Raw genomic sequence first — 72,089 nt, forward strand, 5'->3', positions numbered from 1 at the left:
CACTCACCTAAGGGGCTATTTCCATCAAGGATTCCCCCCACCGAGGACTGGCGGCGCAGACGTGCGACAGGAGGTCCAAAATAACTTTTCGTAGACCGCACTCTCGATTTCTCGAGCCTGTACTATGCCTGTTCCTCCGCCTCCAACCCCGAGCATGTCAAATAGCCGGGAGTATATATCATAAGTAATCATTGGCATATCGCTCAGTTCCCATTAAACAATATCCAAACTAATCACCTGCATTGTTTCCCCAACAAATATGGCTCCTACGGTTATTTCACATAAATTCCTTAGCATAACCTGCCAGGGGCTTGGTGTGGGAACAAATGAGTTGCCAGTAAAAGTCCGAATAGCTCTATAGCATACTTCAGCGTCGCAAGTTTGGCCTTATATGCATCATCTCTGAATCATTGTCTTGGGTCAATAGTTGGGTTGCCCGACTCCTGTGCTTGCTACCCTACGTTTCGCTCTATCGGCTAGGGTAGTAAATGGAGAACTACTGCGATTGTGCCCTGGTCTAAACCAGATGGGCACATCAGTAGAGAAAGCCGAAAATTGACTGTCATGATGCGGCGTGAGTTGGTCAACCACTTGACGACTTCTTGGAATCTTTAGCGATTCTCCGTGTCACACGAGGGATCTTTTTCAAATCAAATATGTAAGGCACCATATGCCACATACATACCATGGGCTATGTCGTAGCCCCACAATAAAACTCCTATGGATAAGTGAAAGCGTTAACGCCCTATAGTCCGATTGCCTGGTTCGCCGCATTTATCACCTCCTTCATGGACCAAGACGTTGGATAAAGAATGATTTAATGCCTTTCCGAACACCCCCGTACTTCCTATGAGGGGGTTGAAGCCGACGACTGGAAAACTTTTAGATTATATCAAAACGGCCTCACAGGAGGAATTGAAGCTTTCAAGCAAAACATAAATAGATTAACTATAAAATTGTCTTTTATAATTTTCATACACCTCACTCGAACATTATGTCTTTTGAGCACTGACCCTCCATAAAGCGGGCAGCCTCTAGGACGTCTTCAAAATAATGCTCCGGTTTCGGGCGGTCCTTGCCTTTGGGCGGACTCTTCGTCGCAACATCGATGTCCTTCATCTTCCCCCGGAATGTTTTGACTCGGGAAAAAGCCATTCACGCACCCTCAATGCATGATGATCGCTTCAAAGCATCGATACGCGACACCGCATCAACAAGCCTCTACACCAAACCGGAATAACTATTCGGAACAGGCTCGGTTGGCCACAACTGAAGGAAACATGCCCTAGAGGCAATAATAAACTTATTATTTATTTCCTTATTTCATGATAAATGTTTATTATTCATGCTAGGATTGTATTAACCGGAAACATAATACATGTGTGAATACATAGACAAACAGAGTGTCACTAGTATGCCTCTACTTGACTAGCTCGTTGATCAAAGATGGTTAAGTTTCCTAACCATAGACATGAGTTGTCATTTGATTAATGGGATCACATCATTAGGAGAATGATGTGATTGACTTGACCCATTCCGTTAGCTTAGCACTTGATTGTTTAGTTTGTTTCTATTGCTTTCTTCATGACTTATACATGTTCCTATGACTATGAGATTATGCAACTCCCGTTTACCATAGGAACACTTCGTGTGCCACCAAACGTCACAACGTAACTGGGTGATTATAAATGTGCTCTACAGGTGTCTCCGAAGGTACTTGTTGGGTTGGCGTATTTCGAGATTAGGATTTGTCACTCCGATTGTCGGAGAGGTATCTCTGGGCCCACTCGGTAATGCGCATCACTATAAGCCTTGCAAGCATTGCAACTAATGAGTTAGTTGCGGGATGATGTATTATGGAACGAGTAAAGAGACTTGTCGGTAACGAGATTGAACTAGGTATTGAGATACCGATGATCGAATCTTGGGCAAGTAACATACCGATGACAAAGGGAACAACGTATGTTGTTATGCGGTCTGACCGATAAAGATCTTCGTAGAATATGTAGCAGCCAATATGGACATCCAGGTCCCGCTATTGGTTATTGACCAGAGAGGTGTCTCGGTCATGTCTACATAGTTCTCGAACCTGTAGGGTCCGCACGCTTAACGTTCGTTGACGATATAGTACTATGAGTTATGTATGTTGGTGACCGAATGTTGTTTGGAGTTCCGGATAAGATCACGGACATGACGAGGAACTCCGGAATGGTCCGGAGATAAAGATTGATATATGGGATAATAGTGTTTGGACTCCGGAAGGGTTCCGAAATTCACCGGAAGGGGTTCCGGATGTTTCCGGCAATGTTTGGGTATGAGAACACTTTATTTGGGCCAAAGGGGAAAGCCCACAAGGTTTTTGGAAAGCGCAAAAGGAAGTTTTGCGGAGTCCGGGGACCAGACGCCAGGGTCCCTGGCGTGTGGGTCCAGACGCCGGGAACCCTGGCGTCTGGCCCTGGAGTCTGAGAAGGACTCTTGCCTTTCGGGTGAAACCGAGTTTGTGGAGGCTTTTACTCCAAGTTTCGACCCCAAGGCTCAACATATAAATAGAGGGGTCGGGCTAGCACCCAAGACACATCAAGAAACACCAAGCCGTGTGCCGGCAACCCCATCCCCTCTAGTTTATCCTCCATCACAGTTTTCGTAGTGCTTAGGTGAAGCCCTGCGGAGATTGTTCTTCACCAACACCGTCACCACGCCGTCGTGCTGCCGGAACTCATCTACTACTTCGCCCCTCTTGCTGGATCGAGAAGGCGAGGACGTCATCGAGCCGAACGTGTGCAGAACTCGGAGGTGCCGTGCTTTCGGTACTTGGATCAGTCGGATCGTGAAGATGTACGACTACATCAACCGCGTTGATACAACGCTTTTGCGAACGGTTTACGAGGGTATGTAGACAACACTCTCCCCTCTCGTTGCTATGCATCACCATGATCCTGCATGTGCGTAGGAATTTTTTTGAAATTACTATGTTACTCAACAGTGGCATCAGAGCCAGGTTTTATGCGTTGATGTAATATGCACGAGTAGAACACAACTGAGTTGTGGGCGATATACGTCTTACTGCTTACCAGCATGTCATACTTTGGTTCGGCGATATTGTTGGATGAAGCGGCCCAGACCGACATTACGCGTACGCTTACACGAGACTGGTTCTACCGACGTGCTTTGCACACAGGTGGCTGGTGGGTGTCAGTTTCTCCAACTTTAGTTGAACCGAGTGTGGCTACGCCCGGTCCTTGCGAAGGTTAAAACATCACCAACTTGACGAACTATCGTTGTGGTTTTGATGCGTAGGTAAGAATGGTTCTTGATCAGCCCATAGCAGCCACGTAAAACTTGCAACAACAAAGTAGAGGACGTCTAACTTGTTTTTGCAGGGCATGTTGTGATGTGATATGGTCAAGACGTGATGAGATATAAGTTGTTGTATAAGATGATCATGGTTTGTTGAAGTTATCGGCAACTGGCAGAAGCCTTATGGTTGTCTCTTTATTGCATAAGATGCAAGCACCAAATAATTGCTTTACTTTATCGCTATGCGATAGCAATAGTTGCAAGAGCAATAGTTGGCGAGACGACCATGTGACGACACATTGATATAGATCAAGATGATGGAGGTCATGGTGTCATGCCGGTGACGATGGAAATCATGACGATGCTTTGGAGATGGAGATCAAAGGCACACGATGATGATTGCCATATCATGTCACATATTTTGATTGCATGTGATGTTTATCTTTTATACATCTTATTTTGCTTAGTTCGACGGTAGCTTTATAAGATGATCTCTCACTAATTATCAAGGTACAAGTGTTCTCCCTAAGTATGCACCATTGTGAAAGTTCTTCGTGCTGAGACACCACGTGATGATCGGGTGTGATAGGCTCTACGTTCAAATACAACGGGTGCAAAACAGTTGCACACGTGGAATACTCAGGTTAAACTTGACGAGCCTAGCATATAACAAATATGGCCTCGGAACACTGAGACTGAAAGGTCGAGCGTGAATCATATAGTAGATATGATCAACATAGTGATGTTCACCATTGAAACTACTCCATCTCACGTGATGATCGGACATGGTTTAGTTGATATGGATCACGTGATCACTTAGAGGATTAGAGGGATGTCTATCTAAGTGGGAGTTCTTAAGTAATATGATTAACTGAACTTAAATTTATCATGAACTTAGTCCTCGTAGTATTAGCATATCTATGTTGTAGATCAATAGCTCGCGTTTAGCTCCCCTCTTTTATTTTTGATATGTTCCTAGAGAAAACTAAGTTGAAAGATGTTAGTAGCAATGATGCGGATTGGATCCGTGATTTGAGGTTTATCCTCATTGTTGCACAGAAGAATTATGTCCTTGATGCACCGCTAGGTGACAAACCTATTGCAGGAGCAGATGCAGATGTTATGAACGTTTGGCTAGCTTAATATGATGACTACTTGATAGTTTAGTGCACCATGCTTAAACGGCTTAGAATCGGGACTTCAAAGACGTTTTGAACGTCATGGGCCATATGAGATGTTCCAGGAGTTGAAGTTAATATTTCAAGCAAATGCCCGAGTTGAGAGATATGAAGTCTCCAACAAGTTCTATAGCTAAAAGATGGAGGAGAATAGCTCAAGCAGTGAGCATGTGCTTAGATTGTCTGGGTACTACAATCGCTTGAATCAAGTGGGAGTTAATCTTTCAGATAAAATAGTGATTGACAGAATTCTCTAGTCACCATCACCAAGTTAGTAGAACTTCGTGATGAACTATAATATGCAAGGGATAACAGAAACGATTCCCAAGCTCTTCGTGATGCTGAAATCGACGAAGGTAGAAATCAAGAAAAGCATCAAGTGTTGATGGTAAACAAAGCCAGTAGTTTCAAGTAAAGGGACAAAGGGAAGAAAGGGGAACTTCAAGAAGAACGACAAGCAAGTTGCTGCTCAAGTGAAAAAACCCAAGTCTGGACCTTAGCCTGAAAGTGAGTGCTTCTACTGCAAAGGGACTGGTCACTGGAAGCGGAACTACCCCAAGTAATTGGCGGATAAGAAGGATGGCAAAGTGAACATAGGTATATTTGATATACATGTTATTGATGTGTACTTTACTAGTGTTTATAGCAACCCCTCAGTATTTGATACTAGTTCAGTTGCTAAGAATAGTAACTTGAAACGGGAATTGCAGAATGAACAGAGTCTAGTTAAGGGTGAAGTGACGATGTGTATTGGAAATGGTTCCAAGATTGATATGATCATCACCGCACACTCCCTATACTTTCGGGATTAGTGTTAAACCTAAAACAAAATTTAGTGTTTGCGTTGAGCATGAATATGATTGGATCATGTTTATTGCAATACGGTTATTCATGTAAGTTAGAGAATAATTGTTGTTCTGTTTACATGAATAAAACCTTCTATGGCCATACACCCAATGAAAATGGTTTGTTGGATCTCGATCGTGGTGATACACATTTTCATAATATTGAAGCCAAAAGATGCAAAGTTAATAATGGTAGTGCAACTTATTTGTGGCACTGCCGTTTAGGTTATATTGGTGTAAAGCGCATGAAGAAAATCCATGTTGACGGGCTTTTGGAATCACTTGATTATGAATCAGTTGATGCTTGCGAACCATGCCTCATGGGCAAGATGACCAATACTCCATTCTCAGGAACAATGGAGCGAGCAACAGATTTGTTGGAAATCATACATACTGATGTATGTGGTCCGATGAATATTGAGGCTCGCGGCAGGTATCATTATTTTCTGATCTTCAGAGATGATTTGAGCAGATATGCGTATATCTACTTGATGAAACACAAGTCTGAAACATTTGAAAAGTTCAAAGAATTTTAGAGTGAAGTGGAGAATCGTCGTAACAAAAATAAAAGTTTCTACGATATGATCGCAGAAGTAAAATATTTGAGTTACGAGTTTGACCTTCAGTTAAAACAATGTGAAATAGTTTCACTACTCATGCCACCTGGAACACCACAGTGTAATGGTGTGTTCGAATGTCGTAACCGTACTTTATTAGATATGGTGCGATCTATGACGTCTCTCACCAATTTACCACTATCGTTTTGGGGTTATGCATTAGAGACAGCTAAATTCACGTTAAATAGGGCACCATCTAAATCCGTTGAGACGACACCGTATGAACTATGGTTTGGTAAGAAACCAAAGTTGTCGTTTCTTAAAGTTTGAGGTTGCAATGCTTATGTGAAAAAGTTTCAACCTGATAAGCTCAAACCCAAATCGGAGAAGTGCGTCTTCATAGGATACCCAAAAAGAAAATGTTGGGTACACCTTCTATCACAGATCTGAAGGCAAGATATTCATTGCTGAGAATGGATCCTTTCTAGAGAAGGAGTTTCTCTCAAAAGAAGTGAGTGGGAGGAAAGTAGAACTTGATGAGGTAACTGTACCTACTCTCTTATTGGAAAGTAGTTCATCACAGAAATCTGTTCCTGTGACTACTACACCAATTAGTGAGGAAGCTAATGATGATGATCATGTAACTTCAGATCAAGTTACTACCGAACCTCGTAGGTAAACCAGAGTGAGATCCGCACCAGAGTGGTACGGTAATCCTATTCTGGAGGTCATGTTACTTGACCATGACGAACCTACGAACTATGAGGAAGCGATGATGAGCCCAGATTCCGCGAAATGGCTTGAGGCCATGAAATATGAGATGAGATCCAGGTATAAGAACAAAGTATAGACTTTGATTGACTTGCCCAAAAGATCGGCGAGCCATTGAAATTAAATGGATATTCAAGAGGAAGACGGATGCTGATAGTAGTGTTACTATCTACAAAGCTAGAATTGTCGCAAAAGGTGTTGACTACGATGAGAGTTTCTCACTCGCATGTATGCTTAAGTCTGTCTGAATCATGTTAGCAATTGCCACATTTTATGAAATCTGGCAAATGGATAAACAAAACAACATTCCTTAATGGATTTATTAAAGAAGAGTTGTATATGATGCAACAAGAAAGTTTTGTCAATCCTAAAGGTGCTAACAAAATATGCAAGCTCCAGCGATCCATCTATGGACTGGTGCAAGCATCTCGGAGTTGGAATATACGCTTTGATAAGTTGATCAAAGCATATAGTTTTATACAGACTTGCGGTGAAGCCTGTATTTACAAGAAAGTGAGTGGGAGCACTACATTATTTCTGATAAGTATATGTGAATGACATATTGCTGATCGAAGATAATGTAGAATTATTCTGCAAAGCATAAAGGAGTGTTTGAAAGGAGTTTTTCAAAGAAAGACCTTGGTGAAGTTGCTTACATATTGAGCACCAAGATCTATAGAGATAGATCAATACACTTGATAAGTTTTTCAATGAGTACATAACTTGACAAGATTTTGAAGTAGTTCAAAATGGAACAGTCAAAGAAAGAGTACTTGCCTGTGTTACAAGGTGTGAAACTGAGTAAGACTCAAAGCCCGACCACGGAAGAAGATAGAAAGAGAATGAAACTCATTCCCTATGCCTTGGCCATAGGTTCTATAAAATGTGCCATGCTGTGTACCAGATCTTTTGTATACCCTACACTGATTTTGGCAAGGGAGTACAATAGTGATCTAGGAGTAGATCACTAGACAGCGGTCAAAATCATCCTTAGTGAAATAAGGATATGTTTCTCGATTATGGAAGTGACAAAAAGGTTCGTCGTAAAAGGTTACGTCGATGCAAATTTTTACACTGATCCAGATGACTCTTAAATCTCAATCTGGATACATATTGAAAGTGGGAGCAATTAGCTAGAGTAGCTCCGTGCAGAGCATTGTTGACATAGAAATTTGCAAAATACACACGGATCTGAATGTTGCAGACCCGTTGACTAAACTTCTCTCACAAGCAAAACATGATCACACCTTAGTACTCTTTGGGTGTTAATCACATAGCGATGTGAACTAGATTACTGACTCTAGTAAACCCTTTGGGTGTTGGTCACATGGTGATGTGAACTATTGATGTAAATCACATGGCGGTGTGATCTAGATTATTGATCTAGTGCAAGTGGGAGAGTGAAGGAAATATGCCCTAGAGGCAATAATAAAGTTATTATTTATTTCCTTATTTCATGATAAATGTTTATTATTCATGCTAGAATTGTATTAACCGGAAACATAATACATGTGTGAATACATAGACAAACAGAGTGTCACTAGTATGCCTTTACTTGACTAAAGATGGTTAAGTTTCCTAACCATAGACATGAGTTGTCATTTGTTTAACGGGATCACATCATTAGGAGAATGATGTGATTGACTTGACCCATCCCGTTAGCTTAGAACTTGACCGTTTAGTTTGTTGCTATTGCTTTCTTCATGACTTATACATGTTCCTATGCCTATGAGATTATGCAACTCCCGTTTACCAGAGGAACACTTTGTGTGCCACCAAACGTCACAACGTAACTGGGTGATTATAAAGGTGCTCTACAAGTGTCTCCGAAGGTACTTGTTGGGTTGGCGTATTTCAAGATTAGGATTTGTCACTCCGATTGTCGGAGAGGTATCTCCGGGCCCACTCGGTAATGCACATCACTATAAGCCTTGCAAGCATTGCAACTAATGAGTTAGTTGCGGGATGATGTATTATGGAACGAGTAAAGAGACTTGCCGGTAACGAGATTCAACTAGGTATTGAGATACCAATGATCAAATCTCGGGCAAGTAACATACCGATGACAAAGGGAACAACGTATGTTGTTATGCGGTCTGACCGATAAAGATCTTCGTAGAATATGTTGGAGCCAATATGGGCATCTAGGTCCCGCTATTGGTTATTGACCAGAGAGGTGTCTCGGTCATGTCTACATAGTTCTCGAACCCGTAGGGTCCGCACGCTTAACGTTCGTTGATGATATAGTACTATGAGTTATGTATGTTGGTGACCGAATGTTGTTCGGAGTTCCGGATAAGATCACGGACACGACGAGGAACTCTGGAATGGTCCGGAGATAAATATTGATATATGGGATAATAGTGTTTGGACTCCGGAAGGGTTCCGAAATTCACCGGAAGGGGTTCCAGTTGTTTCCCGAAATGTTTGGGTACGAGAACAATTTATTTGGGCCAAAGGGGAAAGCCCACAAGGTTTTTGGAAAGCGCAAAAGGAAGTTTTGCGGAGTCTAGGGGCCAGACGCCAGGGTCCCTGGCGTCTGGCCCTGGAGTCCGAGAAGGACTCTTGCCTTTCGGGTGAAACCGACTTTGTGGAGGCTTTTACTCCAAGTTTTGACCCCAAGGCTCAACATATAAATAGAGGGGTAGGGATAACACCCAAGACACGTCAAGAAACACCAAGCCGTGTGCCGGTAACCCCGTCCCCTCTAGTTTATCCTCTGTCATAGTTTTCGTAGTGCTTAGGTGAAGCCCTGCGGAGATTGTTCTTCACCAACACCGTCACCACGCCGTCGTGCTGCCGGAACTCATCTACTACTTTGCCCCTCTTGCTGGATCAAGAAGGCGAGGATGTCACCGAGCCGAACGTGTGCAGAACTCGGAGGTGCCGTGCTTTCGGTACTTGGATCGGTCGGATCGTGAAGACGTACAACTACATCAACCGCGTTGATATAACGCTTCCGCGGACGGTCCACGAGGGTATATATGTAGACAACACTCTCCCCTCTCATTGCTATGCATCACCATGATCCTGCGTGTGCGTAGGAATTTTTTTGAAATTACTACGTTACCCAACAACAACTAGATTATGACATCCTTCATAGCAGCGCCGGATATCCTATGAAGTTCGGCCCATTCGGACATCTGTTCATTGAGCAACAAAGGGCGTTGTCGGTGTCAAAACCGGCGGATCTCGGGTAGGGGGTCCCGAATTGTGCGTCTAGGCCGGATGGTAACAGGAGGCAGGGGACACGATGTTTTACCCAGGTTCCGGCCCTCTTGATGGAGGTAAAACCCTACGTCCTGCTTGATTGATATTGATGATATGGGTAGTACAAGAGTAGATCTACCATGAGATCAGAGAGGCTAAACCCTAGAAGCTAGCCTATGGTATGATTGTTGTTCGTCCTACGGACTAAAACTTCACCGGTTTATATAGACACCGGAGAGGGTTAGGGTTACACAGAGTCGGTTACAATGGTAGGAGATCTACATATCCGTATTGCCAAGCTTGCCTTCCACACCAAGGAAAGTCCCTTCCGGACACGGGACGAAGTCTTCGATCTTGTATCTTCATAGTCCAGGAGTCCGGCCGAAGGTATAGTCCGGCCATCCGGACACCCCCTAATCCAGGACTCCCTCAGTAGCCCCTGAACCAGGCTTCAATGACGACGAGTCCGGCGCGCAGATTGTCTTCGGCATTGCAAGGCGGGTTCCTCCTCCAAGTACTTCATAGAAGATTTTGAACACAAAGGTAGTGTCCGGCTCTGCAAAATAAGTTTTCACATATTGCCATAGAGAGAATAATATTTACACAAATCTAATCTGCTGATGTATTCCGTAGCATGACATCACACCACGGCCAAGTCTTTATTCAAATCGTTTTACTGTCCCACCTCAGCGCGTTTAGCGAGGCGGTTTCCTTGGCACGTCTTGTTAAAGCAGAGATCGTGTCCCCTTATTCCGGGATTCTCATCAATACGGGTGTGGGTAACCCAACCGCGCCATTGACTACAGCGCTTGGGAGATAAGCGAGTTTTACCAGGCTGGTGGGGGCGCATAGTCGCGTCCGCCCATATAAGGGGATAAGGATCCACCTTTTCATCCACGCCTTCTTCCTCCTTTGCCTATCCATTTCCGCGCACTCGAGCTCCAATGCCCAAGTCCGCACACCCCACCTCAACCTTCTCCAGCCATGTCCGGAGCGGGAGGCAAGTGGATGGTCTCCTCCGTCACGGAGGGACACATCAAAAAACTAAGGAAGGCCGGATACTTGTCTAACGACATTGCGCACCGGCTTCCCGAAGGGGGGCAGCTCATCCCCACCCCTAGGCCCCATGAGAGGGTGGTGTTCCTCCCCCATTTCCTCCACGGACTTGGCTTCCCTCTCCACCCATTTGTCCGGGGGCTCATGTTCTACTATGGCCTGGATTTCCACGATCTGGCCCCGAACTTTGTCCTCAATATCTCGGCGTTTATCGTCGTGTGCGAGGCTTTCTTCTGCATCCGCCCCCATTTCGGCCTATGGCTCAAGACTTTCAACGTCAAGCCGAAGGTGGTGCGCGGCACCCAGGCGGAGTGCGGAGGCGCCATGGTGGGCAAGATGCCCAACGTCCTATGGCCCGAGGGTTCCTTCGTGGAGTCCCTAAAGGGGTGGCAATCAGGGTGGTTTCACATCACCAAGCCGCGCGACCCCACATCCGCTACCGAGGATCGCGGATTCAGCACGCGGCGTCGCGCTCGTGCGCTAAGCTGTTTTTACCTTTTATAGGGTATTAGTTTTTCATAGTTTGACTCCATGCGGGATCTTAAGCTCCCTTACATTTGACAGGATTGGCAGGAGATGTCCGGACAGATCAACTATCCGGCTCCTTTGCCCGAAGGCCCAGCGGACGCTCGCTTGGCGAAGCTGCTGGTTCCAGCACCCTATGTGGTGCCGGAGAAGAAGGCCAAGAAGAAGGCCACGGGGACTCGGAAGAGTGACCGGCGCCTGGGGGTGTCAGATTCATCATCCAACGACTCCAAGACGCACTCCTCCCGTGAAGACGAGGAGGAGGAAGAAGAGACCTCTCCCCATCCAGCGGGGGAGAGAAGAAAAGGAAGGCCGCCCCAACTGGGGAGGCCGAAGGGTCCAAGAAGGGGAAAACCCTTCCTTCGGACGGCTCCACCAACGCCGACGACGGCGAAGAGGAGTGGCCGCACAGAGCCAAGCCCCTGGCGAGATAGTAAGTGTCCGGATACCAGAGTGATTCATAGTATTCCTCCATTGCACAACTTTTCCTTATGTTGAACATGTTTATGCAGTCCACCCAAAGACCGGCTCGACGTGTCATCGAGCGGTTCCCTAGATTCGTCGGATGTGAATTCGCTTCCGACGGCTACCTCCCTCCACCCTACGGACGACGCCGAGGTGCTGTCCCAACATGTTCCAAGCCAGGAGGAGGTGGTCCTGGAGGCGCCGCAAGGCGACCTCCCGGACTCCAGGCGCAAAGGGGATAAAACCCCCAAGGGCTCCGAGTCCGGCCTTGAGCCGGACACCGCGCCGGAACCTTCAATGGTTCCGGACTCCAGTAGGCAGCCTCCTTCCAAGAGGAGCAAGCCTACCGAGCCGGTGACCTCCGTCCAACCGGAGGCACCGGACAATTTGCTGGAGACGCTTAACAGCGCCTCCATCGACGAGGAGCACCGCACTATTATGAGTGCGGTGATCCAGAAGGTTCAGTCCGCCAAGAGCGGACTGACTGAAGCCTGTGCTAGCCTTCTAACAGGCTTTGAGGTAAGTAAAGAATATGTAAAAATATTACCGCATAGACAGTAGCCCCTGATGCTCTGTTCGACGTTCGGAAAGAAAAGCCGAATAGAGGATCTAATAACATTCCCAGGAGTCTAACATAATCAAGTCAATATGCGTATGCAGGCTTCGCTGCTGGCCTCCGCCGCACTGACTGCGGAGGTGGATACGCTGAAGCAAAACCTTGCGCGGTCCAAGAACGAGCTCGGCCATGCCAAGAGGCAACTCGAGGAGAAGGAAGGTAAGTAATACCTTGCGCAAGTATATAGAGAAGATGTGGTTGCAAAAAATGAAAGGATCAACGTGGTATTATAGGGGCCACGACCGAGGTGGAAACCCTTAAGCAAGCACTATCCGAGGCCGAAAACAGCGGCCGCGGAGCGCACGGAGAGAGGGAAGAAGGAGGCGCGGGTGGAGGAGGTGCAGAAAGAGCTCCAGGCTCTCGTGAAAAAACACGAGAGTTTGGAGCTTAACTCAAAGACGCAAGCGTCCGAGCTTGCGGCAGCCCTTAAAAGCACGAAGTCTGCCAAGGCCGAAGCCCAGAAAGCCCTCAGATAAATTGAAGCGATGAAGAAGATAGCGGCGGGTAAGGCATTCATTATGCAAAGCAAGCACGTGAAAGTGAATTACTTGTTACTTACCCGAGTCCGGAGCTCTCCAGGAGCATTCGCAGATTTGCCCCACAGTGCGTCGGATGCCGCCGCCTACTACCGAGCCGAAGAGGGGAGCTCGACGGAGAAGGTGTTCTGGTCTCAGTATGCTGCGGCCGGACACCTGGTGCCTTTGAGCGACCAGCTGAAGCAAATGGTCGAGCTCCACAAGGTTGCCGAACATGCCATAAAGGGCCTCATAGTTTGGCTGTGGCCTCGAGAGGCTTTGCCTGGGAGCTACTTCGGGCTGGTGAGGCGGCTGGTGGATGCCTGTCCACGGCTTGAAGTCATCAAGTGCTCCGTCTGCATCGATGGTGCCCGTATGGCGCTTGCCTGTGCTAAAGTGCACTGGGGCAAGATGGATGCGGAGAAGCTGGTGAAGGACGGGCCGCCGCCGGGCAAGGAGCATCGCGTCCCGGAAGCGTATTATGAGGGCGTCCTGAAGGGTGCCCGCCTTATGGCGGATGAATGCTCCAAAGATGTAATTTTTGAGTAAACTCACATTTGTGATCCTGTACGCTGAAAACTTGTTCATATGCGCTAAGCAACGCTTTTGAATTTAAAATATTACCTTCTGTGCGGCCGTTTATCAAATTTGAGAGATGGCGAGTCGTCGGCTTCTGCCCCCATGCCACGAGTGCTGGGGTGTTCGGGATAAACATGAGCGCTCTTTTTCCCATTCTTGGGTCCTTCGAGGGAGGCGCTCAACACAACGAACAAGGCAATCAGACTATAATGCTTGAACACTCTCACTTAGCCATAGAATTCTGTAATTTTAAATTTCGGCGAAGCCCCTAGTGTTCGGAAGACCGAGTTCGGGGCGCTATCCACGCCTAGGCCGGACAAAGCCGACTCCTCGCTCTAAGCGGCATAAGTCTTTAGGGACTCGAAAACCTCTCGAACAGCGACCAGCTCTCGCCTTATCATCACGGTCAGTTTTAGCTTTCTCTACTGAGGTGCTTAGCCCAGATCAACTGGGGCACAATCGCAGTAGTTCTCCTAGTGCTACCTTAGCCGATATAATGGAACATAAGGTACCAAAACATAGGAGCCGGGCAAACCCAACATTTGACCCAAGACATGATTCGGAGCCGATGCATATAATGCTATAAGCTCGGGGTGCCACACTTGTGAAAGTGTTCGGATTTCTCACGCCGTATTGTGGGGTACTTGAGCCCCTGGCGTATTGGCCGTACCAAAGTGTACGGGTGCAACATGTCATTAATGAACATATATTCATAAAAAAAGGTAATGCAATAATAGACGGAAGCTATGCATTGTTTATTTTAAAAAAGCTGCGATCAAAGCAGAACGATACAAATAGTGCAATAAGCAAAAGATGAGACTATTTAACATGTCCTTTCCAGGGGCGAGCTACGGAATGGTATGTAAAACAGGTATACTGCTCATTATAGAGACCACCTTAGAGCTCCATAGTGCGGCGTAACTTTCTGCTTCCCTAGCTGTATCGTTTGTGCGGCGATTGTACTACGGGACAAGCCTTCCGAAGAATGGAGTCCTGAAAATAAGAGAAAATTAAGAAATCGGCAGCCCCTAGTGCGGTTTAAGCCGTGTTTCAGGCATGCCGTGATGGTGCCCCTCCCCCTGTGCCCATGGTATTTCCAGAGCGCAATTATGTACGCACAGCACTGGTTTCGCAAGTTCGCGAGGGCTGGGGTTGGGGCCGCATTGCTACGCTTGCTCTGAACGTGCCGAGCGGTCTTGGTGTAGGTTACTCCGGGCGCACTTGACGGTGTCCAGACTTTTAATGGCCGGACTAGAGAATTGCCTTAAGAGGCTGCTTTGTACTTCCGCTGCGATAGCCGCCGTATGCTCCTCCGTTCGAGAGGGCGTTCGGTGTTTCCATTGACCGTGATGACGCCTCGAGGGCCTGGCATCTTGAGCTTGAGGTATGCGTAGTGCGGCACTGCATTGAACTTGGCAAATGCGGTTCGCCCGAGCAGTGCGTGATAGCCACTGCGGAACGGGACTATGTCGAAGATTAACTCCTCGCTTCGGAAATTATTCGGAGATCCGAAGACCACTTCAAGTGTAACTGAGCCTGTACAGTTGGCTTCTACACCTGGTATGACGCCTTTAAAGGTTGTTCTGGTGGGTTTAATCCTCGAGGGATCGATGCCCATTTTCTGCATTGTATCCTGATAGAGCAGGTTCAGGCTGCTGCCGCCGTCCATAAGGACTCTAGTGAGGTGAAATCCGTCAATAATTGGGTCTAGAACCAATGCGGCGAATCCGCCATGACGGATGCTAGTGGGGTGGTCCCTTCGATCAAAAGTGATCGGGCGGGAAGACCATGGGTTGAACTTTGGGGCGACTGGCTCCATCGCGTATACGTCCCTTAGCACACGCTTCCGCTCCCTCTTGGGGATGGGGGTTGCGTATATCATGTTCACCATCCGCACTTGCGGGGGAAAACCTTTCTGTCCACTGTTGTTCGGCGGCCGAGGCTCCTCCTCGTCATCGCTATGCAGCCCCTTGTCTCTGCTTTCGGCATTTAACTTGCCTGCCTGCTTGAACACCCAACAATCCCTGTTGGTGTGATTGGCTGGTTTTTCGGGGGTGCCATGTATCTGGCATGAGCGGTCGAGTATTCGGTCCAAACTGGACGGGCTCGGAGTATTTCTTTTGAATTGCTTTTTCCGCTGACAGGGTTTAGAACCTTTGAATTCGGCATTAACTGCCGTATCCTCAGCGCTGTCGTCGTTAATGCGGCGCTTTTGCTTCTTGCGACGTGACTTGCCACTGCTGTCCTTGGTATCCGAATTACCAGGGCTCTTGGTCATGTTATTGCTGCGAGCTAGCCAGCTGTCTTCTCCCGCGCAAAAGCGGGTCATAAGTGTCGTGAGGGCTGCCATAGATTTCGGCTTTTCCTATCCTAGGTGCCGTGCAAGCCACTTGTCACGGATGTTATGCTTGAAGGCTGCTAGGGCCTCTGCGTCCGTACAATCGATAATTTGATTTTTCTTGGTTAGGAACCGTGTCCAGAATTGTTTGGCCGATTCCTATGGCTTCTGAATTATGTGGCTTAGGTCATCGGCGTCTGGTGGTCGCACATAAGTGCCCTGGAAATTGTCGAGGAATGCGGCTTCCAGGTCCTCCCAACAACCAATTGATTCTGCTGGCAAGCTGTTAAGCCAATGCCGAGATGGTCCTTTAAGCTTGAGTGGGAGGTATTTGATGGCGTGTAGGTCATCACCGCGGGCCACGTGGATATGAAGGAGATAGTCCTCGATCCATACCGCAGGATCTGTTGTGCCATCGTATGATTCGATGTTCACGGGTTTGAAACCCTCGGGGATTTGATGATCCATTACTTCATCTGTGAAGCATAGTGGGTGTGCGGCGCCTCTATATTGGGCTATATCACGACGCAGCTCAGACGAGCTTTGTCTACTGTGTTCGGCCCGACCGGATTTACTGTATTCGGCGTGACGAGTACCGTCTCGTGCCGTGGGGCGCCCACGTGATCCGTAGATCAATCTTGTTTGCCTTGCCTTGTCCTCCAATATATCTCGCAGGTCTGGCGCATTTTCCCATGCCTTGGTATTTTTTGAGCGGCGCCGGGGTGCAGCTTGAGTGGAGGGCCGAGAGGCCTCTCTGTCGTGGCCACGGGGTGGCCGGTCGGCCGCATCATGCGCTGGTGATGTAGGTTTAGGTGCTTCCTCCTCTAATTGGGGTAGCAACCTGCGCTTTGGGTAGCTCTTGGAGGGACGTTTGAGTTCATACTCTTCGGCCGCAAGGACTTCAGTCCATCTGTTGGCTAGCAAATCTTGATCAGCTCTAAGCTGTTGCTGTTTTTTCTTGAGGCTGCTCACCGTGGCCATAAGCCTGCATTTGAAACGCTCTTGTTTGACGGGATCCTCTGGCACAACAAATTCGTCGTCGTCGAGGCTTGCCTCGTCTTCGGAGGGAGGCATATAATTATCATCCTCGACCTCTCTGTCTGCCGCTCTCTCATGAGGGCTGGCTTCTCTATCCTCCTGTGCTGAGTCTTGCTGGAGGTGGTTGTCTTCGGCACTGTCCGGGGTGTTATTATCTCCCGTGTCGGAATCACCGTTTTTGCTTTGGCGAGATTTAGAGCGGCGCCGTTGACGCCGGCGCTTAGGTTGCTTCTCGGAGGGGTCATCCTCCATTGTTCCATCGCCATTGCCTTCTTTTGGGGTGTCCACCATGTATATATCGTACGACGAGGTGGCTTTCCAGTGCCCTATAGGCGCTGGTTCTTGATCGTCTCCTGCATCGGCATCCATACCGTCGATGTCTTCGGAGTCGAAGTCGAGCCTGTCGGTTAAATCATCGACAGTGTCTACGAAGTGGGTGGTGGGTGGGCTTTGAATTTATTCATCATCCGCATCCCAACCTTGCTGACCATAGTCCGGCCAGGGCTCTCCTGACAAAGAGAGAGACTTTAGTGAATTCAGAATATCGCCGAAGGGCGAGTGCTGAAAGATGTCCGCGGCGGTGAACTCCATGATCGGCGCCCAATCGGGTTCGATCGGTCGGGGCGCGGAGGGCTCGGAGTCTGGAGAGGAGTCCGGCTCCTTGGAGTCACGGGCTTCGCAGAGAATAGGGCTGGTGTTCGGCTCGATCGCCGTAGAGATTGCAGCCTCCGAGGCGGTGTCTAACCACCCATCCTCGATTGGTGTGATCAGCTCCGAGCTAGGGGTAAGAGCGGACACAGGTGCGGCCTCCAGGGCACTGTTCGGCGGCAGAGCTAAATCATGCCCATCGTGACAGTGCGGCGCGCTCGGCTGTGGCTCGAATCCGTCGAAGATCAAGTCTCCGCGGATGTCGGCCGTGTAGTTCAAACTTCCAAATCTGACTTGATGGCCAGGGGCGTAGCTTTCGATCTGCTCCAGATGACCAAGCGAATTGGCCCGCAGTGCAAAGCCGCCGAATACGAAGATCTGTCCGGGGAGAAAAGTCTCACCCTGGATCGCATCGCTGTTGATGATCGGAGAAGCCATCGGGCCTAAAAGTGACGACACAGAGGAACTCTCAATGAAAGCACCAATGTCGGTGTCAAAACCGGCGGATCTCGGGTAGGCGGTCCCGAACTGTGCTTCTAGGCCGGATGGTAACAGGAGGCAGGGGACACGATGTTTTACCCAGGTTCGGGCCCTCTTGATGGAGGTAAAACCCTATGTCTTGCTTGATTGATATTGATGATATGGGTAGTACAAGAGTAGATCTACCACGAGATCAGAGAGGCTAAACCCTAGAAGCTAGCCTATGGTATGATTGTTGTTCGCCCTATGGACTAAAACTTCTCCGGTTTATATAGACATCGGAGAGGGCTAGGGTTACACAGAGTCGGTTACAATGGTAGGAGATCTACATATCCGTATCGCCAAGCTTGCCTTCCACGCCAAGGAAAGTCCCTTCCGGACACGGGACGAAGTTTTCGATCTTGTATCTTCATAGTTCAGGAGTCCGGCCGAAGGTATAGTCCGGCCATCCGGACACCCCCTAATCTAGGACTCCCTCAGGCGCTTTGATGCGCCAAACTGCGACCAAAAAAGCTTCTCCGTTGCATATCCATCTCGCGCTTGGTAATACTGTGCCGCATCGGCAGAACTCCTCGGCAAGTCCAAGAACTCGTCTGGAGAACTCCATACTTGGTTAAGCTGGTCATAGTTCGGGTCACCGAACTTAGTTTGCATCAGAAAGGGCTTTCCAGACACAATCTCCCTCGCATGTCGAACCTCCTAACGGGCTGCTCTGGATTCCGACCGCGCTGATCTAGCCTCTTCTAAGGCCTTGTCAAGATCAGCCATTAAGGCTTTACTCTCCTTCTCTAGAAATTCACAGCAGCCGGTAGCATTCTCCAGTCCGAGCATCATAGTGGATATCTTCTCCTCATCTTGGCTCCGTGGAGCTTGTTCGGCTTTTAATCCAGCTGATGCCTTTTCGGCAGCAACATTACTACAACGGGCCTACTCCTTGGCCCGGGCCTACTCCGCTCAAAGAACTTCAACGGCGGCAGCACCATCTGCAGCCATGCATATTCCAGCATCTAAATCTCAGCATCATGCTTATACCACAAAAATGTATGAGGATTACCCCGAATACATACCTTGCGACTCGTCAAGATGCATATTGATTAAAGCAAGATCATCCCCTGCCACATCAAGCTTCCGCTGCAAATCGGCAATTTCCATAGTTCGGGAAGCGGTCAAGGGGGAAGCTGTTGGGGAACGTAGCAGAAATTCAAAATTTTCTACGCAACACCAAGATCAATCTATGGAGTAATCTGGCAATGAGGGAAGGAGAGTGCATCTACATACCCTTGTAGATTGCTAAGCGGAAGCGTTCAAGTGAATGGGGTTGATGGAGTCGCACTCGCCGTGATCCAAATCACCGATGATCCTAGTGCCGAACGGACGGCACCTCCGCGTTCAACACACATGCAGCCCGGTGACGTCTCCCACGCCTTGATCCAGCAAGGGGAGAAGGAGAGGTTGGGGAAGACTCCGTCCAGCAGCAGCACGACGGCGTGGTGGTGGTGGAGGAGCGCGGAACTCCAGCAGGGCTTCGCCAAGCACTACGAGAGACGAGGAGGGAGAGAGGTAGGGCTGCGCCTTGGGAGAGTTCATCTCTTCTCTTGGGCAGCCCCAAAACCTCCACTATATATAGGGGCAAGGGGGAGGGGGAGGCACCCTAGGGTTTTCCCTAGGGGGGGCGGCGGCCAGGGCAGATGGGATCTCCCCCTTGGGTGACTTGGCCCCCAAGCCAGGAGGTGGGAACCCTAGATGGGGCGCCCCAAACCCCCTGGTCATGTGGGAATAGGTGAGGGGGGCGCACAGCCCCTTAGTGGGCTGGTTTTCCCCCTTCCCTTGGCCCATGAAGCCCCCCAACACTTGCCGGGGCTCCCGAAACACCTTCCGGTCATGCTGGTCATCACCCGGTACCTCCGGAACACTCCCGGACTCCAAAACCCTTCGTCCAATATATCAATCTTTACCTCCGGACCATTCCGTAACTCCTCGTAACGTCCGGGATCTCATCCGGGACTCCGAACAACATTTGGTAACCGCGTACATACTTTCCCTATAACCCTAGTGTCATCGAACCTTAAGTGTGTAACCCTACGGGTTCGGGAATCATGCAGACATGACCGAGACATCTCTCTGGTCAATAACCAACAGCGGGATCTGGATGCCCATGTTGGCTCCCACATGTTCCACGATGATCTCATCGGATGAACCACGATGTCAAGGATTCAGTCAATCCCATATACAATTCCCTTTGTCTAGCGGTATTGTACTTGCCCGAGATTCGATCGTCGGTATCCGATACCTTGTTCAATCTCGTTACCGGCAAGTCTCTTTACTTGTTCCGTAACACATCATCCCGTGATCAACTCCTTGGTCACATTGCACATATGATGATGTCCTACCGAGTGGGCCCAGAGATACCTCTCCGTCACACGGGGTGACAAATCCCAGTCTCAATTCGTGCCAACCCAACAGACACTTTCGGAGATACCCGTAGTGTACCTTTATAGCCACCCAGTTACGTTGTGACGTTTGGCACACGCAAAGCATTCCTACGGTATCCGGGAGTTGCACAATCTCATGGTCTAAGGAAATGATACTTGACATTAGAAAAGCTTTAGCATACGAACTACACGATCTTTGTGCTAGGCTTAGGATTGGGTCTTGTCCATCACATGATTCTCCTAATGATGTGATCCTGTTATCAACGACATCCAATGTCCATGGTCAGGAAACCGTAACCATCTATTGATCAACGAGCTAGTCAACTAAAGGCTTACTAGGGACATGGTGTTGTCTATGTATCCACACATGTATCTGTGTTTCCTATCAATACAATTATAGCATGGATAATAAACGATTATCATGAACAAGGAAATATAATAATAACTAATTTGTTATTGCCTCTAGAGCACATTTCCAATAGTCTCCCACTTGCACTAGAGTCAATAATCTAATTCACATCGCCATGTGATTAACACTCACAGGTCACATCGCCATGTGACCAACATCCAAAGAGTTTACTAGAGTCAATAATCTAGTTCACATCACTATGTGATTAATACTCAATGAGTTCTGGGTTTGATCATGTTGCTTGTGAGAGAGGTTTTAGTCAACAGGTCTGCAACATTCAGATCCGTATGTACTTCGCAAATCTCTACGCTATATTTGGAGCCATTTCAAATAACTGTTCTACTTGGAGCTATTCTAAATTGTTGCTCCATTATACGTATCCGATATCTCTACTCAGAGCTATCCGGATAGGTGTTAAGCTTGCATCGACGTAACTCTTTACGTCGAACTCTTTATCACCTCCATAACTGAGAAACATATCCTTATTCCTCTAAGGATAATTTTGACCGCTATCTGGTGATCTACTCCTTGATCACCTTTGTACCCTCTTGCCAGACATGTGGCAAGGCACACATCAGGTGCGGTACTCAGCATGACATACCGTATAGAGCCTATGACAAAAGCATAGGGGATGACCTTCGTCCTTCCTCTTTCTTCTGCCGTGGTCAAGCTTTAAGTCTTAACTTCATACCTTACAACTCAGGCAAGAACTCCTTCTTTGGCTGATCCATCTTGAACACCTTCAAGATCATGTCAAGGTATGTGCTCATTTGAAAGTACCATTAAGCGTTTTTGATCTATCCTTATAGATCTTGATGCTCAATGTTCAAGTAGCTTAATCCAGGTTTTCCATTGAAAAACACCTTTCAAATAACCCTATATGCTTACCAGAAACTCTACATCATTTCGGATCAACAATATGTCATCCACATATACTTATCAGAAATGTCGTAGTGCTCCCACTCACTTTATTGTAAATACAAGTTTCTAACAAACTTTGTATAAACCCATAAACTTTGATTACTCCATCAAAGTGTATATTCCGACTCCGAGATGCTTGCTCTAGTCCATGGAAGGATCGCTGGAGCTAGCATACCTTTTAGCATCCTTAGGATAGACAAAACCTTTATGATTGTATCACATACAACCTTTCCTTATGAAAACTGGTAAGGAAACTTGTTTTGACATGCATCTGCCAGATTTCATAAATGCAGCTTATGCTAACATGATTCCAACGGACTTAAGCATCGCTACGGGTGAGAAAATCTCATCGTAGTCAACTACTTGAACTTGTGAAAAACTCTTCATCACAAGTCGAGCGTCATAGACGGTGACATTACCGTCCACGTCCGTCTTCTTAAAATCCACATGTACCGAACAGCCTTATGACCATCAAGTAGTTCTTCCAAAGTCTACACTTTGTTTTCATACATGGATCCTCTCTTGGATTTTATGGCCTCGAGCCAATTTTTCGGAATCCGGGCCCACCATCGCTTCTCCATAGCTCATAGGTTCATCGTTGTCCAACAACGTGACCTTTAAGACAGGGTTACCACTTAGAAGTTGTATACACCCTTGTCAACCTATGAGGTTCGATAGTAACTCGATCTGAAGCTCCATGATCATCATCATTATCTTTCTCTTCAACTGAGGCAGGTGCCACAGAAACATTATTCCTGTGCTGCGCTACTCTCTGGTTGAAGTAAAGGTTCAACAACCTTATCAAGTTCTATCTTCCTCCCACTCAATTCTTTCGAGAGAAACTTTTCCTCGAGAAAGGACCCGATTCTAGAAACAATCCCTATTGCTTTCGGATCTGAGACTGGAGGTATACCCAACTGTTTTGGGTGTCCTATGAAGATGCATTTATCCGCTTTGGGTTCGAGCTTATCAGCCTGAAACTTTTTCACATAAGCATCATAGCCCCAAACTTTTAAGAAACGATAGCTTAGGTTTCTCTGAACCATAGCTCATACGGTGTCGACTCAAACGGAATTGCGTGGTGCCCTATTTAAAGTGAATGTGGTTGTCTCTAATGCCTAACCCATAAACTATAGTGGTAATTCGATAAGAGACATCATGGTATGCACCATATCCAATAGGGTGCAGTTATGATATTCGGACACACCATCATACTATGGTGTTCCAGGCGGTATTAGTTGTGAAACAATTTCCACAATGTCTTAATTCTATGCCAAACTCGTAATTCAGATATTCATCTCTATGATCATATCATAGATATTTTATCCTCTTGTCACGACGATCTTTCAACTTCACCCTGAAATTACTTGAACCTTTCAATAATTCAGACTCGTGATTCATCAAGTAAATATACAACATTTACTCAAATTATCTATGAAGTAAGAACATAACGATATCCACTACATGCCTCAGCACTCATTGGACTGTACACATCAAGATGTATTACTTCCAACAAGTTGCTTTCTCGTTCCATCTTACTGAAAAACGAGGCCTTTCAGTCATCTTGCCCATGCGGTATGATTTGCATGTCTCAAGTGATTCAAAATCAGGTGAGTCCAAAGATCCATCAACATGGAGCTTCTTCATGCGTTTTATACCAATATGACTCAAATTGCAGTGCCGCAAGTATGTGGTACTATCACTACTATCTTATATCTTTTGGCATGAACATGTGTATCACTACGATCGGGATTCAATAAACCATTCATTTTAGGTGCAAGACCATTGAAGGTATTATTCAAATAAACAAAGTAACCATTATTCTCCTTAAATGAATAACCGTATTGCGATAAACATAACCAAATCATGTCTACGCTCAACGCAAACACCAAAAAACAATTATTTAGGTTTAACACCAATCCCGATGGTAGACGGAGCGTGCGATGTTTGATCACATCAACCTTGGAAACTCTTGCAACACATATCGTCGTCTCACCTTTGGCTAGTCTCCGTTTATTCTATAGTCTTTTATTTCGAGTTACTAACACTTAGCAACCGAACCGGTATCTTATACCCTGCTGCTACTAGGAGTACTACTAAAGTACACATTTAATATAATGTATGTCCAATACACACTTCTTTCAACCTTGCCAGCCTTCTCATCTACCAAGTATCTAGGGTGGTTCTGCTTCAGTGACCGTTCCCCTTATTACAGAAGCACTTAGTCTCGGGCTTGGGTTCAACTTTGGGTTTCTTTACTAGAGCAGCAACTGATTTGTTGTTTCATGAAGTATCCCTTTATTGCCATTGCCCTTCTTGAAACTAGTGGTTTTACTAACCATCAACAATTGATGCTCCCTTTTGATTTCTACTTTCGCAGTGTCGCGAATAGCTCAAGGATCATATCTATCCCTGATATGTTATAGTTCATCACGAAGCTCTAGTAGCTTGGTGGTAGTGACTTTGGAGAACCATCACTATCTCATCTGGAAGATCAACTCCCACTCGATTCAAGCGATTGTTGTACTCATACAATCTGAGCACATGCTCAACGATTGAGCTTTTCTCCTTAGTTTGCAGGCTTAAGAAACTTGTCAAAGGTCTCATACCTCTTGACGTGGGCACTAGCCTGAAATCCCAATTTCAGTCCTTGGAACATCTCATATGTTCTGCGATGTTTCAAAAACGTCTTTGGTGCCTCCATTCTAAACCATTTAGCATAACGCACTGAACTATCATGTGGTCATCAAAACGTGTATGCCAGATGTTCACAACATCTACAACTGACGCTTGAGGTTCAGCTCACTGAGCGGTGCATTAAGGACATAAACCTTATGTGCAGCAATGAGGATAATCCTCAGTTTACGGACCCAGTCCGCATAATTGCTACTATCAACTTTCAACTAAATTTTCTCTAGGAACGCATCTAAAACAGTAGAACTAAAGCATAAGCTATGACATAATTTGCAAAATTCCTTTTGACTAAGTTCATGATAATTGAGTTCATCTGATTATTTCATGAACTCCCACTCAGATAGACATCCCTCTAGTCATCTAAGTGATACATGATCCGAATCGACTAGGCCGTGTCCGATCATCACGTGAGATGGACTAGTCATCATCGGTGAACATCTCATGTTGATCGCATCTTCTATACGACTCATGTTTGACCTTTCGGTCCTACGTGTTCCGAGGCCACGTCTGTACATGCTAGGCTCGTCAAGTCAACCTAAGTGTTTCGCATGTGTTCCGAGGCCATGTCTGTACATGCTAGGCTCGTCAACACCCGTTGTATTCGAACGTAAGAATCTATCACACCCGATCATCACGTGGTGCTTCGAAACGACGAACCTTCGCAACGGTGCACAGTTAGGGAGAACACTTTTCTTGAAATTTTAGGGAGGGATCATCTTATTTAAGCTACCGTCGTTCTAAGCAAATAAGATGTAAAACATGATAAACATCACATGCAATCAAATAGTGACATGATATGGCCATCATCACTTCGCTCCTTTTGATCTCCATCTTCGGGTCTCCATGATCATCATCGTCACCGGCATAACACCATGATCTCCATCATCATGATCTCCATCATCGTGTCTTCATGAAGTTGTCTCGCCAACTATTACTTCTACTACTACAGCTAACGGTTAGCAATAAAGTAAAGTAATTACATGACGTTTATGTTGACACGCAGGTCATAAATAAATTAAGACAACTCCTATGGCTCCTGCCGGTTGTTATACTCATCGACATGCAAGTCGTGATTCCTATTACAAGAACATGATCATCTCATACATCACATATATCATTCATCACATCCTTTGGCCATATCACATCACAAAACACTTGCTGCAAAAACAAGTTAGACGTCCTTTAATTGTTGTTGCAAGTTTTTACGTGGCTGCTATAGGTTGCTAGCAAGAACGTTTCTTACCTACGCCAAAACCACAACGTGAATTGCCAATTTTTATTTACCCTTCATAAGGACCCTGTTCATCGAATCCGATCTGACTAAAATGGGAGAGACAGACACCCGCCAGCCACCTTATGCAACTAGTGCATGTCAGTCGGTGGAACCAGTCTCACGTAAGCGTACGTGTAAGGTCGGTCCGGGCCGCTTCATCCCAAAATGCCGCCGAATCAAGATAAGACTAGTAACGGCAAGTAAATTGACAAAATCGACGCCCACAACTACTTTGTGTTCTACTCGTGCATAGAAACTACGCATAGACCTAGCTCTGATACCACTGTTGGGGAACGTAGTAGAAATTCAAAATTTTCTACGCAACACCAAGATCAATCTATGGAGTAATCTAGCAACGAGGGAAGGAGAGTGCATCTACATACCCTTGTAGATCGCTAAGCGGAAGCGTTCAAGAGAACGGGGTTGATGGAGTCGTACTTGCCGTGATCCAAATCACCGATGATCCTAGTGCCGAACGGACGGCACCTCCGCGTTCAACACACGTGCAGCCCGGTGACGTCTCCCACGCCTTGATCCAGCAAGGGGAGAAGGAGAGATTGGAGAAGACTCTGTCCAGTAGTAGCACGACGGCGTGGTGGTGGTGGAGGAGCGCGGAACTCCAGCAGGGCTTCGCCAAGCACTACGAGAGACGAGGAGCGAGAGAGGTAGGGCTGCGCCTTGGGAGAGTTCATCTCTTCTCTTGGGCAGCCCCAAAACCTCCACTATATATAGGGGCAAGGGGGAGGGGGAGGCGCCCTAGGGTTTTCCCTAGGGGGGGCGGCGGCCAGGGAAGATGGGATCTCCCCCTTGGGTGACTTGGCCCCCAAGCCAGGAGGTGGGAACCCTAGATGGGGCGCCCCAAACCCCCTGGTCATGTGGGAATAGGTGAGGGGGGCGCACAGCCCCTTAGTGGGCTGGTTTGCCCCCTTCCCTTGGCCCATGAAGCCCCCCAACACTTGCCGGGGCTCCCGAAACACCTTTCGGTCATGCTGGTCATCACCCGGTACCTCCGGAACACTCCCGGACTCCAAAACCCTTCGTCCAATATATCAATCTTTACCTACGGACCATTCCGGAACTCCTCATAATGTCCGGGATCTCATCCGGGACTCCGAACAACATTCGGTAACCGCGTACATACTTTCCCTATAACCCTAGCATCATCGAACCTTAAGTGTGTAGACCCTACGGGTTCGGGAATCATGCAGACATGACCGAGACATCTCTCTGGTCAATAACCAACAGCAGGATCTGGATACCCATGTTGGCTCCCACATGTTCCACGTGATCTCATCGGATGAACCACGATGTCAAGGATTCAGTCAATCCCGTATACAATTCCCTTTGTCTAGCGGTATTGTACTTGCCCGAGATTCGATCGTCGGTATCCGATACCTTGTTCAATCTCGTTACCGGCAAGTCTCTTTACTCATTCTGTAACACATCATCCCGTGATCAACTCCTTGGTCACATTGCGCATATGATGATGTCCTACCGAGTGGGCCCAGAGATACCTCTCCGTCACACGGAGTGACAAATCCCAGTCTCGATTCGTGCCAACCCAACAGACTTTCGGAGATACCCGTAGTGTACCTTTATAGCCACCCAGTTACGTTGTGACGTTTGGCACACGCAAAGCATTCCTACGGTATCCTGGAGTTGCACAATCTCATGGTCCAAGGAAATGATACTTGACATTAGAAAAGCTTTAGCATACGAACTACACGATCTTTGTGCTAGGCTTAGGATTGGGTCTTGTCCATCACATGATTCTCCTAATGATGTGATCCCGTTATCAACGACATCTAATGTCCATGGTCAGGAAACCGTAACCATCTATTGATCAACGAGCTAGTCAACTAAAGGCTTACTAGGGACATGGTGTTGTCTATGTATCCACGCATGTATCTGAGTTTCCTATCAATACAATTATAGCATGGATAATAAACGATTATCATGAACAAGGAAATATAATAATAACTAATTTTTTATTGCCTCTAGAGCATATTTCCAATAGAAGCAGCCTGCGTTCAAAGTTGATCAGGTTAGTCCTCAAACGATCCTTTTCGATCCTCCGTTTTGCTTCCCAGCGGAAGCCAACCCGAGTATCAGGGGCTACTACCTATACACAGGCGCATCTTTGCAAATGAAATATAGCTGAAAACATTATGTCACACACCTCGAAGCCCTTCAGTACGCTCTTAAAGGCCTCATTTAATCCACTCTTCACGAACGAAATCTTTTCAATCACTGTACCCATCGAGGTACGATGTTCCCCCGAGACGGATGCTTTCCAAAACTTGTCCCGCAACATATCCGGAGTCCCCGGGTCTCCGGAAGCTGCTCCAAAAGCACAATTATCCTTTGAAGGAATCTGCTCACCCGTCTTCAAAATCGCTATCGGCTGTGAACCAGACAGTCCGGGGCCTTTGTTATCATCAGCCCCGGAAGCCCGGATGGTCGGAGGTCCACCTTTGGGTACTGCCTCTTCGGTCCCCTGGTCTAAAGGGACGCTCCGCGATGACACTTCAGAGTCATCCGCCTTATTGGGCGAGGAGGTCGGAGGAGGCGTCTCGCTCTCCATCATCTCTGGGAGGAGACTCCCCGAAGAAGAGGATCGCCTAGAAAAATTCTGTGCCGACCTGTAAACATGCATAAATGCGTTACGTGTATCTTTGGTAACAATAACGGAGCGGGACACTATCAAAGTACTCCGGATTCTCTTACGGTTTGGCCGAGGGTTTGTTCCCCTGTTGGAGCTGCTCAACGGCGTCACTTTCCAAACCCAAGCCGATCGACGGTGGCATCTTGCCCTTCTTGGAAGACCGCCCCTCCCACTCTTCGGAGGCGGCCCTTTTTCTCCTGTTTGGAGAAGGGATACTGGGTCCTTTTCTGCCTCCGTCTTCGGGCGAGGAAAGGTCGATTTCTCCGGACTCAGTGTCCGACTTACCTCCGGAACCAAGGTCATCTTGGGTCTTTTCGCCCTCCCCTGTTGGTGCCTGGTATGGCACTGAGGCCAGCATCCTTGTTAACATAGGATTAGCTGAGTCTTCGGGAAGGGGAGCCGGACACCTAATCCGTTCCACCTTCTTTATCCAGCCCTGAAAAATGATGACACTGTTGGTATCTTGCCACTGGGTATCTGACTATAAGGTATTTGGTAAACGGGTACTTACCGGGGTATCCGGATGGTTACAGTCTAGGCCGACATCTTTGGTGGTGTCCGACCATTGCCTTCGTTTCCCGAAGAATAATCTCCACATTCCTTCGTGCGTTGTGCCGAAGAAGTTTTGAAGAGTCTGCGGCCCTTCTGCATTGAACTCCCATAGGTGGAGAGGCCGTCGTTGGCACGGCAGGGTCCGACGAACTAGCATTACTTGAACGACGTTGGCTATGTCGATGTCCCTCTCAATGAGGCTTCGGATGCGACTTTGTAGAGTTCGCACATCATTCGTTGATCCCCAATCCAGCCCCTTGTTAATCCACGATGCAAGATGAATTGGGGGGCTGGATCGGAATGCGGGCGCATTTGCCCACATGGAGCCGCGGGGTTGGTGATATAGAACCACCCCTGCTGCCACAGATCGGAAGATTTGGCGAAGGATCCTTTCAGCCAAACGGCACTAGCAAGCTTGCTCATTGTAGCGCCGCCGCACTCGGCCTGCTCCCCCTCTACCACTTGCGGCTTCACATCGAAGGTCTTGAGCCACAAGCCGAAGTGCGGAGGAGTTCGGAGGAGGGCTTCGCACATGACGATAAACGCCGAGATAAGAAGAATAGAGTCTGGGGCCAAATCGTGAAAGTCTAGCCCATAATAGAACATGAGCCCTCGGACGAAGGGGTTAAGTGCAAACCCCAACCCACAGAGGAAGTGAGACACGAACACGACCCTCTCGCGGGATATAGGGGTGGGAATAACCTGCCCCTCGGCAGGAAGCCGAAGCTTTGCAATATCTTCCTCCACAACATAAGAAGCTATCCACCAGCCTTGACGGCTAGATCCGGACATGATTGGGGCTGGTGGTGACCGAAACCCGGGTGTTGGAACTCGGGGTAGCAGGGGTTGAGAAAGAGGCAAGCGTGGAAGAAAAAGACGGGTGTGTACCCCTATATAAAGGCTGCAAATATCAAACGTCTCCTCTTGGGCCTAAAAAACTTGCTTGTTTCCAAGGAGTTGTACCCAAGCGACGATTGGGTTACCCATGTCCGGGTTGACAGGAATCCCTTAAAAAAGGGAGGCACGATCTCTGCTTGGATAAGACGTGCCAATAAGGCCATGTATTGGGACGTGGGGCGACGGGCCGGCTAAAACGGTTCACAAGTAGTGGCCGGGCAGGCGTGGTGTGATATTACCAAAAAGTGGTCGGTGGGTTGGACCCGTGAAATATTATGTCCTCTGCGGTTGTGCATACAAGTCCGGATACAATCATTACATCTGAAGATCAACTCAGAGTTCGGAAGGGGGAACCCGCCTTGCAATGTTGAAGACAATCTGCGCGTCGGACTCCTCGTCATTGAAGCCAGGTTCAGGGGCTACTGAGGGAGTCCTGGACTAACGGGTCCTCGGGAGTCCGGCCTGTTATCCATGGGCCAGACTGATGGGCTGTGAAGACATGAAGGCTGAATACTGTACCTATGTCCGGATTGGACTCTCCTTGGCATGGAAAGCAAGCTTGGCGACCGACTATGAAGATTCATTCTTATGTAACCGACTATATGTAGCCCTAGATCCCCCCGATGTCTATATAAACCGGAGGGGTTAGTCCAGAAAGGATATACTCATTACCATAGTCATACAGGCTAGGCTTCTAGGGTTTAGCCATCACGATCTCGTGGTAGATCAACTCTTGTAATACACATATTCATCAAGATCAATCAAACAGGAAGTAGGCTATTACCTCCATAGAGAGGGCCCGAACCTGGGTAAACATTGTGTCCCCCGTCTCCTGTTACCATCGATCCTAGACGCACAGTTCGGGACCCCCTACCCGAGATCCGCCGGTTTTGACACCGACAATCGGTTCTTCCCGGCGTGTCCGAGGTGCTCTTCTGTGGGTTGCTTGGTTGCTTTGAAGTCGGAGCTGCGGTGGAGCGGGTCCAGGTGGTGACGATGACAGGCACTCGGTGGTCTTTTGCGGAGGGCATGGTCGGCACGAGTCCTGCATATTTCCCTTGCGATCCTCGTCGTCAAAGTCAGAGCTGTCATTTGCTGGCGTGTGTGGCCATCTGTTGGTATGTGCCGTCATGGATGTTTCACGTCGGTGGCCAGGTTGGCCGGTGGTGCCCATGTCATGTGGGTTGGATTGTATCGGCTTTAGTCCGGTTTTCCATTAATTAAGCGGGCAATTCTCTTCTTCTTAATTAATGAAAATGGCAAGTCTTTTGCCTCGTTTCAAAAAAATCCCCGTCGGGATATCAAGTAATATATATATATATATATATCAACATTGTGGCAACTATCAACTAGCTCAAACTATCATCGTCGTCATTTGTGTTTGCCTGGCAATTCGTTGTTCATGTTGAGCATCGTGATTATTAGAAAACATATGGTAGACCAGGTATTATTCTAGTATGTCTTGTACTTCAAGAAGATCATGTACTCATATATATATTGAAGGAAATATGCCCTAGATCCAACAATAAAGCTATTATTTATTTCCTTATTTCATGATAAATGTTTATTATTCATGCTAGAATTGTATTAACCAGAAACATAATACATGTGTGAATACATAGACAAACATAGTGTCACTAGTATGCCTCTACTTGACTAGCTCGTTAATCAAAGATGGTTAAGTTTCCTAACCATAGACATGAGTTGTCATTTGATTAACGGGATCACATCATTAGGGGAATAATGTGATTGACTTGACCCATTCCGTTAGCTTAGCACTTGATCGTTTAGTATGTTGCTATTGCTTTCTGCATGACTTATACATGTTCCTATGACTATGAGATTATGCAACTCCCGTTTAGCGGAAGAACACTTTGTGTGCTACCAAACGTCACAACATAACTGGGTGATTATAAAGGTGCTCTACAGATGTCTCCGAAGGTACTTGTTGAGTTAGTGTATTTCGAGATTAGGATTTTTCACTCCGATCATCGGAGAGGTATCTCTGGGCCCACTCAGTAATACACATCACTATAAGCCTTGCAAGCATTGTAACTAATGAGTTAGTTGCGGGCTGATGCATTACGGAATGAGTAAAGAGACTTACCGATAACGAGATTGAACAAGGTATTGAGATACCAATGATCGAATCTCGGGCAAGTAACATACCAATGACAAAGGGAACAACGTATGTTGTTATGTGGTTCGATCGATAAAGATCTTCGTAGAATATGTAGGAGCCAATATGGGCATCTAGGTTCCGCTATTGGTTATTGACCAGAGAAGTGTCTCGGTCATGTCTATACAGTTCTCGAACCCGTAGGGTCCGCACGCTTAACGTTCGTTGACGATATAGTATTTATGAGTTATGTATGTTGGTAACCGAATGTTGTTCGGAGTTCCGGATAAGATCACGGACATGACAAGGAACTCTAGAATGGTCCGGAGATAAAGTTCGATATATGGGATAATAGTGTTTGGTCTCCGGAATTCACCAGAAGGGGTTCCGAATGTTTCCCAAAATGTTTGGGTACGAGAACACTTTATTTGGACCAAAGGGGAAAGCCCACAAGGTTTTTGGAAAGCGCAAAAGGAAGTTTTGCGGAGTCCAGGGGCCAGACGCCATGGTCCCTGGAGGCTGGGGCCAGACGCTGGGAACCCTGGCGTCTGGCCCCGGAGTTCGAGAGGGACTCTTGCCTTTCGGGTGAAACCGACTTTGTGGAGGCTTTTACTCCAAGTTTCGACCCCAATGCTCAACATATAAATAGAGGGGTAGGGCTAGCACCCAAGACACATCAAGAAACACCAAGCCGTGTGCCGGCAACCCCGTCCCCTCTAGTTTATCCTCCGTCATAGTTTTCGTAGTGCTTAGGTGAAGCCCTGCGGAGATTGTACATAGACATACTCTCCCCTCTCATTGCTATGCATCACCATGATCTTGCGTGTGCGTAGGAATTTTTTTGAAATTACTACGTTCCCCAATAGTGGTATCAAAGCCAGGTTTTATGCGTAGATGTTATATGCACGAGTAGAACACAAGTGAGTTGTGGGCGATACAAGTCATACTGCTTACCAGCATGTCATACTTTGGTTCGGCGGTATTGTTGGATGAAGCGGCCTGGACTGACATTACGCGTACGCTTACGCGAGACTGGTTCTACTGACGTGCTTTGCACACAGGTGGCTGGCGGGTGTCAGTTTCTCCAACTTTAGTTGAACCAAGTGTGGCTACACCCGGTCCTTGAGAAAGTTAAAACAACACTAACTCGACAAACTATCGGTGTGGTTTTGATGTGTAGGTAAGAATGGTTCTTGCTCAGCCCATAGCAGCCACGTAAAACTTGCAACAACAAAGTAGAGGACGTCTAACTTGTTTTTGCAGGGCATGTTGTGATGTGATATGGTCAAGGCGTGATGAGATATAAATTGTTGTATGAGATGATCATGTTTTGTTAAAGTTATCGGCAACTGGCAGGAGCCTTGTGGTTGTCTCTTCATTGCATAAGATGCAAGCGCCATATAATTGCTTTACTTTATCGCTATGTGGTAGCAATAGTTGCAAAAGCAATAATTGGCGAGACGACCATGTGATGACACATTAATAAAGATCAAGATGATGGATATCATAGTGTCATGCCGGTGACAATGGAGATCATGACGGTACTTTGGAGATGGAGATCAAAGGCGCAAGATGATCATGGCCATATCATGTCACCTATTTTGATTGCATGTGATGTTTATCCTTTATGCATCTTATTTTGCTTTGTTTGACGGTAGCTTTATAAGATGATCTCTCACTAAATTTCAAGGTAAAAGTGTTCTCCCTGAGTATGTACCGTTGCCAAAGTTCGTCATGCCGAGACACCACGTGATGATCGGGTGTGATAAGCTCAACGTTCATCTACAACGGGTGTAAGGCAGTTTTGCACACGCAGAATACTCGGGTTAAACTTTACGAGCCTGGCATATGCAGATATGGCCTCGGAACACTGGAGACCGAAAGGTCGAGCGTGAATCATATAGTAGATATGATCAACATAATGATGTTCACCATTGAAAACTACTCCATCTCACGTGATGATTAGACATGGTTTAGTTCATTTGGATCACGTGATCATTTAGATGACAAGAGGGATGTCTATCTAAGTGGGAGTTCTTAAGTAATATGATTAATTGAACTTAAATTTATCATGAACTTAGTCCTGATAGTATTTGCATATATATGTTGTAGATCAATAGCTCGCACATAGCTTCCCCATTTATTTTTGATATGTTCCTAGAGAAAAATAAATTGAAAGATGTTAGTAGCAATGATGCGGATTGGATCCGTGATCTGAGGATTATCCTCATTACTGCATAGAAGTATTATGTCCTTGATGCACCGCTAGGTGACAGAACTATTGCAGGAGCAGATGCGGACGTTTTGATTGTTTTGACAAAAGCTCGGTATGATAACTACTTGATAGTTTAGTGCACCATGCTTTACGGCTTAGAACCGGGACTTCAAAAATGTTTTGAATGCCACGGAGCATATAAGATGTTCCAAGAGTTGAAGTTGGTATTTCATACTCATGCCCGTGTCGAGAGGTATGAGACCTATGACATTACTTTCCTACAAGATGGAGAAGAATAGCTCAACCAGTAAGCATGTGCTCAGATTGTCTGAGTACTACAATCACTTGAATCAAGTGGGAGTTAATCTTCCATATAAGATAGTGATTGACAGAGTTCTCTAGTCACTATCACCAAGTTGCTAGAACTTCATGATGAACTATAATATGCAAGGGATAATAGAAACAATCACCAAGCTCTTCGTGATGTTGAAATCGACGAAGTTAGAAATCAAGAAAAGCATCAAGTGTTGATGGTTAACAAGACCTCTAGTTTCAAGAAAAGGGCAAAGAGAAGAAGGGGAACTTCAAGAAGAACGGCAAGCAAGTTGCTGCTCAAGTGAAGAAGCCCAAGTCTGGACCTAAGCCTGAGACTAAGTGTTTTTACTGCAAGGGACTAGTCACTGGAAGCGGAACTGCCCCAAGTATTTGGCGGATAAGAACAATGGCAAAGTGAACAAAAGGTATATTGGATATACATGTTAGTGATGTGTACTTTACTAGTGTTTATAGCAACCCCTCGGTATTTGATACTAGTTCAGTTGCTAAGAGTAGTAACTTGAAATGGGAGTTGCAGAATAAACAGAGACTAGTTGAGGGTGAAGTGATGATGTGTGTTGGAAGTGGTTCCAAGATTGATATGATCATCATCGCGCACTCCCTATACTTTCGGGATTAGTGTTAAACCTAAATAAATGTTATTTGGTGTTTGCATTGAGCATGAATATGATTTGATCATGTTTATTGCAATACGGTTATTCATTTAAGTTAGAGAATAATTTGTTATTCTGTTTACATGAATAAAACCTTCTATGGTTATACACCCAATGAAAATGGTTTGTTGAATCTCGATCGTAGTGATACACATATTCATAATATTGAAGCCAAAAGATGCAAAGTTAATAATGATAGTGCAACTTATTTGTGGCACTGCCGTTTAGGTCATAATGGTGTAAAGCGCATGAAGAAAATCCATACTGGTGGGCTTTTGGAATCACTTGATTATGAATCAGTTGATGCTTGCGAACCATGCCTCATGGGCATATATGACTAAGACTCCGTTCTCCAGAACAATGGAGAAAGCAACTGACTTGTTGGATATAATACATACTGATGTATGAGGTCCGATGAGTGTTGAGGCTCGTGGCGGGTATCGTTATTTTCCGACCTTCACAGATGATTTGAGCAGATATGGGTATATCTACTTGAAGAAACATAAGTCTGAAACATTTGAAAAGTTTAAAGAATTTCAGAGTGAAGTGGAAAATGATCGTAACAAGAAAATATAGTTTCCACGATCTGACCACAGAGGCGAATATTTGAGTTACGAGTTTGGTCTTCAATTAAAACAATGTGGAATAGTTTCACAAACCCATGCCACCTGGAACACCACAGCGTAATGGTGTGTCTGAACGTCATAACCGTACTTTATTTGATATAGTGAAATCTATGATGTCACTTACTGATTTACCACTATCATTTTGGGGTTATGCATTAGAAACAGTTGCATTCACATTAAAAAGGGCACCATCTAAATCCGTTGAGACGACACCGTATGAACTGTGTTTTAGCAAGAAACCTAAGCTATCGTTTCTTAAAGTTTGGGGTTGCAATGCTTATGTGAAAAAGTTTCATCTTGATAAGCTCAAACCCAAGTTGGAGAAGTGCGTCTTCATAGGATACCCAAAAGTAACTATTGGGTACACCTTCTATCACAGATCCGATGGCAAGATATTTGTTGCCGAGAATGGATCCTTTCTAGAGAAGGAGTTTGTCTCGAAAGAAGTGAGTGGGAGGAAAGTAGAACTTGATGAGGTAATTGTACCTGCTCCCTTATTGGAAAGTAGTTCATCACAGAAATCTGTTTTTGTTACTCCTACACCAATTAGTGAGGAAGCTAATGATGATGATCATGTAATTTCAGATCAAGTTACTACCGAAACTTGTAGGTCAACCAGAGTGAGATCCGTGCCAGAGAGGTACGGTAATCCTGTTCTGGAGGTCATGTTAATTGACCATAACGAACCTACGAACTACGAGGAAGCGATGATGAGCCCAGATTCCACGAAATGGCTTGAGGCCATGAAATGTGAGATGGGATCCATGTATGAGAACAAAGTGTGGACTTTGGTTGACTTGCCCGACGATCGGAAAGCCATAGAAAATAAATGGATATTCAAGAGGAAGACGGATGCTGATAGTAGTGTTACCATCTACAAAGCTAGACTTGTCGAAAAAGGTTTTGACAAAGTTCAAGGTGTTGACTACGATGCTATTTTCTCACTCGTAGCGATGCTTAAGTCTGTCCGAATCATGTTAGCAAATTGCCACATTTTATGAAATCTGGCAAATGGATGTCAAAACGACATTCCTTAGTGGATTTCTTAAAGAAGAGTTGTATATGTTGCAACCAGAAGGTTTTGTCAATCCTAAAGGTACTAACAAAATGTGGAAGCTCCAGCAATCCATCTATGGACTGGTGCAAGCATCTCAGAGTTGGAATATACGCTTTGATGAGTTGATCAAAGCATATATTATTATGCAGACTTGTGGTGAAGTCTGTATTTACAAGAAAGTGAGTGGGAGCACTACAGCATTTCTGATAAATATATGTGAATGACATATTGTTGATCATAAATAATGTAGAATTTTCTGGAAAGCATAAAGGAGTATTTGAAAGGTGTTTTTCAAATAAAGACCTCGGTGAAGCTAGTTACATATTGAGCATCAAGATCTATAGAGATAGATCAAGACACTTGATAAGTTTTTTCAATGAGTACATACCTTGACAAGATTTTCAAGTAGTTCAAAATGGAACTTTCAAAGATAGAGTTCTTACCTGTGTTACAAGGTGTGAAATTGTGTAAGACTCAAATCCCGACCACAGCAGAAGATAGGAAGAGAATGAAAGTCATTCCCTATGCCTCAGCCATAGTTTCTATAAAGTATGCCATGTTGTGTACTAGATCTATTGTATAGCCTACACTGAGTTTAGCAAGGGAGTACAATAATGATCTAGGAGTAGATCACTGGACAGGGTCAAAATTATCCTTAGTGGAATAAGGATATGTTTCTCTATTATGGAGGTGACAAAAAGTTCGTCGTAAAGGGTTACGTTGATGCAAATTTTGACACTGATCCAGATGACTCTAAGTCTCAGTCTGGATACACTTTTGAAAGTGGGAGCAATTAGCTAGAGTAGCTCTGTGCAGAGCATTGTTGACATAGAAAATTGTAAAATACATATGGATCTGAATGTGGCAGACCCGTAGACTAAACTTATCTCACAAGCAAAACATGATCACACCTTAGTACTCTTTGGGTGTTAATCACATAGCGATGTGAACTAGATTATTGACTCTGGTAAACCCTTTGGGTGTTGGTCACATGACGATGTGAACTGTGGGTGTTAATCACATGATGATGTGAACTATTGGTGTTAAATCACATGGCGAAGTGAACTAGATTATTGACTCTAGTGTGATACGTCTCCGTCGTATCCATAATTTTTTATTGTTCCATGCCAATATTCTACAACTTTCATATACTTTTGGCAACTTTTTATATTATTTTTGGGACTAACATATTGATCTAGTGCCCAGTGCCAGTTCCTGTTTGTTGCATGTTTTATGTTTCACAGAATATCCATATCAAACAGAATCCAAAGGGGATAAAACGGATGGAGAATATTTTTGGAATATTTGGAGAATTCCGGAAGAAAAATCCACGCGAGACGGTGCCCGAGGTGGCCACGAGGCAGGGGGCGCGCCTACCCGCTGGGCGCGCCCCTGACCCTCGTGGGCCACCCGTAAGGTGGTTGATGCCCTTCTTCGGCCGCAAGAAAGCTAATTTTTGGTAAAAAAAATCACGGCGAAGGTTTCGGTCCAATCGGAGTTACAGATCTCCATATATATACGAAACGGTGAAAGGGCAGCAGAGAAGAACGCAGAAACAGAGAGAGACAGAGAGACAAATCCAATCTCGGAGGGGCTCTCGCCCCTCCCACGCCATGGAGGCCAAGGACCAGAGGGGAAACCCTTCTCCCATCTAGGGAGGAGGTCAAGGAAGAAGAAGACGAAGGGCCCCCCTCTCCCCTTCTCTTCCGGTGGTGCCGCAACGCTGCCGCGGCCATCATCATCATCACCGCGATCTACACCAACACCTCCGCCATCTTCACCAACATCTCCATCACCTTCCCCCCTCTATCTATAGCGGTCCACTCTCCTGCAAGCCGATGTACCCACTACTTGAACATGGTGCTTTATGCTTCATATTATTATCCAATGATGTGGTGCCATCCTATGATGCCTGAGTAGATTTTCGTTGTCCTATCGGTGGTTGATGAATTGCTATGATTGATTTAATTTGCTTGTGGTTATGTTACTGTCCTTTGGTGTCCATCATATGTGCACGCGCGTGGATCACACCCTAGGGTTAGTTCTATGTTGATGGGACTATGTATTGGAGGGCAAGAGTGACAGAAACTTCAGCCTATCATAGAAATTGATGCATACAGGATTGAAGGGGGACCAATATATCTTAATGCTATGGTTGGGTTTTACCTTAATGAACGTTAGTAGTTGCGGACGCTTGCGAATAGTTCCAATCATAAGTGCATAGAATTCCAAGTCAGGGATGACATGCTAGCAGTGGCCTCTCCCACATAATACTTGCTATCGGTCTAGTAAGGTAGTCAATTGCTTAGGGGCAATTTTGCAACTCCTACCACCACTTTTCCACACTCGCTATATTTACTTTATTGCTTCTTTACCTAAACAGCCCCTAACTTTTATTTACGTAATCTTTATTATCTTGCAAACCTATCCAACAACACCTACAAAGTACTTCTAGTTTCATACTTGTTCTAGGTAAAGCAAACGTCAAGCGTGCGTAGAGTTGTATCGGTGGTCGATTGAACTTGAGGGAATATTTGTTCTGCCTTTAGCTCCTCGTTGGGTTCGACACTTGATACGTCTCCAACGTACCTATAATTTTTGATTGCTCCATGCTATATTATCTACTGCTTTGGACATTATTGGGCTTTATTATCCACTTTTATATTATTTTTGGGACTAACCTATTAATCGGAGGCCCGGCCCAGAATTGTTGTTTTTTTGCCTATTTCAGGGTTTCGAAGAAAAGGAATATCAAATGGAGTCCAAATGGAATGAAACCTTCGGGAACGTAATTTTATCCCCGAACATGATCCACGAGACTTGGACCCTACGTCAAGAAACAAAGGAGGAGGCCACGAGGTAGGGGGAGCGCCTACCCCCCCAGGCGCGCCCTCCACTCTCGTGGGCCCCCTATTGCTCCACCGACGTACTCCTTCCTCCTATATATACCTACGTACCCCCAAACGATCAGAGACGGAGCCAAAACCCTAATTCCACCGCCGCAACTTTCTGTATCCACAAGATCCCCTCTTGGGGCCTGTGCCGGAGCTCCGCCGGAGGGGGTATCCATCACGGAGGGCTTCTACATAAACACCATAGCCCCTCCGATGAAGTGTGAGTAGTTTACCTCAGACCTTCGGGTCCATAGTTATTAGCTAGATGGATTCTTCTCTCTTTTTGGATCTCAATACAATGTTCTCCCCCTCTCTTGTGGAGATCTATTCGATGTAATCTTCTTTTTGCGGTGTGTTTGTTGAGATCGATGAATTGTGGGTTTATGATCAAGTCTATCTATGAACAATATTTGAATCTTCTCTGAATTCTTTTATGTATGATTGGTTATCTTTGCAAGTCTCTTCGAATTATCAGTTTGGTTTGGCCTACTAGATTGATCTTTCTTGCAATGGGAGAAGTGCTTAGCTTTGGGTTCAATCTTGCGGTGTCCTTTCCCAGTGACAGAAGGGGCAGCAAGGCACGTATTGTATTGTTGCCATCGAGGATAACAAGATGGGGTTTTCATCACATTGCATGAGTTTATCCCTCTACATCATGTCATCTTGCTTAAGGCATCACTCGGTTTTCATGAACTTAATACTCTAGATGCATGCTGGATAGCGGTCGATGAGTGGAGTAATAGTAGTAGATGCAGGCAGGAGTCGGTCTACTTGTCTCGGACATGATGCCTATATACATGATCATACCTATATATTCTCATAACTATGCTCAATTCTGTCAATTGCTCAACAGTAATTCGTTCACCCACCATAGAATACTTATGCTCTTGAGAGAAGCCACTAGTGAAACCTATGGCCCTCGGGTCTATCTTCATCATATTAATCTTTTAATACTTAGTTATTTACTTTGCTTTTATTTTACTTTGCATCTTTATCATAAAGAATACCAAAAATATTATCTTATCATATCTATCAGATCTCACTCTTGTAAGTGGCCGTGTAGGGATTGACAACCCCTTATCGCGTTGGTTGCGAGGATTTATTTGTTTTATGTAGGTGTGAGGGACTCGCGCGTAGCCTCCTACTGGATTGATACCTTGGTTCTCAAAAACTGTGGGAAATACTTACGCTACTTTGTTGCATCATCCCTTCCTCTTCGGGGAAAACCAACGCGGTGCTCAAGAGGTAGCAAGAAGGATTTCTGGCGCCGTTGCCGGGGAGTCTACGCAAAAGTCAATATACCAAGTACCCATCGCATACCCTTATCTCCCGCATTACATTATTTGCCATTTGCCTCTCGTTTTCCTCTCCCCCACTTCACCCTTGCCGTTTTATTCGCGCGCTCTCTCTCTCTCTATCCTCCCTCTCTTTCAAGTTTGCCTCTTTGCCCGCTTGCTGTTTTTTTGCTTGTGTGTTGGATTGCTTGGTTGTCACGATGGCTCAAGATAACACTAAATTGTGTGACTTTACCAATACCAACAACAACGATTTTATTAGCACTCCGATTGCTCCTCTTACCGATGCTGAATCTTGTGAAACTAATGACGCTTTGCTGAATCTTGTCATGAAAGATCCGTTTTCTGGCCTTCCTAGTGAAGATGCCTCTACCCATCTAAATAGCTTCGTTGATTTGTGTGATATGCAAAAGAAGAAAGATGTGGATACTGATATTATTAAATTGAAGCTATTTCCTTTTTCACTTAGAGATCGTGCTAAAGCTTGGTTTTCATCTTTGCCTAAAAATAGTATTGATTCTTGGAACAAGTGCAAAGATGCTTTTATCTCTAAGTATTTTCCTCCCGCTAAGATCATCTCCCTTAGAAACGATATTATGAATTTTAAGCAACTTGATCATGAACATGTTGCACAAGCTTGGGAGAGCATGAAATTAATGATACGTAATTGCCCTACTCATGGTTTGAATTTGTGGATGATTATACAAAATTTTTATGCCGGATTGAATTTTGCTTCTAGAAATCTTTTAGATTCGGCCGCGGGAGGCACTTTTATGGAAATCACTTTAGGAGAAGCTACTAAACTCCTAGATAATATTATGGTTAATTATTCTCAATGGCATACTGAAAGATCTACTATTAAAAAGGTGTGTGCGATAGAAGAAATTAATGTTTTGAGTGGAAACATGGATGAACTTATGAAATTATTTGCTAGTAAAAGTGTTTCTTCTGATCCTAATGATATGCCCTTGTCTACTTTGATTGAGAATAATAATGAATCTATGGATGTGAATTTTTTTGGTAGGAACAATTTTGGTAACAACGCGTATAGAGGAAATTTCAATCCTAGGCCTTATCCTAGTAATCCCTCTAATAATTATGGTAATTCCCACAACCATTCTTATGGAAATTATAATAAGATGCCCTCTGATTTTGAATCTAATATTAAAGAATTTATTACTTTGCAAAAGAATTTCAATGTTTTGATTGAAGAAAAATTGCTTAAGATTGACGAGTTGGCTAGGAACGTTGATAGAATTTCTCTTGATGTTGCATCTTTGAAACTTAGATCTATTCCACCTAAGCATGATATAAATGAGTCTCTCAAAGCCATGAGAATTTCCATTGATGAGTGCAAAGAAAGAACCGCTAGGATGCGTGCTAAGAAAGATGCCGTTATAAGAGCGTGTTCTTCTAGTTCCTATGAAAATAAAGATGAAGATCTAAAAGTTATTGATGTGTCCCCTATTAAATCTTTGTTTTGCAATATGAATCTTGATAATGATGGGACTGAATATGATTCACGTTTACCTAGAAGGCGTTCCAAGAATTCGGAGTATTTAGATCTTGATGCTAATTGATAAAAGTGGGATTGAAGAAATTAAAACCCTAGATGTTGATAAACCCACTATTTTGGATTTCAAGGAATTTAATTATGAAAATTGCTCTTTGATTGATTGTATTTCCTTGTTGCAATCCGTGCTAAATTCTCCTCACGTTTACAGTTAAAATAAAGCGTTTACGAAACATATCGTTGATGCCTTGATGCAATCTTATGAAGAAAAACTTGAGTTGGAAGTTTCTATCCCTAGAAAACTTTATGACGAGTGGAAACCAACTATTAAAATTAAAACTAAAGATCATGAATGCTATGCTTTATGTGATTTGGGTGCTAGTGTTTCCACGGTTCCCAAAATTTTGTGTGATTTGTTAGGTTTCCATGATTTTGATGATTGCTCTCTAAACTTGCACCTTGCGGATTCCACTATTAAGAAACCTATGGGAAGAATTAATGATGTTCTTATTGCTGCAAATAGGAATTATGTGCCCGTAGATTTTATTGTTCTTGACATAGATTGCAATCTTTCATGTCCTATTATTCTTGGTAGACCTTTCCTTAGAACGATTGGTGCAATTATTGATATGAAGGAAAGAAATATTAGATTCCAATTTCCATTAAGGAAAGACATGGAACACTTTCCTAGAAAGAAAATTAAATTACCTTATGAATCTATTATGAGAGCCACTTATGGATTGCCTACCAAAGATGGCAATTCCTAGATCTATCCTTGCTTGTTATGCCTAGCTAGGGGTGTTAAACGATAGCGCTTGTTGGGAGGCAACCCAATTTTATTTTTATTCCTTGCTTTTTTATCCTGTTTAGTAATAAATAATTTATCTAGCCTCTGTTTTGCTTGTGTTTTTTGTGTTTAATTAGTGTTTGTGCCAAGTAGAACCGTTGGGAAGACTTGGGGAAAGTCTTGTTAAACTTGCTGTAAAAAACAGAAACTTTAGCGCTCACGAGAATTGCTGCCATTTTTATTTGGAAAGTGATATTTAGTTAATTATTTTTGAAGATGATTAATAGATAAATTACTCACGTCCAGCAATTTATTTTAGAATTTTTGGGGTTCCATATCTTGCGCTAGCTACAGATTAATACAGACTGTTCTGTTTTTGACAGATTCTGTTTTTTGTGTGTTGTTTGTTTATTTTGATGAATCTATGGCTAGTAAAATAGTTTATAAACCATAGATAAGTTGGAATACAGTAGGTTTAACACAAATATAAATAAAGAATGAGTTCATTACAGTACCTTGAAGTGGTCTTTTGTTTTCTTTCGCTAACGGAGCTCACGAGATTTTCTACTTTGAGTTTTGTGTTGTGAAGTTTTCAAGTTTTGGGTAAAGATTTGATGGATCATGGAACAAGGAGTGGCAAGAGCCTAAGCTTGGGGATGCCCATAGCACCCCCAAGATAATCTAAGGACACCTTGTCGGTGTACAAAAAGAGGGGTACACTTTTTGTACCCCTATAATTGTGCACGGGCAGTCTGAGCCGCGGGCACCACCACACCAAGCAAGGCAAGGGAGGTGAACCAGGGTAAGACCGAAGCTCAAGAGAACTAGAACGACGCCAAGGCCAAGACCACGAAGAGCAAAGGGGGCGAAGCGGACTCCCCCGGCAAGATCCTTGCCGGGAGAAAGTTCTAGCAGCCCCGGCAAGACCCTTGCCGCGGCGACTCGTCCCGCGCCTACGGAGCAAGTCACCCTTGAGTCCACTGCCCCCAAAGGGCAAGGATTCGGGAGACATCCCCGTGGCGACATGCAGATCTTTGTGAAGACATTCTGGATCGGATACGCACTAAGGAGACGACAACCCTTGGTGGGATCCCAGCCGAGGAAGACCACAAGGCCCCCGGCAAGCACCTTGCCGGGGATGACAGCGGGCGCCTCGGCAAGATCCTTGCTGGGGCACCGGCAAGGCCCTTGCCGAGGACACCCGCGGGGCCACCATCAGGCCCACGCTGACTAAACCTCCACCACCGCATGCATGCAGCTGCCGACCCAACCAGCTGGGCAGGCACCTGCGTGGCGGCATGCAGATCTTCGTGAAGACCCACCACTACGCCACCTCAGCTGCCTGCCTACCTACGTGGCATCTCAGGCATCGCTGGCCAGGGCGCATGTCGACGCAAGAAGGAGCGGCGACGGACGAGACAGATCTCTCCCCCGTCCCCGATAAAGCAAGGACACCTAAGCAAGACACATTAAATGCGCCTTGTCATGTAATGCGAGGGATAACCTCGCATCACTGTACCCTTTCCACCTCCTGTGTGCCACTGTGGCAACCCCTTTTTCTATAAAAGGAGGCCCGAGGCGGCCAGGAGAAGGATTCGGCTTTTTGGAGCTCCTCACTCCCCATAGCTAGCTCAAGAACACAGATATACAATCCACCAAAGCTGGAGTAGGGTTTTACGCATCCTTGCGGCCCGAACCTGGATAAACAAGCTGTGTGCTACCTGTTAGATCCGCTCTTCCCACGACCCCACGCCCCGCTAACCGTAGTAGGGATTCTTGTGATCCCGTAGGTGTCGTTCCGCACTGACATCTTTGGCGCGCCAGGTAGGGGGCGCAGTTGTGAGAATCGGCTCTAGCAATCAGCCCAGAACTCCTTCGTCTTCATGGCTCTTGGAGAGGGAAGGAGGCCGGAAGATCAGCGCTCGAGTGACTACACACAAAAGCTACATTGCGTTGAACCCTTATTTGTTTTATCCTTCTTATATGAGGTTATTCCCCCCCGGAGATGTCACGCCTTTGTATGAGAAACCTGCACGCCAGGGGGCTGTCCCACGATCGGCGAAGCCCTTGCCCTGTTTCGAGTCCGCTCAACAGCTCAAGCGGCTGTGTTGAGAATGGCAGAGTAGCCTTCCGCGATCAACAACGCCCTCAATTCTGACTCGAGTCAAGCTCGACAGTTCGAGCGGCCGCGTTCAGAATGGAAAGGTGGCTCTTCCGGCAGCACGCGTACCCAGCAGGCCCATGGGGATCCGTCCCCAAAACACCGCTAGGGGCTTCCGCGCCGGCGAGCCTACCCAATCGACGTAGGGCGCGCATACAAAGAGGAATTGAACGGGGAAATAACGTGCATGAAATTAAAAGTACTGCAAAGTTATATTACATCACATCATTGCTGCGGTTCTAACTAAAGATGAAATTTGTCTTGGTCGTGAACCTGCAGCAGCGGTGAAGAACGGGATGCCTAATCCCGGCGCTGGCCTTCCACCCTCCTGATTTCGTCGATGCTACTGATGACAGGCTTGATGCGCTCCTTGAGCACTGTGAGGTCAATACCATCTGGTAAGCTATCCATCGCGGCACCGAAGTCGAGGTCGGGATTCCAGTACGCCATCTTGGTGAGGACCTTGGTCATGACCCCCCGGCAAAGTCGCTGGGCTTCCTCGGCCAACGTGGCCGCTCGGTTGGAGTGAAGATAAGGCAAGGCTCCGAGGACGCCCTCGAAGAACAAGGTCAGCTTGGTGTTGATGGTCCCGCTGCGCTCAGGGGCATACCTCACGTTTGGCATCCCCATGGTGGCCAACTGCAAGGTGACCCTGCCGGCGACCTCCTCCAGACGGCTGATCCATCTGTTCTCGCCCGCCACATATTCCTGGTGGGAGGCGGCCTCATTCGCCCGCAGCTGCTTCTCCTCCTCCAGGCTCCTGGTCAAGGTCTCCTCCCGAGCCCTGCTCTCCGACAACATCTTCTCGAGATCCTCCAGCTTGAGCTTGAGATCTCTGATGGAGTTTTGCGCTTCGGAGAGCTCCCCAGCCCTGCTGATGACCACTCCTTCCGCCTCTACCAAGGCGCTGTTGAGCATGCTCTTCTCGTTGGACAGCTTGAGGGCCTGCTCCTTCAGCTCGTCCTGCTCCACCTCCAAATCCCTTACTTTGCCGGCATGGGCCAAAGCCTGGGCATCGAGTGCCTCCTTGTGCCTTTGCTCCAGCTCGCGAGTCCGCCGCGCAACAAGGGCCTCGAGCTCCTCATCCTTGCCACGGAGCGCTGCAGCAAGCTTCACCTCATGCACGGTGAGGTCCTCTTCCTGGGAATCCAGTGCGGCTTGATGCTGGTTCCGGACGGCCTCGGCCGCGACAGCCAAGTTCGCCGCCTTTTCCTGGGCCTTCTCGATGTTAGCCACCTTCATGGTGAGCTTGACATTGCGCTTGGCCAATTCCTCCTGGAAGGCCCTCTGCTCCTCGCGATTCTGGTGGAACCAGGTCTGCGTCTCAGCAACGCGCGCCTTGAAATCCACCTCTGCCTGGTCCACCGTTGCCGTCCTGGACTTAACCTTGTCTAGGCGGACACGGTAGAGCACCTTGAGTTTTCGGAAGTTGGCCCCCATAGCGCAGAAAAGCTACTCTTCTGGAGAACCATCACCGCCAACGCCCGGCTCATCGACAACCTCGAGCCCGGTGGCGGCAAGCACCTCGCCGTCAAAGACTTCCCCTTCGGCGGGCGCCCGGGAACTTGACGCCCCTGGGAGATGGACGAAAAGATCGTCGCCCATCTTCAGATATCTACCGGGGCCCGAGGTTGAGGAGGAGGGAGGCTGATCATCAACCACCTCTTCCTCGGCAGTGGCCTTGTCGGCTTCCCCGGCAGGCCCGCCGCTGGCACCCTCGGCAGAAGCCTCGCCGGTCGCCTTGGCGGCCCCCGCAACGGTGTCCTCGGCAGCATCCTTGGCGGCCTCCTCGGCGGCCTCCTCGGCGGCAATCCTGTCGGCCCCTGCCGCGGCCTCCTCAGCAACGGCATCCACGTCCTCCATACCTATTGAAGGAGGGCCTGGGTAGTAATGGGGGCATTGAAGCCAAGAAAAAGAATAAGGGAAAAACAGAGACGGAGGACAAGCGACTCACCAGTGCCAGGCTGTGAAGCAGAAGTCCCCTCCCCGCCAGCATTTGGCGCCATGGCAGAGTCGCCAGCGCCCGAGTTCCCCTCTTCCTCCATGGGTGTTGGCTCCGTGCTTGATGCCCTTGCCGGGGACGCCCCTCGCGGTGGCGTAGTCGATGGGGGTGGTGTGTTGGGGGTAGCCCTCTGCGGCTCCTCCTGCTGCCGCTCCCCTCCTACAAACCCGACAAGGTCAACACCATAGCATCGAACGCCTACCACATGTCGAATAAGAGGAGGGTGACGAACTTACGCTGAGGGCTGTGCCGGGGGCTGCTGTCCGGGCTGCTCAACACCACCAGTGGCTTCTTTGAAGCCCCAGCCGGGGGCTGACTGCTCGCCGAGGCCTTCGCCCTGTTCACCCTCTGGGCCAATGTCTCTGCATCCCTGCAAAAGCAAAAACGGATCAAGATAAGTGACTTGATTCAGGGGAATGGAAATGGCAGTAAGGGACGGAATACTTACTCGTCATCTATCTCCTCTTCCTCCGCCACTTTCCTTTTCCTCTTCGGGCTGAGAGGCCCGAGATCAAAAGCGACCTCCGCGTCAACATCCGAGTCGACATCTGCCGGAGGAGGCGAAGACGGTGGGGTTTGGGCGCGCCCAGATGAGGAAGGGGCTATTGTCTTCTTCTTCTCAGCGGCCTTCTTCAGCCTCTTGGCTGCCGTGGCCCTCGTGTGACGCCCAGACCCCTCCAGGGTCAATTGAGGCCGCGTAGCCCTGCCGGGGCGGACCGGCTCGCCGGAGCCAGCCCGCCGCAGGAATCGCCCTCTTCCCCTGGTTGGCGTCGAGCCCTCCGCCACGTCCTCCTCCGACGACGACTCGTCGGCCGCGTCTTCGACAAGCGGAGCTCCAGTGTCGGCTGCTGACCTCCTCGGTGGCCGCCGCCCACCGGGTGAGCTGCTCTTCCTCCGCGGCCGCTGCGGCCTTGTCCTCCACACCCCCGGCGCTGCCGGCCTCCATGGCAAGATGTGCCTCCCTCGCCCTAGTGGCGATTTAGTCCAGCTCTGCCTGGGTGGTGTCCATGATAAGCCACCACTCGGCGTCAGCATTGACATACACCTCGATTAGGGTGTCAAAGAATTGCTGCACATCCGCGTCCCTCGGCTCCTTCCAGCTCGGGACAGGGCCGTGCGCATTATAGTCCGGCATGATGGCGATGATCTCGGACCGACGTGAATTGTTGCACAACGGGACCACCCCTGCTGGCAGCTTGAAAAACGGCCCCTGAGGGCCTTGCCAACCTTTGCGGCAGCCCTCGCGGCCTTGCCGGTCCATTCGACCTTGCCATCGCGACCCACATCAAGCTGGAAAAGCCACTGGCAGAAGTGGGCATGCGCCAACACCGTGAAATTGTGGTCGAGGCCAGGACGGAGTCGCATATGAAGGAAATATGCCCTAGAGGCAATAATAAAGTTATTATTTATTTCCTTATATCATGATAAAAGTTTATTATTCATGCTAGAATTGTATTAATCGGAAACATAATACATGTGTGAATACATAGACAAACAGAGTGTCACTAGTATACCTCTACTTGACTAGCTCGTTAATCAAAGATGGTTATGTTTCCTAACCATGGACAAAGAGTTGTCATTTGATTAACGGGATCACATCATTAGTTGAATGATCTGATTGACATGACCCATTCCATTAGCTTAGCACCCGATCGTTTAGTATGTTGCTATTGCTTTCTTCATGACTTATACATGTTCCTATGACTATGAGATTATGCAACTCCCGTTTGCCGGAGGAACACTTTGTGTGCTACCAAACGTCACAACATAACTGGGTGATTATAAAGGAGCTCTATAGGTGTCTCCAAAGGTACATGTTGGGTTGGCGTATTTCGAGATTAGGATTTGTCACTCCGATTGTCGGAGAGGTATCTCTGGGCCCTCTCGGTAATGCACATCACTTAAGCCTTGCAAGCATTGCAACTAATGAGTTAGTTGCGGGATGATGTATTACAGAACGAGTAAAGAGACTTGCCGGTAACGAGATTGAACTAGGTATTGGATACCGACGATCGAATCTCGGGCAAGTAACATACCGATGACAAAGGGAACAACGTATGTTGTTATGCGGTCTGACCGATAAAGATCTTCGTAGAATATGTAGGAGCCAATATGGGCATCCAGGTCCCGCTATTGGTTATTGACCGGAGATGTGTCTCGGTCATGTCTACATTGTTCTTGAACCGTAGGGTCCGCACGCTTAAGGTTTCGATGACAGTTATATTATGAGTTTATGAGTTTTGATGTACCGAAAGAGTTCGGAGTCCCGGATGATATCGGGGACATGACGAGGAGTCTCGAAATGGTCGAGACGTAAAAATCGATATATTGGACGACTATATTCGGACATCGGAAAGGTTCCGAGTGATTCGGGTATTTTTCGGAGTACCGGGTAGTTATGGGAGAAGCAACGGGCCTTGATGGGCTTTAGTGGGAAGAGGAGAAAGGGCCAAGGGGCTGCTGCGCCCCCCTCCCCTCTGGTCCGAATTGGACTAGGGAAAAGGGTGCCGGCCACCTTTCCTTCTCCTCCACTTCCTTCTCCCTTCCTCCCCTCTTGGTGGACTCCTACTAGGACTTGGAGTCCTAGTAGGACTCCACATCCTGGCCGCACCAATTGCCTTGGCCGGCCTCCTCCTCCTCCATCCTTTATATACTGAGGCAAGGGGCACCCCATGAACACAAGTTGATCTTGGTGATCATTCCTTAGCCGTGTACGGTGCCCCCCTCCACCATATTCCACTTCGGTCATATTGTAGCGGTGCTTAGGCGAAGCCTTGCGACGGTAGAACATCAAGATTGTCACCACGCCGTCGTGCTGACGGAACTCCTCCCCGACGCTTTGCTGTATCGGAGCCCAGGGATCGTCATCGAGCTGAACGTGTGCCAAGAACTCGGAGGTGCCGGAGTAACGGTGCTTGGATCGGTCGGATCGTGAAGACGTACGACTACATCAACCGCGTTGTCACAACGCTTCCGCTGTCGATCTACAAGGGTACGTAGATCACACTCTCCCCCTCTCGTTGCTATGCATCACCATGATCTTGCGTGTGCATAGGAAATTTTTTGTAATTACTACGTTACCCAACAGTGGCATCCGAGCCTAGGTTTTATGTGTTGATGTTATATGCACGAGTAGAACACAAGTGAGTTGTGGGCGATATAAGTCATACTGCTTACCAGCATGTCATACTTTGGTTCAGCGGTGTTGTTGGACGAAGCGGCCCGGACCGACATTACGCGTACGCTTACGCGAGACCGGTTCTCCCGACGTGCTTTGCACAAAGGTGGCTAGCGGGTGACAGTTTCTCCAACTTTAGTTGAAACGAGTGTGGCTACGTCCGGTCCTTGAAAAGGTTAAAACAACACCAACTTGACAAACTATCATTGTGGTTTTGATGCGTAGGTAAGATTGGTTCTTGCTTAAGCCCGTAGCAGCCACGTAAAACTTGCAACAACAAAGTAGAGGACGTCTAACTTGTTTTTGCAGGGCATGTTGTGATGTGATATGGTCAAGACATGATGCTAAATTTTATTGTATGAGATGATCATGTTTTGTAACCGAGTTATCGGCAACTGGCAGGAGCCATATGGTTGTCGCTTTATTGTATGCAATGCAATCGCGCTGTAATGCTTTACTTTATCACTAAGCGGTAGCGATAGTCGTGGAAGCATGAGATTGGCGAGACGACAACGATGCTACGATGGAGATCAAGGTGTCGCGCCGGTGACGATGGTGATCACGACGGTGCTTCGGAGATGGAGATCACAAGCACAAGATGATGATGGCCATATCATATCACTTATATTGATTGCATGTGATGTTTATCTTTTATGCATCTTATCTTGCTTTGATTGACGGTAGCATTATAAGATGATTCTCTCACTAATTATCAAGAAGTGTTCTCCCTGAGTATGCACCGTTGCGAAAGTTCTTCGTGCTGAGACACCACGTGATGATCGGGTGTGGTAGGCTCTACGTTCAAATACAATGGGTGCAAAACAGTTGCACACGCGGAATACTCAGGTTATACTTGACGAGCCAAGCATATACAGATATGGCCTCGGAACACGGAGACCGAAAGGTCGAGCATGAATCATATAGTAGATATGATCAACATAGTGATGTTCACCAATGAAACTACTCCATCTCACGTGATGATCGGACATGGTTTAGTTGATTTGGATCACGTAATCACTTAGAGGATTAGAGGGATGTCTATCTAAGTGGGAGTTCTTAAGCAATATGATTAATTGAACTTAAATTTATCATGAACTTAGTCCTGGTAGTATTTTGCAAATTATGTTGTAGATCAATAGCTCGCGTTGTTGCTTCCCTGTGTTTATTTTGATATGTTCCTAGAGAAAATTGTGTTGAAAGATGTTAGTAGCAATGATGCGGATTGGATCCGTGATCTGAGGTTTATCCTCATTGCTGCACAGAAGAATTATGTCCTTGATGCACCGCTAGGTGACGGACCTATTGCAGGAGCAGATGCAGACGTTATGAACGTTTGGCTAGCTCAATATGATGACTACTTGATAGTTTAGTGCACCATGCTTAATGGCTTAGAATCGGGACTTCAAAGACGTTTTGAACGTCATGGAGCATATGAGATGTTCCAGGAGTTGAAGTTAATATTTCAAGCAAATACCCGAGTTGAGAGATATGAAGTCTCCAACAAGTTCTATAGCTAAAAGATGGAGGAGAATCGCTCAACTAGTGAGCATGTGCCCAGATTGTCTGAGTACTACAATCGCTTGAATCAAGTGGGAGTTAAGCTTCCAGATAAGATAGTGATTGACAGAATTCTCTAGTCACCATCACCAAGTTAGTAGAACTTCGTGATGAACTATGATATGCAAGGGATAGCGGAAACGATTCCCAAGCTCTTCGTAATGCGGAAATTGACGAAGGTAGAAATCGAGAAAAATATCAAGTGTTGATGGTAGACAAGACCACTAGTTTCAAGAAAAGGGCAGAGGGAAGAAGGGGAACTTCAAGAAGAACAGCAAGCAAGTTGCTGCTCAAGTGAAGAAGCCCAAGTCTGGTCCTAAGCCTGAGACTAAGTGTTTCTACTGCAAAGGGACTGGTCACTGGAAGCGGAACTACCCCAAGTGATTGCCAGAAAAGAAGGATGGCAAAGTGAACATAAGTATATTTGATACACATGTTATTGATGTGTACTTTACTAGTGTTTATAGCAACCCCTCAGTATTTGGTACTAGTTTAGTTGCTAAGATTAGTAACTCGAAACGGGAGTTGCAGAATAAACAGAGACTAGTTAAGGGTGAAGTGACGATGTGTGTTGGAAGTGGTTCCAAGATTGATATGATCATCATCGCACACTCCCTATACTTTCGGGATTAGTGTTGAACCTGAGCTGGAGAATCCTGGTGGTGGCGACAGTGAGCCTCTCATCGGCGACGTCGACATCACTCCAATCGCTGCCGTGGACCGGCGGCACTCGGCGGACCTTGCAGAATTCCAGCGGGTCTTCATCCTCAATCCAGCACCACCGGCCACGCCATTCCTCCCACCTCTCCTTCACGGCACCATACGGGTACGCCCCCTTGGATCTTGGGATCCAGGTGACGCAACCAGAGACGGCACCTCCCGGCTGGATCCGAGGGAAGAAATAATGGCAGAAGAGCACCGTGTTGGGCTGCACCCCGGCAAAGCCTTCGCAAAGATATGCGAAGAAAGCCATGCACGCCACCGCATTCAGAGTAAAATCCAAGATGCGAAAGCCGAAGGTGTGCATAATGTCATAGAAGAAATCGGAGAAAGGGGGGCATAACCCGCAAGAAAGATAATCGACAAAAAAGGGATACCGATTTGGAGCAGGATCGGCGCAAGCAGCAGGAATGACGCACATCGCCGGGTGTCCCGAATTCTCTCCCCCCGTCTTCGCTCCTCATAGGGGCCTGAATGAGGCCCGGAGCTCATGAACATCAACCGTCGAGGGGAATAAAAAGGAGTACTTCGTCCGGTCCCCCGACAGTGCGCTCTCCGGCGGCTCCACAGTCCCGGCACCCTTAGGCACCCCCTTGCCCTTGACGGATTTGGGCGCCATGGCGGCCAAGAAGTTTAGAGGGCTGGGGAAGGAGGATGGCGAAGCAACGACGGCAGGCGACGGCAGAATCTTAGGAAGGAAGGAAGAGAGGAAACGGCGGCTCTGAGATTGGAAAAGCCACGAGGAAAGAGGAGAAAGTGAGCAGCGCGCCCGCGGTTATTCCTTTTTTATGGAGGAAAACACGGGCCGCCTCCTTTCACATTAACTGTGGTGTGACGCATGCCCGCGGGAACCAACCCCACGCATGCCGCCCACGTCACACGCACCTCCCCACGCCGCGCCACGCGCGGGAGCCGTGGGAAGCGCAACGCGCGAAGAATCTTACCGCCGTAAAAACCGCCCCACCTGCCCGTGCACCATTTTTGGGCCTAGCCCAAACAACGCGTTGCGCTTATGTGTGGACCAGGCCCGGGGGCTCCTGTCGGTGTACAAAAGGAGGGGTACACTTTTTGTACCCCTATAACTGTGCACGGGCAGTCTGAGCCACGGGCACCACCACACCAAGCAAGGCAAGGGAGGTGAACCAGGGTAAGACCGAAGCTCAAGAGAACTAGAACAACGCCAAGGCCAAGACCACGAAGAGCAAAGGGGAAGAAGCGGACTCCCCCCCCGGCAAGATCCTTGCCAGGAGACAGTTCTAGCAGCCCCGGCAAGACCCTTGCCGCGGCGACTTGTCCCGCGCCTACGGAGCAAGTCACCCTTGAGTCCACTGCCCCCAAAGGGCAAGGATTCGGGAGACATCCCTGTGGCAACATGCAGATCTTTGTGAAGACATTCAAGATCGGATACGCACTAAGGAGACGACAACCCTTGGTGGGATCCCAGCCGAGGAAGACCACAAGGCCCCCGGCAAGCGCCTTGCCGGGGATGACAGCGGGCGCCTCGGCAAGATCCTTACCGGGGCACCGGCAAGGCCCTTTCCGAGGACACACGCGGGGCCACCATCAGGCCCACGCCGACTAAACCTCCACCACCGCATGCATGCAGCTGCCGACCCAACCAGCTGGGCAGGCAACTGCGTGGAGGCATGCAGATCTTCGTGAAGACCCACCACTGCGCCACCTCAGCTGCCTGCCTACCTACGTGGCATCTCAGGCATCGCTGGCCAGGGCGCGTGTCGACGCAAGAAGGAGCGGCGACGGACGAGACAGATCTCTCCCTCGTCCTCGATAAAGCAAGAACACCTAAGCAAGACACATTAAATGCGCCTTGTCATGTAATGCGAGGGATAACCTCGCATCACTATACCCTTTCCACCTCCTGTGTGCCACTGTGGCAACCCCTTTTTCTATAAAAGGAGGCCCGAGGTGACCAGGAGAAGGATTCGGCTTTTTGGAGCTCCTCACGCCCCATAGCTAGCTGAAGAACACAGATATACAATCCACCAAAGCAGGAGTAGGGTTTTACGCATCCTTGCGGCCCGAACCTGGATAAACAAGCTGTGTGCTACCTGTTAGATCCGCTCTTCCCATGACCCCGTGCCCCGCTAACCGTAGTAGGGATTCTTGTGATCCCATAGGTGTCATTCCGCACCGACACACCTAAAAGCCAAAGCTTGGGGATGCCCCGGAAGGCATCCCCTCTTTCGTCTACTTCTATCAGTAACTTTACTTGGAGCTATATTTTTATTCGCCACATGATATGTGTTTTGCTTTGAGCGTCTTGTATGATTTGAGTCTTTGCTTTCTAGTTTACCACAATCATCCTTGCTGTACACACCTTTTGAGAGAGTCATTCATGATTTGGAATTTGTTAGAATACTCTTTGTCCTTCACTTATATCTTTTTGAGTTATATAGTTTTGCTCTAGTACTTCACTTATATCTTTTTAGAGCACGGTGGTGGATTTGTTTTGTAGAAATTATTGATCTCTCATGCTTCACTTAGATTATTTTGAGAGTATTAAATAGCAAGGTAATTTGCTTAAAAACCTAATATGCTAGGTATTCAAGATTAGTAAAATAATCTTATGAGTGTTTTGAATACTACGAGAAGTTTGATGCTTGATGATTGTTTTGAGATATTGAGGTAATAATATCAAAGTCGTGCTAGTTGAGTAGTTGTGAAATTGAGAAATGCTTGTGTTAAAGTTTGCAAGTCCCGTAGCATGCACGTATGGTAAACATTATGTAACAAATTTGAAACATGAGGTGTTATTTGATTGTCCTCCTTATGAGTGGCGGTCGGGGATGAGCGATGGTCCTTTCCTACCAATCTATCCCCCTAGGAGCATGCGCGTAGTGCTTGGTTTTTGATGACTTGTAGATTTTTGCAATAAGTATGTGAGTTCTTTATGACTAATGTTGAGTCCATGGATTGTACGCACTCTCACCCTTCCATCATTGCTAGCCTCTTCGGTACCGTGCATTGCCCTTTCTCACATTGAGAGTTGGTGCAAACTTTGTCGGTGCATCCAAACCCCATGATATGATACGCTCTTTCACACATAAACCTCCTTATATCTTCCTCAAAACAGCCACCATACCTACCTATTATGGCATTTCCATAGCCATTCCGAGATATATTGCCATGCAACTTTCCACCATTCCGTTTACCTATTAGCCTCGTTTCATGCACCATACCTCCTGTTGTTTCATATGCTTTAGCATTAGCCTCGTTGATGTGAGACTTTCTCCTTTTTTGTCTTCTCCACATAACCCCCTCATCATATTCTATTCCACCCATAGTGCTATGTCCATGGCTCGCGCTCATATATTCCATGAAAGTTTATAGGTTTGAGATTATTAAAGTATTAAACAATTGCTTGGCTTGTCATCGGGGTTGTGCATGATGAGAGCATTCTTGTGTGACGAAAATGGAGCATGACTAAACCATATGATTTTGTAGGGATGAACTTTCTTTGGCCATGTTATTTTGAGAAGACATAATTGCTTAGTTAGTATGCTTGAAGTATTATTATTTTTATGTCAATATGAACTTTTGTCTTGAATCTTTTGGATCTGAATATTCATACCACAATTAAGAAGAATTACATTAAAATTATGCCAAGTAGCACTCCGCATCAAAAATTCTGTTTTTATCATTTACCTACTCGAGGACGAGCAGGAATTAAGCTTGGGGATTCTTGATACGTCTCCAACATATCTATAATTTTTGATTGCTCCATGCTATATTATCTACTATTTTGGACATTATTGGGATTTCTTATCCACTTTTATATTATTTTTGGGACTAACCTATTAACCGGAGGCCCAACCCAGAATTGTTGTTTTTTTGCCTATTTCAGGGTTTCGAAGAAAAGGAATATCAAACGGAGTCCAAACGGAATGAAACCATTGGGAACGTGATTTTCTCACCGAACATGATCCAGGAGACTTGGACCCTACGTCAAGAAACAAAGGAGGAGGCCACGAGGTAGGGGGCGCGCCTACTCCCCCCCAGGCGCGCCCTCCACCCTCATGGGCCCCCTGTTGCTCCACCGACGTACTCCTTCCTCCTATATATACCTACGTACCCCCAAACAATCAGAGACGGAGCCAAAACCCTAATTCCACCGCCACAACTTTCTGTATCCATGATATCCCATCTTGGGGCCTGTTTCGGAGCTCCGCCGGAGGGGGTATCCATCACGGAGGGTTTCTACATCAACACCATAGCCCCTCCGATGAAGTGTGAGTAGTTTACCTCAGACCTTTGGGTCCATAGTTATTAGCTAGATGGCTTCTTCTCTCTTTTTGGATCTCAATACAATGTTCTCCCCCTCTCTTGTGGAGATCTATTTGATGTAATCTTCTTTTTGCGGTGTGTTTGTTGAGATCGATGAATTGTGGGTTTATGATCAAGTCTATCTATGAACAATATTTGAATCTTCTTTGAATTCTTTTATGTATGATTGGTTATCTTTGCAAGTCTCTTTGAATTATCAGTTTGGTTTGGCCTACTAGATTGATCTTTCTTGCAATGGGAGAAGTGCTTAGCTTTGGGTTCAATCTTGCAGTGTCCTTTCCCAGTGACAGTAGGGGCAGCAAGGCACGTATTGTATTGTTGCCATCGAGGATAACAAGATGGGGTTTTCATCATATTGCATGAGTTTATCCCTCTACACCATGTCATCTTGCTTAAGGCGTTACTCTATTTTCATGAACTTAATACTCTAGATGCATGTTGGATAGCGGTCGATGAGTGGAGTAATAGTAGTAGATGCAGGCAGGAGTCGGTCTACTTGTCTCGGACGTGATGCCTATATACATGATCATACCTAGATATTCTCATAACTATGCTCAATTCTGTCAATTGCTCAACAGTAATTCGTTCACCCATAGTAGAATACTTATGCTCTTGAGAGAATCCACTTGTGAAACTTATGGCCCCCGGGTCTATCTTCATCATATTAATCTTTGAATACTTAGTTATTTCCTTTGCTTTTATTTTACTTTGCATCTTTATCATAAAAAATACCAAAATATTATCTTATCATATCTATCAGATCTCACTCTCGTAAGTGGCCGTGTAGGGATTGACAACCCCTTATCGCGTAGGTTGCGAGGATTTATTTGTTTTGTGCTGGTGCGAGGGACTCGCGCGTAGCCTCCTACTGGATTGATACCTTGGTTCTCAAAAACTGAGGGAAATACTTACACTACTTTGTTGCATCATCACTTCCTCTTCGGGGAAAACCAACGCAGTGCTCAAGAGGTAGCAACACTCTTACTTATCGAAAAATTTTGCGATCCCCTATACTTGTGGGTTATCAAGACCTTTTTCTGGCGCCATTGTCAGGGAGCAATAGCGTGGGGTGAATATTCTCGTGTGTGCTTGTTTGCTTTATCACTAAGTAATTTTTTATTTGCTGTTCTTAGTTGTTTTCTATCTTTAGTTATGGGTAGGAAACACAAAATACCAAAAAAATTAGTTGTACCTACTAAACCAATGGTTGAAGAACCACTCAAAATCAATCACACTTCTGAAGCTTATTACTTGGATCATCTTTGATCCCTATGTGCTCGTGTTGAAACCCCAACTAGCTTAGTTGAGGGCAAATCTTTAGATGAGCATGCTTGTTATGTGCGACACCGAATATCTGAAAAAGGGGAAATTTTACTGGGTCAAATTCATCGTTTGCAATACTATGCTTGGAATATATGCGAAATATATGATATTACTTGTTGTTCTGGAAACCCTAAGAAACACCTTCCCTATCAATGTGATTTTAGTGATAATGGAATTGTATCTTCATACGCTAAGGGTGTTTATAGTTACTATGATGTTCAACAAATTGAAGAATTTGTTGCTTTTAAGGGTGCTTATGAAATTGCTTCTTTGATTTAAACGTATGATGCTACTCTTTACAAATCTGAAAATTTTGACATACTTCAATATTGCTATGATAATTATGCTTCTAATGCCTATGTTGAACCATATAATGAGGACTACCCCGCTGTCCAAGAAGAGACTAATATTTTGCAGGAGACTATGGAAGAAGAAATTGATGAAACTATGAGCTCATTGGATGAAAAAAATGAGGAGGAGAGCGAAGAACAAAAGGAGGAAGAGCGGATTAGCTACATGTGCCCACCTTCTAATGAGAGTAACTCTTCAACTCATACATTGTTTAATTTCCCTTCGTGCTTACCGAAGGATGATTGCTATGATGATTGTTATGATCCCGTTGATTCTCTTGAAATATCCCTTTTTGATGATGCTTGATATGCTTGTGGCCAAGATGCCAATATGAATTATGCTTATGGAGATAAACTTGCTATAGTTCCTTATGTTAAACATTAAATTTTTTCTATTGCACCCACGCATGATAGTCCTATTATCTTTTTGAATTCTCCCGACTACACCATATCGGAGAAGTTTGCACTTATTAAGGATTATATTGATGGGTTGCCTTTTAACGTTACACATGATGATTTTGATAGATATAATATGCATGTGCTTGCTTCTCTTACTTGCAATTATTATGAGAGAGGAACTATATCTCGACCTCTCTATGTCTCCCACATGACAAAATTGCAAGAAACTGTTTACGCTATGCATTGGCCTTTACTATGTGTGCATGAATTGTTCTTTTATGACATGTCGATGCATAGGAAGAGAGTTAGACTTTGTTGTTATATGATATATGTTAATTTGTGCTCACTACTAAATTACAAATCATTGTTAATTAAAATTGGCTTTGATATACCTTGGGATCCGGGTGGATTCACTACTTGAGCACTATATGCCTAGCTTAATGGCTTTAAAGAAAGCGCTGCCAGGGAGACAACCCGGAAGTTTTAGAGAGTAATTTATTTATGTTGTGTGCTTTTATAAATTTTAAATATAAAAATAATGTGCCAAGATTTGCCTTTAGGATTTTACTTTGCCTATTGGTTTGTATGGTGCAGGACAAATACTTTGGCTGTAATGCGCGATTTTACATTTTTTACTGGAACGTCAAATGGTTCTGATTCTTTTTGAACTGTATTTCTATAAAAAAATAATTTATTTTTACTAATTTTTGTATAATGTTTTAAGTATCATAAGTATGGTGAATGTTCATATTTCTACAGACTGTTCTGTTTTTGACAGATTCTGTTTTTGATGCATAGTTTGCTTGTTTTGATGAAACTATCAATTTATATCAGTGGATTAAGCCATGGAAAAGTTATATTACAGAATACACAATGCAAAAACAAAATAGTAATTGGTTTGCAACAGTACTTAGAGTAGTGATTTGCTTTATTATACTAACGGATCTTACCGAGTTTTCTGTTGAAGTTTTGTGTGGATGAAGTGTTCAATGATCGAGAAGGTCTCGATGTGAGAAGAAGGAAGAGAGGCAAGAGCTCAAGCTTGGGGATGCCCGAGGCACCCCAAGTAAATATTCAAGGACACTCAAGCGTCTAAGCTTGGGGATGCCCCGGAAGGCATCCCCTCTTTCTTCAACAAGTATCGGTATGTTTTTGGATTCGTTTTGTTCATGCGATATGTGCAATCTTGGAGCGTCTTTTGCATTTAGTTTTCATCTTTCTTTTATGCACCATGCTGGTATGAGATAGTACTTGGTTTATTTATAGAATGCTCTATACACTTCACTTATATCTTTTGAGTATGGCTTTATAGAATGCTTCATGTGCTTCACTTATATCATTTGAAGTTTGGATTGCCTGTTTCTCTTCACTTAAACAACCGCCATTTGTAGAATGCTCTTTTGCTTCACTTAGATTTGTTAGAGTGTGGGAATATATTTTGTAGAAAGAATTAAACTCTCTTGCTTCACTTATATCTATTTAGAGAGATGACAGGAATTGGTCATTCACATGGTTAGTCATAAAATCCTACATAAAACTTGTAGATCACTGAATACGATATGTTTGATTCCTTGCAATAGTTTTGCGATATAAAGATGGTGATATTAGAGTCACGCTAGTGGGTAGTTGTGGATTAGTATAAATACTTGTGTTGAGGTTTGTGATTCCCGTAGCATGCACGTATGGTGAACCATTATGTAACGAAGTCGGAGCATGAGGTATTTATTGATTGTCTTCCTTATGAGTGGCGGTCGGGGACGAGCGATGGTCTTTTCCTACCAATATATCCCCCTAGGGGCATGCGTAGTAGTACTTTGCTTCGAGGGCTAATAAACTTTTGCAATAAGTATGTGAGTTCTTTATGACTAATGTTGAGTCCATGGATTATACGCACTCTCACCCTTCGATCATTGCTAGCCTCTCTAGTATCGTGCAACTTTCGCCGGTACCATAAACCCACCATATAACTTCCTCAAAACAGCCACCATACCTACCTATCATGGAATTTCCATAGCCATTCCAAGATATATTGCCATGCAACTTTCATCATCATCATATACATGACTTGAGCATTCATTGTCATATTGCTTTGCACGATCGTATATACCTAGCATGATGCTTTCATGGCTTGTCCGTTTTTTGATGTCATTGCTACGCTAGATCATTGCACATCCCGGTACACCGCCGGAGGCATTCATATAGAGTCATATCTTTGTTCTACTATCGAGTTGTAATATCGAGTTGTAAGTATATAAAAGTGTGATGATCATCATTATTAGAGCATTGCCCCAGTGAGGAAAGGATGATGGAGACTATGATTCCCCCACAAGTCGGGATGAGACTCTGGAGGAAAAAATAAAAAAAGGAGAAAAAAGAGAAAGGCCAAAAAAAGAGAAGGCCCAAAAAATATAAAAATATATAAAAAAATGAGAGAAAAAGAGAGAAGGGGCAATGTTACTATCCTTTTACCACACTTGTGCTTCAGAGTAGCACCATGTTCTTCATATAGAGAGTCTCTTGAGTTATCACTTTCATATACTAGTGGGAATTTTCATTATAGAACTTGGCTTGTACATCACAACGATGGGCTTCCTCAAATGCCCTAGGTCTTCGTGAGCAAGCAAATTGGATGCACACCCACTTAGTTTCAATTTGAGCTTTCACATACTTATAGCTCTAGTGCATCCGTTGCATGGCAATCCCTACTAACTCACATTGATATCTATTGATGGGCATCTCCATAGCCCGTTGATACGCCTAGTTGATGTGAGACTATCTTCTCCTTTTTTTCTCCACAACCACCATTCCGTTCCACCTATAGTGTTATATCCATGGCTCACGCTCATGTATTGCGTGAGGATTGAAAATGCTGAAGCGCGTTAAAAAGTATGAACCAATTGATCGGCTTGTCATCGGGGTTGTGCATGATGTGAATATTTTGTGTGGTGAAGATGGAGCATAGCCAGACTATATGATTTTGTAGGGATAACTTTCTTTGACCTTGTTATTTTGAAAAGACAAGATTGCTTTATTAGTGGGTTCGAAGTATTATTGTTTTTATGTCAAATGATAGACTCTTGTTTTGAATCACTCGAGTCTTAATATTCATGCCATGATTAGATATGTGATCAAGATTATGCTAGGTAGCATTCCACATCAAAAATTATCTTCTTTATCATTTACCTACTCGAGGACGAGCAGGAATTAAGCTTGGGGATGCTGATACGTCTCCGTCGTATCTATAATTTTTTATTGTTCCATGCCAATATTCTAGAACTTTCATATACTTTTGGAAACTTTTTATATTATTTTTGGGACTAACATATCGATCCAGTGCCCGATGCCAGTTCCTGATTGTTGCATGTTTTATGTTTCGCAGAATATCCATATCAAACGGAATCCAAACGGTGGACGGAGAATATTTTTGGAATATTTGGAGAATTCCGGAATAAAAATCCACACGAGACAGTGCCCGAGGTGGCCACGAGGCAGGGGGCGCACCTGCCCCCCTGGGCGTGACCCTGACCCTCGCGGGCCACCTGTAAGGCGGTTGATGCCCTTCTTCGGCCGCAAGAAAGCTATTTTTTGGTAAAAAAAACACAGCGAAGGTTTCAGTCCAATCGGAGTTACGGACCTCCGTATATATACGAAACTGTGAAAGGGCAGCAGAGGAGAACGCAGAAACAGAGCAGATCCAATCTCGGAGGGGCACTCGCCCCTCCCACGCCATGGAGGCCAAGGACCAGAGGGGAAACCCTTCTCCCATCTAGGGAGGAGGTCAAGGAAGAAGAAGACGAAGGGCCCCCCTCTCCCCTTCTCTTCCGGTGGCGCCGGAACGCTGTTGTGGCCATCATCATCATCACCGCGATCTACACCAACACCTCCACCATCTTCACCAACATCTACATCACCTTCCCCCCTCTATCTACAGCGGTCCACTCTCCCGCAACCCGCTGTACCCTCTACTTGAACATGGTGCTTTATGCTTCATATTATTATCCAATGATGTGTTGCCATCCTATGATGTCTGAGTAGATTTTTGTTGTCCTATCGGTGGTTGATGAATTGCTATGATTGATTTAATTTGCTTGTGGTTATGTTGTTGTCCTTTGGTGCCCATCATATGAGTGCGCGCGTGGATCACACCTTTGGGTTAGTTATATGTTGATAGGACTATGTATTGGAGGGCAAGAGTGACAGAAACTTCAGCCTAGCATAAAAATTGGTGCATACGGGATTGAAGGGGGACCAATATATCTTAATGCTATGGTTGGGTTTTACCTTAATGAACGTTAGTAGTTGCGGACGCTTGCTAATAGTTCCAATCATAAGTGTTGGGTGGTAGGTGCGACATATGCCAACGGGTGGCTTATCATTGTGGGAGCCAGTAAGACATCGCCGGTGCCTGGAAACGGGATGAGGCGAAGACATGCACGCCGGCGAATCTTACCCAGCTTCGGGGCTCTCCGAGGAGATAACACCCCTACTGCTGCTCTGCCGGGTCTCCGCATGATCACTAGATGAACAAGTAGCTACACGATGCTCCTAGAGCTGTTTGGTGAGAGGAGGAAGAAGGGCACGGCTCGCTCTCTTCTTCTCCTTGTGTGGTGTCTAGAACTAGTAGGGATCAACCCTTTGCATGGGTGCCCCGGGGGGTTTATATAGGCCTACTCCCCGGGGTTACAATGGTAATCCGGCTGGGCATGGGGCCCAGCCGTCTGTGTCTACACTCGCCGGCTTCTGCGCCGACTGGTGGGTCCCGCCGGCTGCCGGCTCCTTGGTCGATAGGCAGGCCCCACTGTCCAGGGCCTTGTCGGCGGCTGGTTACTGTTGCTTAATCCTGGCGACGAGGGCTTCGTCGAGGTAGGCGTGGCTACAGTGCCGCCGTCCAGCGGGTGATCACTGTAGTCTCGCCGCGTCTTGTCTCCTTAATGGGGCGTCTCCTTCGAGGGAGGTGGCAGGCCGGCTGTGGGAGCCGGCTCTGTCTTGGGTCGACTGGGGGAGGCCTGGCCGCCTTCGGGTGTCTCTCTGCCTGAAGGGGCCCACCGCCCGTGGGCCGTGCTGGCGGCCCGTTGTGGATGACATCAGGGTCAACATGGCTACAGTGGCGCGCCGGACGGGTCCTGGCCACCCGTACAGCGCATTGTGCCAGGCGTGCACCGGGATTCGGGGGTGGCAGGCTTTACTGTAGCCACACCCCGTCACATCGCCGTTAGGTGGATGCAGACTCCGAGGGTGCAATCTTGACTGCTTTGTGGGAGCCGGCTTCTTGGAGTCGGCCTTCTCGTGGCCGGCTTCTTGAAGCCGGCCCTCCCACAGCTTTCTTTATGGGGGCTGGAGTCGGATCGCCTTCTGATAGTCGGCCTGGGAGACAGCCGGCAAGAGGAAGGCGGCCCCAGGTCTTGGATCCTTGAGGGCCGGATCGACTCGTAATTTTTCTAGAAAGGCCAGGGGGAGCCGGCTTGGCTACCCGAGGTCATATCCTCCGACAGTAGTCCCCGAAGCTGATCGAGCTCCGAGGCTGACAAAGGGACGAGAAGCTTGGTCAGTTTCCTTCCCTGAGGGGTCGGCTTTGCTTGCGCGCGCCGTCTTTGGAATAGCCCTGTTTTTCGTAGGCGGGAACGCGGGTCGGCCCGCGAGCTGACCGCGCGCCATCCCGCGGGCCACGTGGCAAGAAAATCCTGCGAACGCACGCGTGCGACGGGACGCCGCCGCAGGCCCGGGCCCGCCACTCCCACGCCTCGGTCCGAGCGCGGATCTTCTACGGCCCATATGGACCGCTCGCCTCCCGCGGCGGTTTTATCACGCCATTAGGGCGCAATAATCGCGGTACGTGGGGGAGTGGGCGCAGTTGATCCCCACATTCCCCCACGCCGCGCCTCCTCGGCTCCGTCGTGCGAGTCTATAAGTAGGGGGAGGAGGGGGAGCGGCAGAGGCTCTCGCGCTCTCCCTCGCTCCACCCCCTCTTTCTCCTTCCTTCCGGTGCTGCAGCACCCACCGCCGTGCCGTTTCTCCGTCGCTTCGTCTTGCTCCCCGTCGCATCGCCCCCATGGCGCTGTCGAGCTCGTGGGACGGCTCCAACGTCCATGAGGATCATGTCGAGTTCCTCCTCCGGACGCGGCGCCTGCCGGGCGAGAACTTCGTGCGGGTTCGTCGGGCACCAGAGAAGGAGATCTCGCCGGCGCCGGAGGAAGGCGAGCGGGTGGTCTTCCGCTCGCACTGCCTGCGCGGCTTCGGCCTCCCGGCGAGCGGATTTCTTCGAGCCTTCCTCGAGTTCTACCACCTCCAGCCGCATCACCTAACGCCCAATGTGGTGATGCTGCTGTCGGCCTTCGTCACCCTCTGCGAGGGCTTCCGTGGGGTTCTCCCCACTCTCGATCTCTAGGGGGAATTCTTCCAGAGCAAGCTCGGCACCATCGTTGCGGGCGTGCCCGCCCCCTGCGGATCCTTCATCGCGATGAGGCGGACGGGGGAGAACAATCCGCTCCCGCCCATCCCGCTGATCCAGTCGGTGAAGATTTGGCAGAAGTCTTACTTCTACGTGAAGAACGTCGCCCAGCAAGGCGACTACGTCAACCTGCCGGCTTACGTAGCCAGCCCGCCAGCTGGGAGGCAACCCTCGTGGATCTACCGGGCCAAGTCGCTGTCTTAGGCCGGGAACGCAGCCGTCGCCCGGCTCCGGGTGATGATCCAGGCGGAAGGCCTGACCGGAGCCGACTTGGTGGCCGCTTTGGTGGAGCGCCGGGTTCTTCCACTCCAAGGCCGGCCACACATGATCTGCCAAATGAGCGGCTGCTTCGACCCGTGCCGGCTGAGCACCAGGGAGATGCCTCATGCGGAGGTATCCTACATGGTGAATTATATCTCCAACTGCAAGCTCACCGAAGATTGGCGACACGGCAAGAGTCCGTATTCCCGCGCCAACCCTCCGCCGACAGTAAGTTTTTCCTCTTTTCTTCTTTTTGCAGCCGGCCTTATGATAGCCGACTTCTGATTAGTTGGTTCTCCCCTGGCAGAAACCTCTTCTTCCGCCGACGACCGGGGCCGCAGGGGTAGAGCGCCAGCTCCTCCCCGACCGCACGGTGGACGACGTCGACGATCCGGACCTGGGAGCGGCCGCCATGGAAGACGCCGTCGTAGGGGAAGGCGATGAGGCAGGAAGCGCGAGGCCCGGAGACGGCTTCGAGGACTGGCCGGATGATGACGAGGTCGAAGCCGTCCAGCACCGCCAGCCGGCGCCTGACCTTCCAGGCGCGGGCTCGTCCGCCGCGCCGGCTGCCCGAGGCGGCGCGCAGAAGCGCCAGGCCGCGTCGACCTTCTTCGGCAGCCGGCCGAAGAAACCCAAGGCTTCCATGGCGGCGACCAGGCGGGACGAGGCGGCCGCGAAAGCAGCCCGCTTCCGCAAGGCGGTGAAGCAGCCGCAGGCGATCTCGGCGTAAGTCGTCGAATGTCTTGTATATTTCATATATATTTTTGTTGTTCTTTTCTATTGACAACCCTTCTAACCCTTTCTTCGCCGGCCGGGCAGGGTACCGCTTTCCCTTGAGCGCGCCCCTGGCGGCTCCATAGTCGGGCCGACTGGAGGGTCCTCCAGCTCCCGTCGCATGGACCCCCGCACCGACCTTAGGGAGGCCGCGGAGCGGAACGCGCGTGAGGCGCGGGAGGAGCGGGAGGCGGCAGAGCGGAGGGTCGCCCAGGCGGTGAAGGAGCAGGCCGATGCGGCAGCCAAGGCCCGGGCGGAGGCGGCAGCCACGGAGATGGAGGCGGAGGCTTCGCACAACCAGCCTCCGCTGCTCGCCATTCCCCTTCGCGCCGTGGCCCCCGACATCCCTGTGCCTCCATTGGAGGAGGTTGACCAAGCGCCGCCGGTGATGAAGAGGAGGGAGGTCCATGTGGCCTCCGTGGAAAGGACGCCGCAGTCGGCGCCGACCGGAGCGGGCCAAAGCAGCCAATCCGTTGTGGCGCCAGAGCAGCCGGCTGGGGGTGAGCCGGAAGCAGGAGCCGGCCTCGAGGTGCAGCCGGCAATGCGTCGACGCGCAGGGGGAGGCACCGCCACGCCGGAGCCATGCCGAGTTTCGGGTGCCAGCCAGACGGCGGAGGCCCTGGAGGCGGCCAGCACCGGCACGTCCGAGTGGACTCCCAGCGGGGGGACGGGTGAGTTGAACGTGGCGGCCCAAGAGGTTCGGAACCGGCTTCAGGCCCAAGCCGCCTCGCTGCAGCACTACACCCAAGAGCTCCTTGCAACGCGGGCTGTCATCCGGGTGAGTCTTCTAGCCTTGGTTGTTTTGTTCTCTTGATTTCTTCCGTGGGGGCGCGTCAGCGCACCCACTGGGTGTAGTCCCCGAGTTTCGAGTCGGCTGCTGCGCAGGCGGCTCGGAACTTACTAGGTCCTGACACCCATCTTATACCCGCCTCCTGTCTGTTCTTTCAGGAGTATCATAACCTCCGCGCTGCTGCCTTCAACTCCCAGGCTCAGGAGCTGGGCCGGAGAACCGAAGACCTGATCAGCAGCCGGAGTACGTACTTGGTTTTGTTCATCTCCTGTGGGGGCGCGTCAGCGCACCCACTGGGTGTAGTCCCCGAGATTCGGGCCGATTGCTGAGCAGTCGGGTCGGATCTTCCCTGACGACTTCTTCCTTATTGGTTTTTCTTTTGTCTTTCGTGCTCGCAAAAGCCAATGCCGACTTGAGGGGGCAGCTCAGTGAGGCGCAGGCCGCCCTTCGTGCCAAGGAAACCGAGTACGGCGCCTTGGTCCTGGAGCGTGACCGCCTGGCCAAGAAGCTGGCTGACCAGGAGGAGATCCACAAGGCGGCCCTGAAGAAGGCGTAGGATAACGAAGACGCCCTGAAGGCCGAGTTCGAGACCGAAGCGGCAGGCTGGGCTGAGACTAGGCAAGCGCGGAACGAAGGCTTCGGCCGTATTGAAGATTTGATCGACGGTAAGCCGCCTTCCTTGCTCCCTGCTTGCCCCTTGCCGCCTGATTTGTGTTCTGACTTGTGCTGCTTTTTATTCTCTGTGCAGACTACTTTCCCGGCTACTCCGCCTTTGCTACTCAAACCATCGAGGCCCATCGCAAAGCGCGCCATTAGGCGGGGGCCGACATAGCGCCGGACGCGAGCCGGACGCTTGAGGAGTAGCTCTTGGCGGTCCAAGCGCGGCTGCAGCCGGCTCATCGTATGCTCCGCCGCCTCCAGCGCGCCGGAGCGCAGGTGTTGGCCGCCCTCTGGCCAGGCGAGACGATTCCCCGCACCCCGAGCCGGACTGCCGACTGGCTGGAGGTTGCGGTTGACCGCTTCGAAGCTTGGAAAGCATCAACGGCCCGGCTTGGAGCTGGGCGGGCGCTGGAGTTCGTCCGAGCTTGGTATCCGGGGCTAAACCTGGACCAGCTGCGCACTTGGCGGCTGGAGGCCAATGAGGAGATAGAAGAGGTGCGGCCGACTATTGCTCAGCGCGCGTCAACGATCGCCGAGTGCACTGACATTAGTGTCTTTGCACCTGAAATAAATGACGACGGCGTTGCCTAGCCGGAGGAGTGGTTCGGGCTGGACCCGGCAGCGGGTGAAGACTCGGCAGAGGAGATCGCCTCCAGCGACGAAAGCGAAGACGACGAAGGAGAGGAAGACAAAGACATCGAGCCGGCAGGTGAAACAGCCGGCCAGCCTCAGCCTGACCGTGCCTCCAGCAACGAGGCGCGCCCAAGCGCGCCTTCGGCGGGGGGCGGTGATCACGCTGAGGTTCGCCAGCCGGCCACTCCTCCAGCCGGCACTGCTGTCTCCGCCGACCAGCCCGACTCGCCAGTCGCTCCCCTGGCTTAGTCTGCCGTTGCTTTCCCTGCTTGTTGTCCTTTGAACAATTTTTATTAAACTTGCGCAATTCCACCCACTTGGGGTGTATTCGAACTATGTTGAATGCTGGCCTTGCGAAGGTCTTTTGTGTAAATATGATTGTGTGCATGTTTGGTTTCCATTCACGTATGCTTTTTATCCCTAGCCTTTTTCCTTTGCCGCCTTCCCCTTTTGGGGAGGCAAGTACACGAGCTTTCTTGGATTGAAGCGAAGTGAATGGAAGCCGGCCGGCCGGCTACTCTGGTAGTCGGTCGGTGGTAGGAGACAAACCGGCTTTCGTTATATTAGTCCGTTAGTCCCTAGCCATTTTTCGTGTGGGCATCCTTTCCTGCTTTTAACTCTCGCCAGTCGGACAGCCGGTTCTTCGAACTGCGACTTTTGGCGAGAGAGAGCTTGGGTGCCGGTACGCTACTTGTCTGACTGCGGGTAGGACTTCTAATATAACTCTAGGTGGCCAGTCCCCGGGCCGACTAGTCGAACCCGGTGCCGGACGAAGAAAAAGTGAAAGTAATGACAAGGTCATAAGCATAATGTTCTTCATTTATAGATAGGAGGTGGCAGTCCCCGAGCTCTCCTCGGGGGGCCTATTGTCTCGTACTTAGTACAAAAGTTAGCGTGGTACATACTGTATTTCAACTGTAAAATCTTTGGAGGAGGTTGGCGTTCCATGTTCGTTCAGACTCCTTGCCGGAGTCGTCTCTCTTGCGTGCCTTGGGCTTCTGTGCGTCGATTAGATAGTAGGAGTCGTTGCCCAAAGCTCTGCTGATGACGAAGGGGCCTTCCCAAGGGGCCGAGAGCTTGTGCTGGCCGGCTGTTTGCTGGATCAGCCGGAGCACAAGATCGCCCTCTTGGAAGGATCTTGGCCTGACCTTCCGACTGTGGTAGCGGCGCAAACCCTACTGGTAGATGGAAGATCGGCTAAAGGCTAACAGCCGGCCTTCTTCCAGCAGGTCGACACCGTCTTCTCGTGCTTCCTTGGCCTCCGCCTCCGTGTACATGGTTACCCGAGGCGAGTCGAACTCGATGTCAGTTGGGATGACCGCCTCAGCACCATATACGAGGAAAAAAGGAGTGCAGTCGGTTGACTTGTTTGGGGTTGTGCGCAGACTCCAGAGGACGGCCGGCAGCTCATCGAGCCAACAGCCGGCCGAATGCTCCAGTGGTACGACCAACCGGGGCTTGATGCCGGAAAGGATGAGGCTGTTGGCTCGTTCGACCTGGCCGTTTGACTGTGGGTGGGCAACGGACGCCAGGTCTAGCCGGATGCCCTGCGTTGCACAGAAACGTGCCAAGGCTCCCTTGGCGAAATTTGTGCCATTATTGGTGATGATGCTGTGTGGCACACCGTACCGGGTTGTTATATCTGCGATGAATGTGACGGCAGTCGGCCCATTCAGCTTCTTGATCGGTTTTGCCTCGATCCACTTGGTGAATTTGTCCACAGCGACTAGCAGATGAGTCATGCCGCCGCGCGCCGTCTTGAACGGGCCTACCATGTCCAGTCCCCAAACGGCGAAGGGCCAAGTGAGGGGAATGGTCTTGAGTGCCGAAGCCGGCATGTGTTGCTTGGAGCTGAAGAATTGGCACCCCTTGCAATGTTTAACTAACTCCTTGGCGTCATCCAAAGCAGTCGGCCAAAAGAAACCATGGCGGAAAGCTTTGGCAACGAGTGATCTTGAGGCCGCATGGTGGCCACATTCTCCTTGGTGGATGTCTCTGAGGATCGCAATGACCTTCTCTTGCTCGACACATCGCTGGAGGACTCCAGTGACACTACGCTTGACGAGTTCTCTGTTGATGATTGTGTATGCCCCTGCTCGACGTTGGACTTGTCTTGCCTCTGTCTCATTAGCCGGCAGATCTTGGTTCACTAGGAAGTTGAGGATGGGTTGTGCCCATGATGGTGTTGTGACTTCTTCTATTGCCAACACTGCTACTGCGACCAGGGCGGGCGGGATGGGCAGTGAAATGCTGGAGTCGGCCGCCGCCTGTTGTGTTGGCGTGGTTCCCGGGCCGGCAACCGCAGTCCCCGAGCCGGGTGTAGCAGTCCCCGGGTTGGGCGTAACTACGGAAGTCCCCGAGCCGCTTGCTGACGTCCCTGGGCCGACTGTCGGAGCCCCCAGGGCACCCGTCTGGTTCTTCGAGCCGGACTCGGCTGCGTCGGGGTCAGGCGGCATGAAGATGGAATCGGACTCTGGAGACGGCTTGACAAACGGTTTGAGGAGGCGTTGTAGAGAGACGCCGGTTGGTATTGCTTGCCGAGTGGAGCCTATTCGAGCCAGGGCATCGGCCGGCTCGTTGTCGGCTCGCGGTACGTGGAGGAACTCGCATCCTTCAAAATACCCACTGATTTGCTGAGCAAGGAAGCGGTAGCTTGCCATATTTGCGTCCTTGGCATCCCAGTCGCCGGATGATTGCTGGACCACCAAGTCCGAGTCGCCATAACATAGGATCCGGCGAATGCCGAGTTCTTTGTCAAGCCAGAGCCCGTGTATGAGCGCCTCGTACTCGCCCACGTTGTTGGAGGCGGCAAAGTGAATTTGCAGCGTGTATCTGAGTTTGTCGCCTTTGGAAGAGGTAAGGACGACGCCGGCTCCCAAGCCGGTGCGCATCTTGGACCCATCGAAGTGCATGCGCCAATGAGTGGAGTTGGGAGCCGGCGGCAGGTACTGGGTCTCGGCCCAGTCGACGAGGAAGTCGGCCAATGCTTGGGACTTGATGGCGGTGCGAGGTTGGTAGAAGATTTTGTAGGGGGGCAGCTCGATGGCCCATTTTGCCACCCGGTCGGATGCA

The sequence above is a fragment of the Triticum urartu genome, chromosome 2A (assembly GCF_056163025.1).
Source record: "Triticum urartu cultivar PI428250 chromosome 2A, HENAU_Tu73, whole genome shotgun sequence".
NCBI lineage: Eukaryota > Viridiplantae > Streptophyta > Magnoliopsida > Poales > Poaceae > Triticum > Triticum urartu.